This window comes from Canis lupus, chromosome 19 (assembly GCF_011100685.1).
Source record: "Canis lupus familiaris isolate Mischka breed German Shepherd chromosome 19, alternate assembly UU_Cfam_GSD_1.0, whole genome shotgun sequence".
NCBI classification, from domain to species: domain Eukaryota; kingdom Metazoa; phylum Chordata; class Mammalia; order Carnivora; family Canidae; genus Canis; species Canis lupus.
Genome location: NC_049240.1, coordinates 25,278,577 through 25,350,665, shown reverse-complemented (window position 1 = coordinate 25,350,665; position 72,089 = coordinate 25,278,577). Strand labels below are relative to the sequence as shown.

The 72,089-nt window shown below is 45.1% G+C and overlaps 1 protein-coding gene across 1 annotated transcript; it reads left to right on the top strand.

The window, feature by feature from the left end:
* Nucleotides 1–12,499: 12,499 nt before the first annotated feature.
* On the top strand, nt 12,500–54,622 carry GYPC (glycophorin C (Gerbich blood group)). The gene is given in 3 exon segments (NM_001104959.1): nt 12,500–12,530; nt 52,981–53,037; nt 53,997–54,622. Coding segments are annotated over 2 exon segments (231 nt in total). The 5' UTR covers nt 12,500–12,530; nt 52,981–53,003; the 3' UTR covers nt 54,194–54,622.
* Nucleotides 54,623–72,089: the final 17,467 nt, after the last annotated feature.

The window sequence follows — 72,089 nt, the reverse complement described above, 5'->3', positions numbered from 1 at the left end:
AATTTTGGGAGATATACAGGATATGTTTTTTTTTGTTTCTTTTGTGTTTTTTGTTTTATCTGCCTCATTTTGTTCTACAATGGCAGAAGTTAATACCTTATAAAACATGACCCGCATTCACCCAGAACCAAGTGCTATACTGTGCTGGTTCATTCTATGAGATTTCTCATTCCCATTCTGCCCCAGTCTTTTATCTCATTTCAGTTTTTGTGGTCAATGATGAGGCTCTCTACAAGTATTTCTGGTTTATATAAATTTGAGACTGAGCATCTTCTAAAATACAGAACTTAATAATCAGAAACAAGAGGGTAACCCTCTAAAACCCTTCAAGTAGACTACATTCTCCCTCCACTACAACGTCATCACACCACAAAATCCCAGTACCCCCCTTTTTTTTCTTCTCCTTTTCGTTCTTTTTTTTTTTTTTTTTTTCTCTTCTTTGGGATTCCTGGCCTTTTATTTTTTACTACTTTGTTTTTAAATTTGTTTTTCACTGTAGTGGTCCTTTTGTTTTATTTCATTCTGATATTTGTTTTCAATTTCTGGTCTCTGACCTTGGCAGAATCATCTAAGGTGAAATTTACTTAGGTTGCAGTTGATATTCTTGATTCAGCCTGCCCATACAGCCACTATGCACTGAGCAAAATGACTAGAACGAAGAAATCACCACAAAAGAATCAGAAACAATACCCTCTGCCACAGAGTTACAGAATTTGGATTACAATATGATGTCAGAAAGCCCATTCAGAAGCACAATTATAAAGCTACTAGTGGCTCTGGAAAAAAGCATAAAGGATTCAAGAGACTTCATAACTGCAGACTTTGCATCTAATCATACTGAAATTAAAAATCAATTAAATGAGATAGAATCCAAACTAGAAGTCCTAAGGAAGAGTTAGTGAGGTAGAAGAATGAGTGAGTGACATAGAAGACAAGTTGATGGCAAGGAAGGATGATGAGAAAAAAAGAGAAAAACAATTAAAAGACCCTGAGGAAAGGTTAAGGGAAATAAATTACAGCCTCAGAAGGAAAAATCTACGTATAATTGGGGTTCCAGAGGGTGCCGAGATGGCCAGAGGGCAGGAAAGGATATTTGAACAAATCATAGCTGAGAACTTCCTTAATTTGGGGAGGGAAACAGGCATTCAGATTCAGAAGATAGAGAGGTCCCCCCTAAAATCAATAAGAACCATTATTCAACACCCCAAAATTTAATAGTGAAACTTGCAAATTCCAAAGATAAAGAGAAAATCCTTAAAGCAACAAAGAGACAAGAGATCCCTAACTTATTTGGGGAGAAATATGAGATTAACAGCAGACCTCTCCACAGAGGCGTGGCAGGCCAGACAGTGCTGGCAGGATCTATTCAGGGTCCTAAATGAGAAGAACATGCAGCCAAGAATACTTTATCCAGCAAGGCTTTCATTCAGAATAGAAGGAGAGATAATGAGCTTCCAAAATAGGCAGAAACTGGAAGAATATGTGACCAACAAACCAGCTCTGCAAGAAATGTTAAGGGGGACTCTGTAAAAGAAAGAGGAAGTCCAAAGAAACAATCCACAAAAACAGGGACTGAATAGGTATTATGATGACACTAAATTCATATCTTTCAATAGTAACTCTGAACGTGAATGGGTTTAATGATCCCATCAAAAGGCGCAGGGTTTCAGACTGGATAAAAAAGCAAGACCCATCTATTTGCTGTCTAGAAGAGACTCATTTTAGACCAAAGGACACCTACAGCCTGAAAATAGAAGGTTGAAGAACAATTTACCATTCAAATGGTCCTCAAAAGAAAGCAGGGGTAGCAATCCTCATATCAGATAAATTAAAGTTTATCCCAAAGACTGTAGTAAGAGATGAAGAGGGACACTATGTCATACTTAAAGGGTCTATCCAACAAGAGGACCTAACAATCATGAATATTTATGCCCCTACTGTAAGAGCTGCCAAATATATCAATCAATTAAAAACCAAAGTAAAGACATACTTAGATAATAATACACTAATAGTAGGAGACTTTTACACAGCACTTTCTGCAAATGACAGATCTTCTAAGCACAACATCTCCAAAGAAACACAAGAGCTTCAAATGATACACTGGACCAGGTGGATTTCACAGATATCTACAGAACTTTGCATCCACATGCAACTGAATACACATTCTTCTCAAGTGCACATGGTACTTTCTCCAGGATAGACCAAATACTGGGTCACAAATCAGGTCTCAACTGCTACCAAATGACTGGGATTATCTTCTGCATATTTTCAGATCACACAATGCTTTGAAACTAGAACTCAGTCACAAGAAGAACTTTGGAAGAAACTCAAATACGTGGAGGTTAAAGGGCATCCTGCTGAAAGATGAGTGGGTCAACCAGGAAATGAGAGAAGAATTAAAAAGACCCATGGAAACTAATGAAAATCAAGATATAACTGTTCAAAATTTTTGGGATGCAGCATAAGCAGTCCTAATGGGGAAATACATAGCAATACAAGCATCCCTCAAAAAACGGAGGATATACACTCAAATATACAAGCTAACCTCACACCTAAAGGAACTGGAGAAAGAACAGCAAATAAAACCTATATCCAGAAAGAGAAAAGAAATAATAAAGATTCAGGCAGAACTCAATGAAATAGAGAAAGAAGAACTGTAGAACATATCAACAAAACCAGTATCTGGCTCCTTGAAAAAATTAATAAGATAGATAAACCAATAGCCAGCCTTATTAAAAAGAAAAGAGAAAAGACTCAATAAAATCACAAATGAAAGAAAGGAGAGATCACAACCAATGCCGAGGAAATACAAATGATTTTATTATGAGCAGCTATACACCAATATATTAGGCAACTGGGAAGAAATGGATGCATTTCTGGAAAACCACAAATTACCAAACTGGAACAGGAAGAAATAGAAAACCTGAACAGGTCAATTACCATGGAGAAAATTGAGGCAGTCATCAAAAACCTCCCAAGACACAAAAGTCCAGGGCCAGATGGCTTCCCAGGGGAATTGTATCAAATGTTTAAAGAAGAAACAATACCTATTCTACTAAAGCTGTTCCAAAAGATAGAAAGGGATGGAATACTTCCAAATCATTTTATGAGGCCAGGATCACCTTAATTCCAAAACCAGACAAAGACCCCACCAAAAAAAAGAATTATAGACCAATATCCCTGATGAACACAGATGCAAAAATTCTCAACAAGATACTAGCCAATAGGATCCAACAGTACATTAAGAAGATTATTCACCATGACCAAGTGGGATTTATCCCCAGGATGCAAGGCTGGTTCAACACTCATAAAACAATCAATGTGATTCATCATATCAGCAAGAGAAAAAAAATAAGAACCATATGATACTCTCAATAGATGCAGAGAAAGCATTTGACAAAATACAGCATCCATTCCTGATCAAAACCCTCCAGAGTGTAGGGATAGAGGGAACATTCCTCAGCATCTTAAAAGCCATCTACGAAAAGCCCACAGCAAATATGGGGAAGCACTGGGAGCCTTTCCCCTAAGATCAGGAACAAGGCAGGGATGTCCACTCTCACCACTGCTATTCAACATAGTACTGGAAGTCCTAGCCTCGGCAATCAGGCAACAAAAGAAATCAAAGCCATTCAAATTGGCAAAGAAGAAGTCAAACTCTCCCTCTTTGCAGATGACATGATAATGTACTTAGAAAACACAAAGACCTCCACCCCAAGATTGCTAGAACTCATACAGCAATTCAGCAATGTGGTAGGATACAAAATCAATGCCCAGAAATCAGTGGCATTTCTATACACTAACAATGAGACTGAAGAAAGAGAAATTAAGGAGTCAATCCCATTTACAATTGCACCCAAAGGCAGAAGATACCTAGGAATAAACCTAACCAAAGAGGTAAAGGACCTATACCCTAAAAACTACAGAACACTTCTGAAAGAAGTTGAGGAAGACACAAAGAGATGGAAATCCATGCTCATGGATTGGCAGAATTAATATTGTGAAAATGTCAATGTTACCCAGGGCAGTGTACACGTTTAATGCAATCCCTATCAAAATACCATGGACTTTCTTCAGAGAGTTGGAACACATCATCTTAAGTTTTGTGTGGAATCAGAAAAAACCCTGAATAGCCAGGGGAATATCAAAAAAGAAAACCAGAACCTGGGGTATCACAATGCCAAATTTCAAGCTGTACTACAAAGTTGTGATCATCAAGACAGTGTGGTACTGGCACAAAACCAGACACATAGATCAATGGAACAGAATAGAGAACCCAGAAATGGGCCCTCAATGGTCAACTAATATTCGACAAAGTAGGAAAAGCTATCCACTGGAAAAAAGACAGTCTCTTCAATAAATGGTGCTGGGAAAATTGGACAGCCACATGCAGAAGAATGAAACTAGACCATTCTCTTACACCAGACACAAAGATAAACTTAAAATGGATGAAATATCTAAATGTGAGACAAGAATCCATCAAAATCCTAGAGGAGATCACAGGCAACACTCTTTTTAAACTTGGCCACAGCGACTTCTTGCAAGATACATCCATGAAGGCAAGGGAAACAAAAGCAAAAATGAACTATTGGGACTTCATCAAGATAAAAAGCTTCTGCATGGCAAAGGATACAGTCAACAAAACTAAAGACAACCTACAGAATGGGAGAAGATATTTGCAAATGACGTATCAGATAAAGGGCCAGTATCCAAAATCTATAAAGAACTTCTTAAACTCAACAGCAAAGAAACAAACAATCCAATCATGAAACGGGCAAAAGACATGAAGAGAAATCTCACAGAGGAAGACACAGACATGGCCAACACGCACATGAGGAAATGCTCCGCATCACTTGCCATCAGGGATATACAAATCAAAACCACAATGAGATAATACCTGACACCAGTCAGAATGGGGAAAATTAATAAGACAGGAAACAACAAATGTTGGAGAGGATGTGGAGAAAGGGGAACCCTCCTGCACTGTTGGTGGGAATGTGAACTGGTGCAGCCACTCTGGAAAACTGTGTGGAGGGTCCTCAAAGAATTAAAAATAGAGCTGCCCTACGACCCAGTAATTGCACTACTGGTTATTTGCCCCAAAGATTCAGATGCAATGAAAGGCCGGGACACCTGCACCCCGATGTTTATAGCAACAATATCCACAATAGCCAAACTGTGGAAGGAGCCTCGGTGTCTATCGAAAGATGAATGGATAAAGAAGATGTGGTCTATGTATACAATGGAATATTCCTCAGCCATTAGAAACGACAAATACCCACCATTTGCTGTGACATGGTTGGAACTGGATGGTATTATGCTGAGTGAAGTAAATCAATCAGAGAATGACAAATATTAAATGGTTTCATTCATTTGGGGAATATAAAAAATAGTGAAAGGGAATAAAGGGAAAAGGAGAGAAAATGAGTGGGTAATATCAGTGAGGGAGACAGAACATGAGAGACTCCTAACTGGGAAATAAACAAGGGGTAGTGGAAAGGGAGGTGGGGGGTTTGGGGTGACTGGGTGATGGGAACTGAGGGGGGCACTTGATGGGATGAGCACTGGGTGTTATGTTGGCAAATCGAACTCCAATAAAAAAAATAACCAAAAACAAAAAAATAATTTTCTTATTATTTGCTTTTCCTTTTACATAGCACACCACTCTTATTTTATATTTTTATTATTTTCCCAAATTTATGTGCATATTAAAGTACTGCCTTGTCCCTTTGCTTTCTTGAAGTCAAGTGGAGGGTTTCACCAAAGAGGCTCCTTCTCATACCAGTAGCCTTGACCCACACAATTAATTTCCTTAGAAGACCTTCACACATTTTCATCTACAGGGACAAACTTCTCTGACAGGCCTGACGTTTTATAACCAAAGGTGAGGAACTGGGGAGAAGTTGCTTCTGCTCCAAATAAAGCTTTAACCAATCTCCTTGTCTTCATTATTTCCAACCCCCGCATTCCAACCTGCCACCTACAAGCCAGGCCCCTGTAGCTCTGACAGGCTTCATCTAACTCCCATGCCCTCCCCACCCCCCCACCCCCCCACACACACACTCCAGTCACCCTGCAGGCTCCCTGGACTGGAGTCTCCATCTCTCTATTTCCTCATCCAACACATTCCACACCTACCTATCTTCCTGGAATTCTTAAAATCTTACACAAGCTGAAGGATCCCCTTGAACCTCTTTACTTTGTGAGCTTATTTATTTTATTATTCCTTTAATGTAATTGTAATGAGCTGTCAAAATAGTACAAAATACACTATTTCTTGAGCCATGCACTTGAAGGAACTTATGAGATAAATAGATCTACAATCACCCGTGTCCCTGTGGCCTTGGCATGACCGTTCCCATCTGTGGGTGGGATAGTTATATCTATGTCTCTCTCTGTATTACACAAGATATTTTAACTTTGTAGTGCTATGAAATCTTTGTGTTTACTATCTTGTTAAATATGTAAGCCTTCAGAAGGAACCTATACCAACTCTTTCAGAGCACATAAGATGTAGGTGTCTTTTATTTTTATTTACTTATTCACAGAGAGAGAGAATTACACAGAGAGAGAGAGAGAGAGAGGCAGAGACAAAGGCAGAGGGAGAAGCAGTCTCCATGCAGGAAGCCCGATGCAGGACTCCATCCTGGGTCTCCAGGATCACGCCCAGAGCTGAAGGAGGCGCTGAGCCACCCGGGCTGCCCCAGATGTAGGTGTTTTTAACCCTATTTGGCACATGAGAAAATTTGGAGGCAAAGTCACTTAGCAAAGTTGCAATTGGTGAGGCAGGAATGAGAAGCCATGTCTGCCACATTCCAAATCCTGTTGTTTCTTTGCTTCATGAGATTGTTCTGAAGATTAAATGAAATAAAATATGTAGAACTCAGCAAAAGTTTGGCAAATGTAATTAGCATTCTGTTCCCCCTTCTTAGTCACAGCTACATATTCCAAATCCCTCCCTCCTCTTGGGCAAAGACAACAAGGGGTCTAAGGAAGAAACTTAGAGGGCCCCAGACATCAACTGGGAGCAGCTGGAGTTGCAATTTTTTAGTTCAGGTTCACATCAACAACTTACACATGAAGGGAAAGGGCTGTGACCCAAACAGGGCTCTCTGAACATTAGTAATTCACTCTCCTCTTGCTGGGGGATACTAATCTCCTTATGTTCTGATGGGAACTATTGGAAACATGTTCAACAACTCCCTGCTTCCTTTTCTTGTGCCTCCGGGCCTCCAGCAAAAAGAGCCTCATCAAGTTGAGCAGTAACACTAAAGAGTCCACCAGAGACACTGGGATCCTCCAGGGACAATAGGCTGCAAAGGAGGGGTGCAAAGGAGACTGAACTGATAGCATTTCCCCCACAGCAGAGCTTTAGGGTTGGATAGTCCTCATTCCAATTTAACTGTCACTGAGTAGCTATGTGAACATGAGGAGTTATCTCATCTCTCTGGTCCTCAGTTTCCATTTCTGTAAAATGAAGAAAAGGGAAAAGGGAAAAGAAGATAAAATCAAAGTACCACTTACCCTGTAAGGATGCTGTGACATAGCAGTAACCTCACATAGGAAAGCCCAACACAGTACCAGGCCTGGCACATTCTAGGTGTTCAGAATATGGTTACTATCTGTATATTCCTACGTCTGCTGGGATACGTTTCTCTGGAAAATCACTAAATCTACTAAAGTGTCAGAACCACCCAGGTTGATTTATGTGCTGTGTCTTTATCAGCGACTCTTCTCTGCCTGAGATTCAAGCAGACCCCATCCTGACATCTCTGTAGGTTTTCTTTTCTTTTCTTTTCTTTTCTTTTCTTTTCTTTTCTTTTCTTTTCTTTTCTTTTCTTTTCTTTTCTTTTTTCTTTTCTTTTCTTTTCTTTTCTTCTCTTCTCTTCTCTTCTCTTCTCTTCTCTTCTCTTTTCTTTCTTTTCTTTTCTTTCTTTTCTCTTTTCTTTTTTTTCTTTCTTTTCTTTTCTTTCTTTTCTTTTTCTCCTTCCTTCCTTCCTTCCTTCCTTCCTTCCTTCCTTCCTTCCCTCCTTCCTTTCTTCTCCCCCTCAATACCAATCTGAAGCTTTCTCATTTTTCTTAACTTTGGTCCATATAGGTGGAATTTCAGAGTTGTTACAAACACATGAGATTTTGCTTATGGTCACTTCAAACTATCCCAAACCACTTGGTGTTCCTGCTGGGGTTCTGTGTTGTCACATCTTCTCTTAAAGATACTTTTGGAAAGCTTCCAGAGGCAACTCATTCTGGATCTTTAAGATCTACCCCTGGATGAAGTGACACTATAAATTAGGGGCCAAGGCTGCAGCTCTGGGTCTGAAAAGAGTTCCACAGCCTCACTGACCTTGAATGCTCTTCTTTGCCTGGTATGCCAAGAGCCAGACTTTAGCAAATTCTAGACAGAAGAGGACCTAGCAGCTCTGTCTTAGCAGGCAGCACTGGGCCTCCTCTCTCTCAGCCTTCAAACCTCCTCATTTATAGATTCTTCTCAGAAACATCTGTGTGCTGCTGGGAAATGGGAGAGGCCCCTGGTCAAAGCTGCAGAGTCTGCTGTGCCACTGATCTCCCTGTGCTTCTCTGGACCCCATCTTCCCCACTCCCACCCCATGTTCCTCATTACTCACAGCTTGTGGCAGCCTTAACCAATGGAACCTCAGCCTCCTCTCTCCTCTCCTCTTAAAATATGCAGAGCCACAGTTTGGTTTTCTTAAAAGCTGCCAACTTGCCAATCAGATAAGTGAAGCCATGTTATTTGTGTTAAAGAAGAAGAACCAGAAAAAGGCCCATGGAGAAATATTTGCAATACACATGAAAAGGTGTTTTTGTCTTTTGTGTATAAAGAGCTCAAACAAATCAATAAGAAAAACATTAACCACTCTTCTGAATGAAAAAGAAGATGAACAAAATATTCACCCAAAGAACATGCAATTTCTAAATAAACATGACAGTATATTCAACCCCACTAGTAATCAAGAAAATGCAAAGTCAAATAATTAGATATTTCTCATCTACAGAATTATCAGTATTTAAAATCTAATGCTTGATTCAGGCAAGAGGCTCTGAGATAAACACTTGATTGGGGAGAATATAAATTGTTTCAGCCACAATTTAGGAATGTATCAAAAGCCTAAAACATGGTCCTAAGCTCTGATCCTGTCGTTCCACTACTGGAATACAAACTAAGGAAAAAAATATGAGAGGCAGATATTTATGTTCATATGGTTTATCGCAGCAAAGAAAAGGAAACAACTTAGTAAGTAAAAAAAATTGAAGAGCTTTTGTACTTTTATAGAGGAAAATGGTCATCGCATAATGTTCGATATGAAAAGTCAGCACTTAAAATCACATATTCAGTAACATCTCAGTATTATAAAGCAAATGTCCACAAATGTGTAAAAGAGACAAGAAATAAATATACCCAAATGTGCGAGATAATATGAGCAGTTTTTAGAGTTTGGGATTTTTTTTTCTCCCCCTTACTTGTTTTTTTCTTTTTTTACACAAAGAGCATCTACTACTTTGATAAAGGGCACAACTTTTAATTAGAAGTTTTAAAGGACCCAGGTAAAATCTGCCTGCCTCTATCTGTAAGTGCTCACAGACAGGGACTGCAGTAGTGCTCCTCCAAGAAGGAACCAGCGCTGAGTGTGTTTTCATTTCGGTGGGGATAAAGCAGGCAGGGATCCCCCTCACATGGGCAACTCCTGTTCTATGTAGTTCTGGGAAGGAAGCAAAAAAATCCCCTCTGGAACTCCCTTACACCCTCTCCCTCTGTGGGGAGCTCAGCAGCTTATACCAGCCAGGTCCTGCACACATTATAGAGCTGCCAGGACTGAGTCCTGGTCCTGGCTGCAGATAAATTCTTGTCACTGCTCCTCACCTCTGTCTTCTCACTTTTAAAATGGACCCTTGTCAATATTCTCTTTAATGGTATTTATGGGAATTAAATGAGATAACAGTGTTATTGTCATAAGATAAAGCTGAGTTCTTGCTCCTCCATTAATAAATATCCATCAAAGAAAGACCCATTGAACTTCTGTGACTTAATGTCACATCCTTACCCTATAATCTAATTTTTCATATAATTGTTTTACCTTCTTAAAGTATTCCTCATTTCTTTAAAATCAGACACACCCATGGTTAAATCTTCTAAAATATGTCAAGTATTTTCCTGCTAGCTAAAGAACTATCACCATTAAACACTATTTGTCTTCTTTTTAGAATGGCTCGGGGTCTTTATTCTAAGTGTGCCTGTCAGGGAAGGGAACTCATGCCTTCAGTAACTTAAACTCATATCTTTAACCTTCTTTTTAGAATGGCTCGGGGTCTTTATTCTAAGTGTGCCTGTCAGGGAAGGGAACTCATGTCTTCAGTAACTTAAACTCAATATCTTTAACCTATTTGCTGAGTAAGACACTGTACTATCACATCATTATCTAATGTATCAGTAGCAGCAAGCTAACTTTGCAAATTGCTCCAATTTCACGGATGAGAAAATTGAGGCTCAGAAGAGTGAAGCAAAAGGCCGATGGTCAGCCACACAGAAGGCAGTGAAGACTCAAACCCAGACGGAGACCCAAAGCCTTGGTTCCTTGACAGCCCAGGGTAGTCACATCCTCCACTTATGGCTGGATCCAAGAAGCATTAGTTATATAATAAATGCTACTCTGCTTTTGTACGGACCTTATAGTTTGTGGAGCTTTCAATCTTTTTGGGGGTAGTTTTTTGGCTTCCTCCTTGTAAGGAATTCTTGTTACATTCTAGTGCTTTTAACCTGTCCTCTTTGGAAATGACATAAGCAAACATATTGATTATGTCTAAAGGCCAGCTGGCTGTCAGTGAGCCTTGAGAAGTCTTCCTATAAGTGAAACGCAGTGACCTGGGGGCTCATTCTTTGGTTACCTATTGGCTCTTTTGACTTCTTTCCAGCTTTCCAGCTGAATTTCAGATAATTGAGGTTGTTTAATTTATGAACTCTGAATACGGGAATACTCTTAGCCAACATGAACCTATATGTATTACAAAACAAAATACTAAACTATTGCTGGTTTCTAGTAAATGCTTGTTTGTCCCACTGTTATTTTATAGACATGGCTTCTGCAAAATTCTGGAATGCAAGTATTCTTGTCCCCATTTTTTAGACGAAGAAATGGAGACTCAAAAGTTTCCACGTCTGGCCAAAAGCATTTTGTGAATAGTTCCCCTCACATCAACTTATATATGTCCAGCATAGGAGTTTCAATAAAGATTTATAACCGGCGTGAGTTTCTTTATTAACTAACTGAAGAGAATTATGAACATTTGCTCACTGTGTCAAACAGTCCTAATAATAATCTCTGGAGTTGGTCCAGCCCAGAATTGGGAAAGATGTTTGCACCACACACCTCCAGGGGGCAGCCCTACATTGTGTTCCACCTGGGTGGCACTCCCAAGGACACAAGCACTGTATAGACAGACATTGGAATGGTGCCCAGGGGCAGCAGCAGAGCAATTTTAATGGCAGGAGCAGGAAGGGTGTCACAGCAGTGCACCGGAGGACTTTCTAGTAAACAACAATGAAAAGCCCCATAGGAAAGAGTGGCCATCAGACAGGAGGAGCACAAGATGTCTCTTGGATCCGAGATTTAAAACAAGGGTGACATGGTCTCAAGTTCCCTGCCCTTCTCTCTGGTGGGGAGAGGGGAGAGATAAAATGTCACACATAACATAACATTCTTTCTGGGTGATGTAGGTAGACTTGATTTAACTAAGCAGAGTGTCAAAATCCGCGTCAAGTTTCTAATTGCTTAAGCAAAGCGAATCCATTGCAAACTCCACTATGTCTGGAAGCCTCAGACAAAAGTCATCCAAATCAGTCCCATGGCCTTTGTCCAGGCAATCCCTCTTCTAAGAGTCTCTTCCAAGCATAAGCCCTGGAACTGGGACAGCGCCCTTGAGGGCCCGGCCTTGCGCGGACAGTGCCCCTCCGCCCTGGAGGCCACGGGCTGTAAGTGGCGGCGGAGCAGCCACCGAGATTCAAACGCAGGTCTGTCCCTGTTCGGTCACCCGCCCTGACAGGGCCTGGCGGGCCGTCCTGTCACATCTGGGGGTTTCTCAGCCCATGCACTGGGGGCTCTGCAACAACCTCTGGGTATGGCAGCTGCAGGTGGAAACTCACACGTAGTTAGAAAAACGTGATTCTTGCGCAGAAAAGTTGGAGCAGAGAAGAATTCAGACGTGGGCGGGTGTGTGTGTTTAAAAAAAAAGAAGGAAAGAAAGAGAAGCGTGGAAACCCCATCAGCCAAGTCTGCAGGAAAAAAAAAAAGAAAGAAAGAAATGCAGTCGGCCTGTCTGGGGCCGGAGCCCCTCCCCTCGGCCCGCGCCGGAGCAGCGTGACACAGGTGCCGCCCCCCCGGGCTGCGGGTCAGAGGCAGGTCCGGATCCTCCCGCGCTGCGCCCCGCTCCGCCGCCCGCTCCGCCCGCTCCGCCCGCGCCCGCCCCGCTCCCGTCGGCGATGAGCGGCCTCAACGGCACGTCGCCGCCGCGCTTCGGTGAGTCCGCGCCGCTGCCCCCCGCGGGGTCGGGTCGGGTCGGGTCGGGTCGGGTCGCGCCCGGGGCCGGGAAGGGCCGCCCGCGCTCGGCGTCTCGGTGCCGCGGCCGGGGAGGGCGGGGGCGCCCCGGAGCCAACTTCCCGGGGAGCCCGCCCTGCCCGACTGCTCCCGGCCCGGCCCGGCCCGAGCCCCCCCCGCCGAGGCCCGGGCCCGCCGCGACCCCGCGGGGACCTGGGGTTCTTCCTTGGTTTTGAGGCCGCGGCACACGCCTTCCTGCCGGGGGCACCGCCGACCCTGAGCGTCTCCGGCCGCGCCGGGAAACTTTGCCGCCCTCCCGCCCCGCCGCACCCCACCCCTTCGCTGCCAGGGGGCTTTCGCAATTTAAAGACAAACCGAAACGACGACAATTTCCATTTTAAAACCGTGAATGTTTATCCCTCTTATCCCCACCCTGGCTGGATCTGATCATTGGAAACTGCCAAGAGAGGGGACCTTCTGCGTCCATGGAGTAAGCCTGTTAAGTGATGAATGTGGTAATGATCTGAGAACTGGAGCCACCCACCCCTTTGCAGGGTTTCTTAAAATTTTTCTTTTTTTTTTTTTTATGATAGTCACATAGAGGAGAGAGAGGCAGAGACACAGGCAGAGGGAGAAGCAGGCTCCATGCACCGGGAGCCTGACGTGGGATTCGATCCCGGGTCTCCAGGATCGCGCCCTGGGCCAGAGGCAGGCGCCAAACCGCTCCGCCCTGGGCCAGAGGCAGGCGCCAAACCGCTGCGCCACCCAGGGACCCCCCTTTGCAGGGTTTCTAAAACACAACTGGCTGTGTGGCCTCACCAGTGGAACTTGAGCACAGCGGACTGTGGCTAGGTGCGGGGCTGGGGCCCTCCGAGCCTGTGCGCGTGGCCACCGGCGGGCCTGTGAGCGTGCTCAGCTAGCCGGCGTGCACACGAGAGGCCCCCGGCGAAGGCCGCGCTGCCTGCTTTGGGATCAGGTGTGCCACTTACCAGCCGTTGGCTTACGGCAAGCCGCCCCCTCTCTTACTCAGCTCCAGCTTTACTATCCACAAAATGAGAGAAATGGGGTATTCCTCTGGGTTGTGAGAATTACGAGTCTGTAAACGGCTCAGCACAGACATTGGCACATACCCAGGCCTCAATAAATGTCAGGCATCTTTGTTTTCATTTTACACTAGACTGGATCTGGAAGCCTGTGTGCATTAGCGTTTGCATGTGTGTTTCTGTGAGTGTGTGGGAGTCAGACACTAGTGAACTTATATGTGTGTGTCCTGGCCAGGGTTGAAGGGCAAAGCCACTGTAATCACCTCAGTACAGGCACTGAGGAAGTGAAGGTCTGCTGTCATTTAGGGGCTGGAGAGGACAGGCTTGCTCACCAGGAGCCCTGCCCCTGCCCCTGCCCCTGCCCCCTCTCTTAAAAAGTTCTCTAGGATTCAAGTTTCAGACCTTGACCAATGGCCACACTGCCCTTCTGGAGCTCCTAGGGATGCAACCCTCACTTGCATACCATTCTAGATTACCCTTAGGACTTGATTTACCACAGGCTCTCTGCTGTAAGAGAACCTTGGGGCCCTCTTTCTTGCTGCTAACTCAGGCAGGATGTGTCTATATCCGGTCTCGGTTTTTATCACTGCTTCTCAGAACCAGAGGTTAGAATAGAAAGGACCCTCTGCTCCTGCTTCACCAAGCCTGCCCTATCCCTCTGGCCTCAGCCAACTCCCATAAGCCCCAGTGCCACAGGTACTGCAAATGAGTCATGTGCAGAAATCCACTGTCTTGCCCTTGGATGGAAGGGGTCAATGTTCAGTAAGGAGATGGTCAGGTTTGTCAACTTTATATAGAATTCACTGCCTCTGGCAGAAGCCAAAAGGATTGCATTAAGTGCCAAATGAAATTCCATCTCAACCATTGCTCAACCTCTCCAGATATCCAGGGCGGTAGGAATCACATGGCATTGGCATAGTCAGCAGCTGGACCTTTCCAAGGGTGCCCGTGGTTGGGCAATTATTTCTGGGGACTTGAAGCACGCTCTGGGAAACAGAGGGGTGTGGGATGAGAGGCACTCTGTGCTTACAGTGGAAGCACACCAGCCCATCTTCAATGAGAAGGAAGAGGCAGCAGGGGGAGGTTGGCAAGCCGAATCGGTTTCCCTCTTTGGGTAGCAGATATACCTATATCCAACGGCCTTCTGCGGCCCCAACCCAAACGCCTTTCAGAGACTGTGTGAGTGCAATGGGCCCTACAAGCGTTAGCTAAAAACAAATTTAAGCAATGAATCAAGAGTTAATAATCGGAAAGAGATACCATCCCAACTCCAGAGCACTTTATGGACTTAGGAGAATCTTTCTAAAAGTATCATAGCTACATACAATTACTTTTTGCTTTACAAAATGAAACTTATTTATATATTTTATTTCATCTTGCTTTTTTTCATAAGAAGATATGCTGAAGACTATAGTTTATCATCACATAGACTAACTCATTCTTCTCAGGGCTGTATGCATAGTATGAATTGTGTGAATATATGAATGAATTGGTTATGGACATTTAGATCGTGAAGTCTTTATTTGATTTTTTTTAAAACAAGACACAGTGCTGCCATTACAACCCTGTAAGTGGGGTTGATGCATTTACACGTATGTGTGTAAATATATGTGTTTGTATATGATTAGGATAAACCACACACACACACACACACACACACATTTAATTCTGGGAAACAGAGTATGAACATTTAAAATGGTGGTCAATACTAAAAAATTGCCTGCTTAGAGGTCATCTGGATTTCTAACATCCACCTAAGTATCCAGTGAAACTCTTTTTTCCCCCACATCATCATTCACACTGTGCAGTTTACATCTTAGCAAATCTGATAAGTAAAACATGTTGTCACTTCTGAATGTGCCTCTGTAATTATAAGTGACGTTGTGCATGGTTTTTGTTTGTTTATTTTTTAAATATTTTATTTATCTATTTGTTTGAGAGAGAGAGAGAGAGTCTGTGCATAAGCAGGAAGAGGAATAAAGGGAGACGGACAAGTAGACTCGGTGTAGAGTACAGAGATCGATGCCGGGCTCGATCTCAGGACCTTAAGATCATGACCTGAGTTGAAATCAAGAGTCAGACACTTAACCCACAGAGCCACTCAGGTGCCCCCATTTTTAAAAAATATTTTATTTATTTATCTATTAGAGAGAGAAAGAGAGAGAGAGACTGAGAGAGAGAGGAGATTGTGTATGTTTTCATACCTCCACAACATATTGCATTTCTTTTTCTGAGAAGTACTTGTTCAGGGCATTTGCCCATTTCCAATGAGGTCCCCACCCCCCAGTGAAGAAGTTTATGACATGTCCTCTCTCTTATAGTGACCTGGAGGCAGAGCACAGCCTGAGCCCCACAGTCAGAGCTATGGAGTCACACCTGGGTTTGGTCCCACCTCCAACACTTCCAGGCTTTGAGGAGGTACACAATATGTCAGAGTCTCAGTTCTCTCATCTGCAAGTGGGAATCATAACAGCCACTTTCCAGGAGCCACGTCATGAACACGAGACTAAGGGCTTTGGCATCATGCCCAGGAATAGTGGTATCTGTGGCTGTTGTTGTTAACGGAATTTATCAAAGCAAACCTGGCCTGCGGGTGCTGCTAATCTCCAGAGTCTCCCTTACAGATGGGTGCTGTTTTTGTTCTTGATAATATAACAAGAATATCAGTAACTACATGCTGAGCCCTTTAATAGGGCCTTGTGTGGGTCACCTCTCCACAGCCTTAACTATTTTGCAGCAGAAACACTGGAGGCCCAGGTGATGGCTGATGGCTTACCCCAGGGCTCCCAGGCATGGAGGGCACAGCCAGGCTGTGGACATAGGCTGTCAGACTCCCCAGCCAGCAGGAGTCAGCTGGGAGGCCCTGAGGTGCATGTGAGCAGGGCAATCCACCCCCCAGCACCATGGGGGCTGTGCCTGGGAAACACAGCGGTAGCTCTGCACACAGAGGAACTGTGTTTGGCACAAATGCTCAGAACCTACCAACCAACCCACGATTCCTGAGCAGGGCCTGTGTTCCAACCTATCACTGCCCGCCGTTCTGTGGTTGAGCCTGCCAGGCCAGCTGCTGCCCTTCACCCTGCCTTCCACATCCTGCTAAGGCTGTCCCCTAGAGCATTCTCTTATGGCCTTTCCTGATGCCTGGACTGCTCAGTCTCTCCACCTTCACCTCCAGTGCTCTCTGGGTACCCCTGCACACACATATACATGTACATACATGTTCACACCCACATACACACACACACACACACACACAGCCTGCCTGTTTCACTCCTGCTCATCCCATAAGGATGGGGTATTCCTCCTCCTAAGCTCCCTGGCCCCTCCCTGAATACTAGGAAACCACCCACCATGGCCCCAGGAACACTGCAGCCCCAACAAATTCCTGGATTTGTCCCTTTCCTGGAAATCCTGACCTCCCAAAGGACCCAACTGCCCTCTCCTTGGGATCTGACACAGAGAGGTGAATGCTTCCAGGCCTGTGTCCATTCCACACACTGGAAACAACTTTTAAACATACACTCAGTAGCTCATAGTCCAAAACTTGGTATATACATGAAGGTCAGTGAAGTTAAAATGGACAGAAAGTCAAAATGAAACAAACTCTAAGAACAGGGCTCCTGGCCCCAGCACTTACCACCTCACTCTTTGCCATTCCCGCCCTGTTTCTTATTTCATATTCTCCTCCAGCACCCCAACATCTTTGCCTGGGGTTTTCTTGAGCTCTCCATGTAATCTGAACTTCTGAGGAAGTGCTGGCTCCTGCCCTTAGTTATTAAGCATTTTCATTTTTGTACATTCTTCCGGAACAAATAATGTGCAAAATCTTAGCCAATGGCAGATGTTGACAAGAATGGGTTTCCTCTTGTGCCAGTAGGAGCCAAAGCCAAGACACTAGATTCCATCATAGTCTGGGTGGGCTCGGTCAGGCCCTTGCATGACTCTCCCGGATTAAAAAACGTGTGGGGTTGTCACTACCCCATAGACAGCCCCTGTTGCCTGGGTGACAGCAGCAGAGCAGGACTCAAGGCCCACTTACCTGGCAGTGCCACATGCCCTTCCTTACTCGTGGCCTGACATCTTAATCCCTCTCTCATTAGTGACTCTGAGACTGACTGAATTGCTGGAGGCTCAGCGTGGTGAACTCTGAGAATTAGAAGCTGGGAGACCCAGTCATGGGTCCTCAATACTGTGAGGTTTACCTTCTAGAGTTCCACCTGGTTCCCACAGTATAGAGCAGAGAAAAATCCCCTCAAGCTTCCATCAGAGGAAGGAAGGGAAAAGGATGCATCTTGAAAAAGACCAGAGCACCTGTCCTTAATGAGGCCTGCCTCAGTGCAAGCTACAGTTGACCCTTGAACAACGGGGGTGAACCGAGTGGATCCACTTATACATAGATTTTTTTTTTAATAAATACAGTACAGTGCCATAAATTAATTTTCTCTTACCAATGATTTTCTTAATAACATTTTCTTTGCTCTACCTCACTTTATTGTAAGGAGATAGTATATAATACATATAATACACAAAATACGTTAATGGACTGTTTGTGTTACTGATAAGGCTTCCGGTCCACAGTAGGCTATTAGTTAAGTTCTGGGGGGAATCACAAGTTCTACATGGATTTTCAGCTGTTTGGGGGATCGGACCTCTAACCTCCTACTTTGTTCAAAGGTCAACTGTAGTCAACCAGACCCAAACCTGCTGGGGTATTATCAGAACCCATCTCACCTGAAGGAAGGGATCTACCCAACTCTAGCCCACTCTATCCATCCCATCCCACCTAAGGGATGAAAAAAGAACAGAAACTCATGAAGTTCACAGTCAAAAGGTACAGGCTCACCAGAGACAGAGACCTACTGTCACAGGGCTGCAGGATGCCTCCCCTTCCCCCACCCCACTGCCACGTCACTGCAGTACCTCTTACTTACTGCATCCTGTCTGGCTGTCAACAAAGCTATACAAAGCACACTAAAAGCAAAAAATACAATTTGAAGAGTCAGAGCAAATATCAGAACCAGCCGTGGCAGAGATGTTGGAATTACCAGACTGGAAATTGAAAACAACTACAATTAATAACTCTTCATGACACTTTATTATATTCTCTCTTATTTCTGCTTTTCTAGCCAAGTCCTTCTGTAGTTAAAGCCACACCTTCTTTCTCTTATTGCCAAAACATTGTGGGCGGCACACTATGTGGGGCTCAGTGGACACACCCCAGAACCATTCTGGGTCCCTAAGAGGGAAGCTGGCACTCCAGGGTGCTCATGGGAGCAGGCCCTGGGCAAGGCTACCAAGTCACCTTACTGCACCCCTCATACCCTGATGGAGGCCTTTTGTCTCCACTTCAAATGTGATGCTCCCAACTAGCACATCACTTACGGAGAACACAGCCAGCCAGAGCCCCTTGCCCCCACTTCTACGTACAATGCACATTTTTAAGAGGTGTTCAGGTGTGCTTATGCCAACTGTCTCCATGCCCCAGCATTCCCACTTCTGCCCCTTGGAAAAATGTTCTCCTGGAATGGAGAAACTTCACATTTTAGCTGTGGCCACATACATTCTCACCAGAGTCATAAAGTGAAGGACATTATATCTTGCTACATCAAAATCAGATACTGCAGTTATGCCTGCTTGCCTTTTATTTGGGGCCCCAGTCTGTGACTTCGGTCTTCAGCAGGCAGCAAAGTCCACTGGCTATGAAATGATACTTTTCCTTGAGGGGCTTGCCAAATGGTAGAACCATGCACACCACCTTCAGTGAGCAGAGGCTTCAGGTTCAGGTTCAGGTTCTCCTTCTGCACTTTTTAAAATCATTTAGTTCAAATTCACTTTGCACCAGTTTGCTAGTGATGAAGAGGTCAGACCACCAGCTTCACAATTCAAAGATTTGGGTGAGTCTGCAACTTTTCTGACCTGCCTGTGGCCTTAAACGTGTTGCTAGGCCTCCTACGATTCAGTTCATCCTCCAGGACAGGGCTGGCTTTGTCCGTGGAAATCATGCAGGGAAATGTCCCCCCCCTCCCCCAGCCCGCAACCTCGGAGGGCCCCACATGCATTGCAATCCATGTCTTGAAATTCTTAATTTTTGTAAAGGAGCCCCTGTTTTCATTTTGCCCTGGGCCCCACAAATTCTATAACTAGTCTTGATCCATTAAATGGGGATCATAATCATTTCTACCTCAGGGGTTTGTTCTGAGGATTAAATGTATTATCCTAGATAAAACTCCTAGTATAGTACTGGTACATGTTAATCTCTACCACTTACTGAGTACCCGACTGTGTTCTAAGTGATTTTGCTGCCTCACTCTCGCCCTGTCCAGCTCCCTCCTTGTTCCTCAGTCTCTGTCTTTGTTTGTTGAACACAGCACCTGAGGACAAGATGGCACAGTCTGCCTAGGTCTGTAGAGCCAGGGCAAGGCCCTCTGCAATAGCTGTCAAGCTGCTCCCTTCTGAGCTGTGGGTGCCACCCCTAATATGTGGGCTCCTTCATGCTTCTATCAGAGGGGGGTGCAGTGAGGGGGAAGGCAGCCCAGAGAACATATGTGGGCCATTGTGACCTCTCGTACCAGTTGTGGCTCCAGCAAACTTCTTACCCTCTGCAGTCAGTTTCCTTACATGGTACTTGGGGGGACCATCCATGTTCCCCTACCCTCATCTGAACACCAGCCCCTGCTGAACATGTGGGATTCAGCTGGCTAAACCCATGGAGAAGATAGGCTCTTTAAAAACACTGAATGAGTGAGTGAGTGAATGAATGATTGAATGAGTGCGTGAAAGTGAAGGTCCCACCAATGCAGCCCATGTCTGATTTACACAGAGTACTGTGGGTCCCCGTACTCACATCCTCTGCCTTCCCCCCACCCCTGGCCTCAGAGCCCCTCTTGGGTCAGCCCACTGGCCTCTGCCCCTAGTGCCCTGCGCTCCTTGTTCACTGTGACCTGTAGCACGTGGAACCCACTTCATGACTCACCCGCCACCTTTCAGTGCCTTCCCTCGCTGCTCATTTCTTTCTTTTCCTCAATCTGGCCATTCATCCAGGTCCACAGCCAGGACTCTGCCAAGGTGCTTCTTAAAGCCTGGGCTCTCCTCTCTCCTGGGAGGACTCCCTCCACCCCCTTTTCCAGCCTACACCCCACGCCTGAACTCCTACAGGGAACCTGGGCCTTGCTTCTCTGATTGGGCCCTGGGACTGACTCGTCATTTGAATTGCCCTCCATCAGCTTCTACCCAAATTCTCATTTTAGTGAATTAATTTCAGCTATGGCTGAAAATCCTGAGTAATCTTTTAATTTTTTTTTAATTTCACAATCTCTTTTTCCCTTTTGTACAAAATCTGTACATTATCCTGACCTACTCTCCTCTTATGGTGACTGTCTCCCTGACTCAAAGGATGGAAGTAGGCTTCACTTCCTATAAGTTATCTCATTTCACCCTCTAGCTGCGCCACAGGAGGTATTTTTATCTCTGTTTTGCATATGATGATACTGAAACCCAAGAGGCAACCAACGTGACTTGCAGAGAGCCACAGCCGACGCCTCACACTCCCGCTCACCGATAGCGGGTTTTTCTAGGAAGGGATCAGCCAGGGCTAACATGTACAGTAGGCAAGTGCTTAAGATCCATGCTGCTTTTCAAGATGCACAAAAATGAGTGCTTCTTTTAAAATCAAAAGGAAAAAAACAAACTTTTCATACTAAATATTACATTTGTCTTTAGACTGATGCTGATATAAAATACAACTTTTAATATTTTGGCGGAGAGGGGATCCATAAGGTAAAGCATTCAAGACCCAAATGGGTCACCCTGCATCATCTCTGCCTGGCTCAGGACACCTGAGGCCAAGGGGCTGGGTACCCACTGGCTCCTGTGCTGCCATTCTCCCTACTAGATTCTGTCCTGCTCCTGGCAGTCTGACCACTTTTACATCATTGCCTACCTGGATTCCTCACACCCCTCCCCTGGCAGTCCTGCCTAACCCAGCAGGGCCCCTGGACTGCGCAGCTGCAGTGACTGCTTTGTGCCTGCCCTTTACCTCTGCTCTCGGGAGAATCTCTCAAAGGTAAATGCTTGAGGGGAGCCAGGACTCACTCTCTCTCCCTCCCCACCCCTCTCTCTCTCTCTCTCTCTCTCTCTCTCTTTTTCTCTTACTCTCTTGGCTTTTTAAGGTTGATCTTCACTTAAAGATTTTTTTAAAAAGTAAGTTTTCTTTACCCTGTTTCATTATTACAGAAACAATTCATGTTCACTGTAGAATTATATATGTAAGACCAAGAAGAAAGGTGTAGGAAGATTCTCTGTAGAGCTGAGGTAACTTTGAGATATTCATGGGGCAGCCAGGTGGCAGCTGGAAGGCAGTGGGGAGAGAGATCTGAGCAGAGATAAAGATGGAGTCAGGGCAGTAAGGGGCTGGTGGAAGGCAGAGTGGGGGCAAGAAGAGCCAGCTGGGGCCGCACCAATCATTCCAGATGGTGTGGATCTTCACGGCACTTGTGGTGTGTGGTGGGTGGGTGGTGAAGAGCACTTGCTGAGTGCCCGCTCTGTTCTACTCCATACCCAGCAAGGATATACATGGATACCTTGTTTTATCCTGAAGAAGTTGCACAGATGTAGATTCCAGGTTAAAAAGATGGAAACTGAGGGTCAGGAGATTGTGTGCCTGGGTCCTCACTGTGTACCACTGGCACTGTCCAGCCTTGAGTTAGGTGTATCTCCCTCCACCTCTGGGATGCAGGGAAGGGGTGGCCCAGGACCCCATGCCCTTGTGCTTGGCTCTGTGCAGCCCTGAGGTCACTCTCCTGCCTCAGAAGAAAAAGCCTTTCTTTATCCACCCACCCCAGGCCACTTGTGGTGAGCTCTACCCTCCTCCGCAAGCCCACACCTGCTGGCCCAGCAGCTGCTAGTGAAATGCCTATAGTGGCACACAAGGGCCAGGTTGTGACTGTGAGAGCCCTGCCTGCCCAGGCCAACCCACACACAGGTCTCACTTTCCCCTGAGAAGCAATGGGCAGCTGCCTCTCAGGTTCACTGCAAGGGCACTGGGAGAGAATAAAGAACCCACCAATTCCTAGCATGCCTCCACCACAGAACCACCCCTGGGCTGGCAATCTTATCATTTGTTAAAATATTTCAAACCACAGGACTATTACTGCATTGTGTATTACAGTTTGCCAGGCATGTTCATTCTCTTCCCCATCGCCATTCAAGAGAGACTACTCTCTCTCTCTCTTTGAAAGGAAATAAAGCTCAGAGAAGCTAAGCGACTAACAAGAATTCATACAGCCTAAATACATACATACATACATACACACATACAAAAACAAAAAGAATTCATACAGCCAGGGTAGTAGATGGAGTAAGACTGGGACACAGGTCTGATTCCTTTGGGAGTGTACTGTTTATTCCACAGAAACTCATTCCTCGGGTTCTTAAGTGGGGGACAGAATGGGGGTGATGCTGAGGAGCTGATGCTGGGACTGCAGGGCCACCAAAAGGAAGAAACTTTGACACTGGCCCTACATTCTCCTGTACCTTGACATACACTCATGTGCACACACACACATGCACATATACATGCACAGGTGCACACAGCATGCACACACATAAGCCCCTTACCACTTCCTTGCAGTCCTCAGCAATAGACTCATGTCACAGCAAGGTTCAAGGCAAGGAGAAGCTCTCCTGGGTGCTACCTCATTTGGCGTGAGGCAGGGTGAGTAGGCATTTAGTCTATGGGTCCTACTGATCTCACAGAGATAGCTGGAAACAGATGTGAGAAGTGCTGCCCTCAGCATCTTTGGCTTTGGGTATGCTTTTGAAACTTTCTTATGCCACCAGTTTTCAGACCCCGTTCCCATGTCTTTGCCTCAGTCTGGTATCTCTGCAGTACACCTGCATATCGGCAGTGTGTTCTGCTTCTCAAAGCCTCTTCTGTCTGTGATCTCATCTGAGGTCAGTGCAATGTTCAGGCCAGATCCCCTTAACCACCCCCCTCATGTGGCAGACAGGGCCACACAGGTCTGAAGAAGTCAACAAGTTTTGTTTTGGTTATTTGGGGTTTGGTCTCAGCATAGCCTCTCTCTTGCCTCCCCTGCCCCTTGAGCCCATCCAGAGTCTATCAACAAAGACAACAATCTATTAATAAGTCCATTAATAAAGGCAGGCTTCCCTCTGGCAGGTTATCCATGCAGCACATATATGTTCCAGTGGTTAAATTCAGGACCAGTTTCCAGATTTGACCCCTGTAAACCCCCTCTTCATTCCCAGCCTATCCCCTCATCTGGCATCTCTTTGTAAGTCCCAAGTCTTCAGGGATCCCTTGGGAAGCAGGTGACACAAGCCATGCACCTTGAGCTTTCTATCCATTGCTGGTGAATCCAGTCCAGAGCACCACCTTCAGATTACCATAATTCAATCTGATGCACTTTGATTTTGATCCACCAAGCACCACCTGTGTGCAAAGGACCACACAGGAGATATAGGGGACACGGATCCTGTCTTCAAAAGATCTTTAGCCTAGTTGGGGAGCAAAACCCAAAAACATCAGAGGGCAAAGGAATTCAAAACACGCCTCAGGCTCTGGTCACACCTGGCTCAGGTGCATGCAACTTTGCAGGTCCCCTCTGGAATAAAGGTCGTGTATCCCTGAAATTCTAAAAGAAGTAATTTTCACCTGGGGTCTCCACCCCAAACATACAAACACCACAAAGTGGTGTCACAGCTATAAATCTCCATTGCACTTTCTTTCAGCAGAAATGACATTTCCATAAAACAAATTCTTGGATGAAGTCTGGAAATATAAAACATATGAAAGCCTATCTGATGTAGTCGAGTTGAGGATAAGATGCAGGTGACCACACTCTAAGGGCTCCTTGTGATGGTTCACTCTCAAGCTATCGCTGGACACTGAGGGCTTCATGTAACCAGTGTGCAAACTCCCTACTGCCCAGTACCTGGTGCCTAAGCCAGAGTGGTTTATTGACATCCAGTCACTGTTGGTTGTCAATGATGATACCTGAGAGCTTGGATCTCAGAGGACCTTTCCATCATAGATGTTCCCATTACATGAAGCCATAAAATATTCTCACTGTGGCTGTTTGCCTATAGCCAGACGGTAATGTATGCCCAGCTGTCAGTCACTTTACCAATTAATTCCATGAGGACAGTTCTTATCAAACTTCAGAACCCTTATTCTCAGACTCCATGAAGAAACTCTGAAAAGTGGGAAAGGAAACTGGACAGAAGAGTCCATTATGAAAGCAATTCATGCACAAATTTTTATTAACTACCATATACATTCCTGGTTCATCAGTAGAAACACACATCCTATCATCTGTCCTGGGAATTAAGGAGGAGACAAATAAAGCATAAGACAAGATCCCTGCCCTCAAAGCATTGTTGGGCTTCTTGGAGCTGCAAGACACACATTTTTAACAACAACAACAAAAGCAACCAATCCTCCTATGGAGAAACTTCTTATCACATGAATTCAGGTTGCAGATCAAATTGCCTATGTCTTGTGATTATTCACTGAAATAGCTAAATAGGTATCTGGATATCTAAAGAATAACTTAAAGTAATGCAGCTCCCCAAATGCAAATTATGACCTAATATTAGTTAATATTGGTAGGTAGTATTAAATTATGGTGAATTTCTACTTAACTAGAGATAATTTTATCTTGGATTAAGATTTTGTGCTTGAAAAAACAAGTTGCCAGCGATCAATGTTGATTGTTGAGAATGTCCCAACTATGGGGAATTACTTCAGTAAAGATGAATTGCAGAAGGTAAAAAGGAAAAATATCATGTAAATGTATGAGGTACCCTGCTATGCCAGGGTATCTGGCCTGTCTGAAGAGCTGAACAAATATTTGCTGGTCATACTCAGCATTAGGCACCATCTGTCACTGTGAGGGGGGTGCTGTAGGTAGCCCTCAGATCTTCAGGACACAGGACATTGCTATGAGTGGCAGGGCTGTGATTTTCGCCCAAGGCGTCCAACCCCTGGGTTGTCTTTTAACCCCTGCACACTACCAGTATTCCTATGTGCAGAAAATGGGAGTTTCCTAGGAGAACAAAGTTTTCTTTCACAGGAAGAAGGGAAGAAAGTTGGTTCAAATGGACTGTTTAAGTACATTTCCTTATATTAGGCTCTGGTAATTACCCCTAGGACATTTCCTATTTAAGAATCATGGAGCTTCTGAAAAGACCTCTTGGAACATGCTATTTTTAAAGGACTCGTTTGAGTGAAAGATGTTTGTCATTCACTGAGAAAACAATGCTGGAAAAAGTCAAAATTCATCTCAGAAGACAGGGCAGTTAGTGGGGAACTGAATCCACAGTTTTCCTTCAAAGTTCAGACACCCTGAGGCTGTGTTTCCCATTCAAGAGCACTTCTGGGCCATTTATTTCCTGCTGCTTTGGTCTCTGCCTGCCCATCTTCACTGTTCTTTCTTCCCTCTGTTTCTAGGGTGGTGCTTTTGGGATAAGTGAACTGTGAGGTTGCACTGCCTTGGAGGCACAATTATCTGAGTTCCTGGCCTTATCTTGCCTTCCTTGTCCAGGGGCTGTGGGAACAGAAGTCTGACTGGGCAGATAAAAGGCTGACCTCTCACTGCCCTGCCTCCTGCCTCCAGGGTCCCTGATGGTTCTCCTTTGAGCTCCCGTGAGAGGGCTCTCCCCAAGAGGGAGGGAATGCAGGGTGGTATTCTCCTCTGTCTCAGTTTATGATTATCTCCTCCTGAGCCGACAACCCCTCTCTCTGGGACACTTGGACTGCGCCAGAACACTGCCCACCCCTCCTCTGGCCTCCCTGCACCAAACCCTTACCGTGTAGCCAGCTGTGGCCGTTTATCCTGCTCTGGGAACCCATGCCCCAGGGACTCAGGAGTCCCTGGAACGTCCCTCTGTGACAAAGGCCTGGACAATCAGTGCAATTGGCCAGAGAAGGTACCCAGAACCAAGTCAGAGAGGCCCAGTCCACTGTCCTCAGAGGCACAGAAGGCTTTGACCTGTGCAAGGTTTAACTCAAGAGACAGGACTGCACCCCATCCATGCAACCTTGCCAGCGACTGGCTCCACCACTAAGCCATGAGAACCACCTTGGGATAGTGATCTCACCCCCTTTGGCCCCTGTGTCCCTGATGCTTGTGTACTCCCCCACCCACGGGATGTCCAGGATGCAGTGAGCCCCAGGTGCCACCAGATTCTGCAATCTGTAGAAAGTGGCCATGGCAGCAGACAGCGTGCCTGCATTCAAACAACGAAGCATTGCACAGGTGAAAGTTCCGTCCTCCAGTGTGACAGACCTTGTTCAAGATGCAATGTGGCTACTCAGTGGCTCCCTCCCTGTGGGCACCTTAAATGAGAAGATGTAGATAAAGGTCCAGGCCTAGCGTGGGGCAGATACTCAGTAAATATTAGCCTGAGCAGGAGGAGAGAGACTCAAGGATACAGAGTCTTAAACCAGGAGCCCACAAACTAAGGCCCATGGCTCAAATCCAGCCTGCCACCTGTTTTTATAAGTAAAGTTTTATTGGAATGCAGCTGTACCCATTCATTTATATAGCGTCCATACTGCTTTTTTTGTAACAGAGACCATAGAACCAGGCCTCCAAGCCTAAACTGTTTACCATGGAGCACTTTATCAAAAAAGTTTGCCAGCTCTAGAATTAAACCAACAGGAGAATCTCTAATGGCTCAAATTCCAGGCCTTGAGCCCACCTGGACCCCATTGCCCCTCTCTCTGGGGTTATAACCACCCCACTGATGGATAAGAGGCCATGGAAGAAAGACCTGCAGTCAAGGTCAGGGACTAGACATCAGAAATCAGCCCAGTGTGGGGGCCACACTGGGATCACACAAAGTGCCCTGGTCCCCATCACTTAATCTTCCAATGCCCACACCACCACCACCAAGGAGAGAGGCCCCTCATAGTCTTCACTGTCTCTTGTCCTCCAATCACCCCTCTGTCAGGCACTCAGGACTCTGCTGCCGCCCTGCGGAAAATCTTCACCTCACCTTGACAGGGTGAGAGGGAAGGCAGGACATGAGACAGGCTCCCCCTGGTATCTACAGCTAAGGGGCCAGCCAGCTCACCTCTTGAGTTCAGTACTTCTCACCCATAGCCGAGGCAAGGAAGAGGGATACCTCTCCACATGGCAAGTGTTGGGCCAGGTGCATTGCCCCAGACCTTACTGAAACCTCTTAATCCCTTGAGACATTGTCACCTCTCTTTTCAGATTAGAGCTGGATACTGAAAGGTATGACCACATTTGACCAGTTATAAAATGGTGGATCCAAGTTCAGGCATCCTGAGTCTATATCCATGTTCTTTGCCTGTGCCACTTATACCATAGTAGACCAGGAATCACATTGCATAACCACATATTGAGGACCAACTGTGTATCAGGCCCTGTTGGAAGTTCTGGGGATATGACAGTGAACAAAACAGCAGTAATAAAAAAAAAATCAGTAATCACAGAAGGAAGCTTATATTCTATGAAGCTTAGACAGACAGACAGTAGACACATGGGGATAATGCTCAGTAAATCAGATGGTGCTGAGTGTTAGAGAAAAAAATCAAGTCAAGAAAGGAGATAAGGAAGGCCAAGGGATGAGGGAGGCACCATTTTAAAGAGCATGGCTGGAGAAGTCTTCACTGGGAGAGATGATGTTTGAGAAAGACCCAAAGAAAGCCAGGGAGTCAAATGGGAATATCTGAGAGAAGACAAAATAGGCAGAGAGCACTGCAAGTAGAAAGGCCCTGAGGTAGGAGGAGGCCTGGCCCGATCAAGGAACAGCCAAGAGGCAGTGTGACTGGGGGAGGAGGGTTGGAAATGGTAAGAAGGAGATGAAGCCAGACAGGTGAGATAGACAATGGGACTATCTCCCAGCACCTGTTGTAGCAGCTGGAGTTCTACCATCCCTCCTGAGTCTTGGGGCCGCCAAACCTCCTCATACAATGCTCCTGACCCTGAGAGACGAGCCCCTGAGCATCCCAGCTAATGCTCCAGGAAAAGACTAAGAGGGAAGCCCTGGGTAAGCCATGGCATGTGGAGAGAACGAGTGGGAGGCGAGAAGAAGGTAGGTGATGCTTCAGTTGAGTGCACAGATGTGTGCACACGCAGAGGCCAGCTTCTGGAAGCCTCTCAGAAATTGCTAGTTGCATCTTCTGGGTCTGAAGGTTTTCTGAAAGGACTGTGTATGAGTGCAGGGCCCTGGAGCCCCAAGCATCTGCAGTTCACAGGGCACTCAGGCATTCAGTTGAAGCAACTCAGAGCAAAAGGATGTGGATCAGCCCGTCACTTGTGTCTCTGCATCCACGGAAGCCCTGAGGGTACCAACCCAACAGAGAGCACAGAGCAGCAACCTTGTCCCCTGAGGTGAAAGGTCTGGCCTAGAAGGAGGTGGAGAAGAGAACTGGGAAAGAGTGTGGACAAGGGTGGCTGTCCTGCTGCTCCCGGGGTCCACGCTGCCACCTTGCTGGGCAAGGAGGACTTCATACCATGTTCGGCCTTACCCAGTCTTTCATGGCAGAATGAAGGCACAGCCCAGAAACGCAGGCTCCTTCTCCTGGAAATCAGAGAACTGAAGAGACAGGCTCAGGTTCGAGCCCAGGATTCCACCTCCTCAGGCCCTCCGCACGCCATTCCCACCACCATGTGCAAGATAGCAATTAACGGGACTCCCCCTGCCCATGCAGGTCGCACTAGCAGCCAGGTTCTTAAGAATGGGAAAGATGTTGAGAGGTTATTTGCCTCTGCTTTATATTTGCACACTTTGCTGTTAGTCTGATAAAGCAGTCCAGTCAGCAGGTCAGTTAAGTGACCAAAGCCACTTAAACACAGACACAGGAGTTCATCCTGTGTGCCTTCTCCCCTCAGGTAATATGATCCCGGCATGAGAATCCAGCTTCTAAGGAAGTGACTGACTTCTCTCCACCTGAGGACCCTGTTGGAAGCCACCTGGGCAACTGTTTGTGCTTGGAATCACCGGCACACAGTGAAGCTCTTCACATTCCCTGTCTCACTCCGTCCTCTCGCAGCCTGGTACGGAGGAGAGCGGAGAGGGCATTGGCATTTATCGAGCTCTCTCTATGCCACGGTGCCAGGGTGGGCTGTTCATGTGCCCACCAGGAAGAACTGTGCTGTTAGCACATGCTTAGCAGAGGAGCCTAGGGTCCTCCTACAACGTAGTATCCTGAGTGTTCCTGGGAAAGATATAGTCTGTCTCAGAGGCACACAATAGCACATGGCAGAGCCCGCAGTACGATTCATGTGTTACTTGATCCCACAACCTCTGCAACTTGCCAGGCTCACGCACAGGCCGGCAGCTTGCTCCTCTTTATGGCACCATGCGCTTTATGTGCTACGGTTCTAAGGAGACCAATGCTTTATGCATAAGCCCTGCCTGCTCCCCCGAACACACACACACACACACACACACACACACACACACACACACACACACACAAGTCAGGAGACCTGAGATGCAGCACACACCCTCACTGAGCTGTCTCTATAAGCTTCAGACCTAGTGGGCACGAGGGTCCCACCTCGCTCTTGCATAGGGGAGCCTGTGGTGCCTTGTCCTGCAGACTCAGGCAGGTAGCCGACTTGACTGTGTCTGAATGCAAGGACATTATATTTCTTCTGGGGGCCTGTTTCCCTCCCCTTTATTCACGCTGAGGGGAATGGAACTTTCACCCAGGCCCGCCTCTGATAAGGCTGTAAGCGGTAAGAAAGCAGAGCTGAACCTTTTATCAGACAGCTGCAGGGAGATCTGGTGCCTTGCCTGGTGGGCCTGGGGCTGATAAAGTGGGTCTGGGCCCAGCCACTCACCAGCTGCGTTCTCAGACCTATCCCCAGGACCCACCCCTCAGAAACAGGAGCAGTGAGACCCAGGAAGCTTCTTTCCATTCTTAAGCACCAAACAAATTTCCAGTGGCCACAGGCAACAGGAGCTAATGGGGAACAATTGGGGGAAAGGTTTGACAGGGAGGGTTGATGGAGAAGGGGTTGATAGGGAGTTTGGGGTACTTGGACATGGTGGTGGGAGCTGGCACCTCCCATGGACATATCAGGAGTACATCTGTGGTTTGAGACCACTCAGACTCCCCTGGGAGGCATACAGCTGTCCCCATTTTTTTGATCAGACACTGAGGAGAGGGAAGGTGTTAAGGTATTTTATTTCCTGTGGTGTGGTCAGGTTTGAAGTCAGGTTTGCTGCCCCCAAAATTCAGGCTGCCTTCTTCCTTCCATCCTGTGAGTTCCAAACTGAAGATCAAAGACTTATCCCACCACCTCTCTCTCTCTCTCTCTCTCTCTCTCTCTCACACACACACACACACACACTCCTTTTGGAGGGCAGCCAATTTTACCTTCAAAAGTTAACTACTTTTCCTCTAAGCTGTTAAACTTCTCATCTTTAGGGTAGGAACGACTGGGTTAGCAGACTGATTTTGAGCAATTGTCTCTCTAGACTTAGTTGTTCTGTCTCTAAGGTAGGCTGGTCATTCCCACCTCACTGAGCCTCAGTGTCCAGTACCCTGCCAGGAGCACACGAGCTTCATGGATGGAGGGCATATCACCATCACTGGTCACTAGCGTTCCACCACCAGACTCAGCACTGCACTGGGGGACAAGGCCACAGGCTGGAGGGAGTGACCAGCACTAGGCCCTTGAGCTCAGGTCTGGGTTTGAACCCTGGCTCTGTCCTTGGCAACTGATCATGTCTCTGAGACTCAGTCTTTTCATATATATAAAACAGGATTGGAAATGGCTATTGGCAATGTTGTTTGGGGGATTTCAGCTAATGAGAAGTACTCATGATTTGTGTCTGTCCCATGACAGTGGGTTTTGAATGAGAGAAGCATCATGAGTAGACGATGATGCAAGTGAATTCCCAGTACGGAACACACCATAAAAAGCAGTGGCATGGGCCCCACTTACTTCCAGCTGCCCCCCGTCCCAGACTCTGAGGCACATGGATGCAAACAGAATCTGAAAGGCTCTCCAAGACAAGGCAGACACAGTAGCCTCTGGCAGGCGGGTCAGACAGGGCCTCCTAGCAAGCTGGCCTAAGGACTAGAGGCTTCTATAGAGGTAGTGGCCACCTAAAGTTGGCCAGGAGGATGAATGCCCAGGAGTGAGGCCTGAGCCTCCAGAAAATATTCCAGGGTGGCTCCATCAGAGCAGACCTGAGGGAAAGTTGCAGTTCCTGACTCAAATCCCCAGCTTGGGACTGTGCTGGTGGTGTGCCCTGACATGGAGACTGAGCTCAAAGCCTGTGATTATCACTGGAGTTATTGAGAAATGAACAACTCTCAGATCTCATGGCTGACAAAACCTGATGAGCTAGATAAAGGACAGTTCAAGGGAAGGGCAGGAGGGTACCCAGGGCTGGGAGGAAACAAAGGTGGACGCCTCCCATCTCCTTCCTGGAATCAGCCAAACCATCACTGATAATCATTCTGTAATGATTAGCCAAAGGATTAGTGTAAGCAAAAGTTCTATGCCTGGTGGAAAGATAAATGCAAAAGATAGTTTTACCACCTAGCACCTAATAGGTGCTCAGTTTAGTTGGGTTAGCAATCACTGCAAACTCCTGCTTTCATAACCTCTCTTCTGGATGATTTTTCCTTCTGCATTTCAATCTGGTCTGCTGAGAAGAACTTTCTCTCAGTAAGCTTTGATGGCCACTGACTTACTATGTGCAGGCCATCTTGCAAAAATGCTAGGATACTGAGGTGAAGATTCCATGGCCCTCCCTTCGCTCCCAGAATTGTTTTGACATACTTGGTGAGTTTGTACCTAGTAACAGGAGGTCCCTTCCGCAAGGAGGTCAGGACAGATACCCTCCTTGACATGTAGACATTGTTCACCAGGTAGGCCAGGTGAAGTGGATATCTCAGGGAACAGCATGAGCCAAAGCCTGGATGTGTGAAATAGAATCCTTGTGACATAAAATGGGCCCACATGGGACAAGCAGAAGACATGTGAACATGTGAGATAATAATATGAGAATTCATAGCTTGTGCATGGCTCTGGGCTTGGGCCCAGGAGATCCTAGAGCTCTCCTCCAGGTGTATCTCCCTTAGAACACTCCCAGTCTATCTGATGAGTTCACAAAGAACCAAACAGTCCATGGAGCTGATGTGCAAAATTTGGGACATACTTTTATACCAAGAAATTTGTTGTTGTTTGTCTAAAAATTCAAATGTAACTGGTTCCTAACTGGCAACCAGTTTTATCTGGCAACCCTAGGAAGACGGGACATGGACATGGGTGTTTTTTAAAGGGTTGCATGTGATTCTGATCTGCAACCAGAGTTGAGAACCACACACAAGAGGCTCCTGCTTTGAAGGAGCCCACATATTCAATGCCGTAACTCCCAGGCCAGGTGCCTGGGTGCAAAGCTCTCTGTATAGATGGAGGACTCCTAGTTTCAAAAAAACATCCTTATTTCAAGCATTTTCTTTTTTTCTTTTTTCTTTTTTTTAAAGATTTTTGTTTATTCATCAGAGACAGAAAGAGAGAGAGGGAGAGAGAGAGAGAGAGAGAGAAACAGGCAGAGGGAGAAGCAGGCTCCATGCAGGGAGCTTGATGTGGGATTCGATCCCGGGTCTCCAGGATCACGCTCTGGGCAGAAGGCAGCGCTAAACTGCTAAGCCACTGGGCCTGCCCTCAAGCATTTTCAAGATCACCTTCTTACTCCTTCATTCCATCCATACACGGATACCTCCCACAATAGCTAAAAAGCTATTTTTTTACATAAATTTGAAAATCTGAAACACATCTTACACTTTAAGTGATGTATTTATTTTATAATAATTTATTTTACATAATTATAACAATTGTATAATTATGGAAGTTATTCATTAACTATATATATTTTAATACAATATAATGAATCGTTTTTCATTACCTTCCTACCTTTTCTATCACACTATCTCATTCACTTCTAATCACACTCCTGTCAGAACCTGAAACTCTCTAACCCTCAACTTGTCAAGTATGACTTGCTGGACCACCCCCCCCCCCCCCCCCCCCCACCGCACACCCATACAACTCTGCTGTCTGTCTCTCATTGTGTCACTCTGATCTTTTCTCAGTGGCTTCCAGGTGCTCTTCTAAACTTAGAAAACACTCTCCTCTCCATCCCTATACTACTTGAGAATTTTTAGGAATCTCCTTTTCCCTAATCTCTCACCTGCTCATGGCCTACAGTAGAAGACACAGCCTGACCTTTAAGACTCTGCTTCCTGGAGGCAACTAGGTGGCTCAGGTGATTTTAAGCATCCAACTCTTGGTTTTGGCTCAGGTCCTGATCTCAGGATCATGAAGTGGAGCCAGTGTCAGGCTCCACCACTGTCTCTCTCTCCATCTCCTTCTGCCCCCCAACCCCCACTCATGCTCTCTGCTCTCTCTCTCTCTCTCTCTCTCTCTCTCTCAAAAAGGAGTCTCTACTTCCCATAATGAGATGAATAATTAAGTTTATTAATGATGTTGAATATGACAGTGATGGTGGAAGAAGTAATAAGACATGGAAAAGGAAGAGAGGAAAATAAACTCAAGATATGTACTGGATTTAGCCATTCGTATCTCTCCTTCCTTCTCCTAAAAACATAGCTTTTATATTTCCCAAAAAATATTAAAAACATCTATTTAGTAGACATAGAATTAAAAATTGCATTTTTAAAAATATGAAGCCATCTGTACTAAAAAGGATAAAATTATTTGAAATCTACACTTAGACTATCTGGCATATGTGGGAGCCCTAATCCTAACTCCTTAAACAGATCCAACTCTATAACAGGTTGATGTCTCTTTTGGTAACTCTGTTTTCATTCTGTTATTTGGTTTGCTTAAGAAAGTAGTATATCAGTCTGATAGAATAGTAGATTTTGTCTGTACTTACCCTTTTCCCTTAAGATTATGTGTTAGATTTCAACCCTGCATTTGAAATGCTAAAATCCCCAATGAGGAAAGATACACAAAGTCCCCTGTCCATATCAGTTGTACTAAAACATCCAATTCACCTTTTCTGCTGGTCATGAGATATAACCCTTTATTGGACTTTAACCACACTACCTGCAAAATTCCAAAGTGAAACAAAGTCTAAGTTTGTTGGCTTTCTTGATTGGTCTCCAGGGCATTTATCACTTTCTGTGAAAGAAACATTTAATTTAGATGGCAGTTGATTTGTGTCATGGGATTTCAACTGACAGGAGGAAGAGTTATGTATGTGTTTATAGCTTCTTTGCTTTTAAAAGATTAATGTTGGGGAAATATAAATCACAAGACCTGAACGGGGGTCTGGGAAGACAGACCAGGAGTGTGCCAAGGTGATGGATTGAGATGTATTATAGAGTGTCTTCATCAGCCAGAAACACAGTGGGAAGATGGGGTGAAGGGGTGGTGGGGTGGGAGCAGTGAAGAAAAATGGCTTTTCCTCCCCAAGCACAAAGACAGCACAAGGGCTTGATTCTGGGCAGCCAGCTTCCTGGTTCTGGTGCTGGATGCAAAATGAGGTAAATTGGTGACTTCCTAAAGCCCCTTTCCTGCCCTGATACCCAGACGACAAAGGAGGGCTAACAGGGAGTGAGAGGTGTCTGGACGCCCAACTATCCCAGGAGATAAACAAGTACTCCTTACCTCTCAAGTCACTGGAACTGTCTCCCTCTGCTTCCCCCATAGGGGCCCTGGATCCAGGGGCCATATATGTGTGCACACATGTGTGCAGGAGCTATGCTCGCATAAATAAATGGGAATGGTAAGAAGAGCTTGCATGTGTTCACACTGCCTTTCTTGGATCTATGCAGGTGCATCCTTCTATATTGGCGAGTTAGCTGAGGGTTAGAGAGGGTTATTTGCATGTGGGACTCAGGGGCCAAGACCTATGGCCATACCTCTCTGGTACCATAATCCATACTCCCTGTGCTGTGCATCACAATGCCTTCCTCAATCACTTTAAGATTATTTCTTAGAAGAGTGTGTTGATGTGCATTTGCCCTTCTCTTCATCATTGCCCCAAACAATACACTCCCAATATGTAGGTCAAAATGTACCCTCCCTTTCAAATGCTGATCCAGCTTAAAAAACCACAGAAGTATCTTTCACAATACTAGCTAACAGGTATTGCATATAAAATCATACCATGCCATCTATATGCATCAGCTCATGTCATCCTTACAACTGCCCTCCAAGGTTCTCTCATAATCCCATTGCATGTGTAAGAACAGTGAGCCTCAGCATGCCTTTACCCGGTGGAGAGAAAGCAGCATCCCTCAGTGTGGGTGCTCTCACTGGCTTGGGAGGAAGAGAAACATTCCAGGAAATGGAAGAGGAGCCACACATGCCTCCTACTCCTGTGACCTTCCAGGATACTCACCACATCTCTACCCTTCTGGTCCATTACCTAGAGGTTCAGCTGTCTCAGGGCCACTTTGGCCTCCCTTAGCACATCCTGGGGAGGAAGTGATCTTGTCTGTCTTTAGGACCTGGGCACTCATGCCTTCATCTGACAGGCTCTACTTGAGGCTTTCAATCAAGGTCCCCAGGCAATAGGAGTCCCCTCCACTTCCTGTTCTCCTCCCCACTCTGCTCTTCTCCCGACAGGAAAGGGCTCTGCCACTCCTTCCTGTCAAATTCAGTGAAGGAAGGAGAAAAACATTTTCTGCATCCTGTTCACCAACTGATAAGCCTTCTGGAAAGCCAATAACAAAGCATGGCTAACTAAATCATTATTATTTACACATGCAGCCTGATCGAGGACATTTAGTCAGTAATTAGGTACCTAATTATGCTGAAAATGCAATTATATGATTTTTTAAGTGAATTAAGTCCTCCAGAGAAGTGGTAAGGATTAGCACATGTGATCCAGCTGAAGAGCAGGAACTGTAGAGGGCATGTCAGTGTGACCCTGGGCTGCACAGAAACCGAGTGACCTGGACTTGAGTCACATGTGTGAGCACATACGCACATGGGCTATTGGCTTTAAATCTGTGTCCCCAGGACCCTACATTGGCCTGCTGCATACCAGAAGCTTAATAAATGACATCCATTAATATCATTGAAAGCTTAGTGCGCATCTGTGAAAGGGCTGTTTCGTGGCTGGCGTGGAGACTCTTAAGGAGGTTATTTATTTAACTTGTGAAAGGCAGGTGTGCAGAAAAATGATAAAAGAGTCAACTGTGACATGCATGTCAGAGGATAGTTTATACAACATCACTTATTCGTTCACATAGCATTGTGTCAGATTTGAGGTATGTAAAATACAGTCCTTGCCCTCCAGTATTAAAAATCAGCACAGGAGACAGACAACTGCAAAGCTTTTTAATGGTGATTTGAACAAGTTGTTCAGCAAACTGCAGCTTTCTGGCCAAACTCAGCCTCTGGCCTGTTTTGGTAGAGTCATGATTTTTACATTTTTAAAGTATTGTTAAAAAAAAAAAAAAAGAAGAAAAGAAGAAGGAGAAGAAGGAGAAGAAGAAAAGAAGAAGGAGAAGAAGGAAGAAGGAATAAGATAGGGCAGCCCAGGTGGCTCAGCAGTTTAGCGCTACCTTCAGCCCAGGATGTGATCCTGGAGACCCAGGATCGAGTCTCACGTCAGGCTTCTGCTTCTCCTTCTGCCTGTGTCTCTGCCTTTCTCTCTGTTTCTCGAATAAATAAATAAAATCTAAAAAAGAAAAAAAAAAAAGATAAAACAAAGAAGAGACTTTGTTTTATGCATATAAAATCATACCATGTCATCTATATGGCAGAGTCTCTGTTTTATGCAACAGAAACTGTATGTGGTCTATAAAGCCTAAAATATTTGTGAGAAAGCTTGCTTCTGGGCAGCCCGGGTGGCTCAGCGGTTTGGTGCCACCTTCAGCCCAGGGCGTGATCCTGGAGGCCCAGATCATATCCCATGTCAGGCTCCCTACATGGAACCTGCTTCTCCCTCTGCCCGTGTCTTTGCCTCTCTCTCTCTCTCTCTCTCTCTCTGTCTCTCATGAATGAATGAATGAATGAATGAGTAAAATCCTTAAAAAAAAGGAATATTAGAAAGCTTGCTGCCTTCTGCTGGGATAGAGGGAGCACACAGGCCCTTTGCAGAAGTCAGGGAAGGCTTCCCAGAGGAGGTGACATGATCTAAACTTGTTGGCAGAACAGGAGTTTGCAAAGGCCCAGAGTCATGATGGCACAGTGCAGCACAAGCCTTCCAGGAGCTTCTTTCCAGCCAGGCGGCCTGAACATGAAAAGCAAGGATAAAGGCAAACTTAGAGGATTTATTTGTACCTGAAATAAGGGCTGTAGGCATTCAGAAGTTCTGAAATGTCAGGCAGTGGCACTTGGAGTAGATCTTCAGCTGGAGAACCAACAGGAATCTGGCCAGAGACACCAGCCTGGCCCCCATCATCAATCAAAGGGAAGGGACAGATGACTCAGCTTCTCAGAGCCCTTACGGCCTAGATGCCACTGACTGTAGCCCTTGAATCATCAGAGAGTCCCTCTGGGGATTGAATGACCAGGGAGAGAAGAGACAGGCACACGCAGACAACTCCAAGAGTGCTCCAGGCCTCCCACACAGACGCCAAGGACATGGGATGCCCCAGCCCTCCCCCCTATGGCTCAGTACTTCCCTTGCTGACCAGACCCTCAGCGCTGCCTGGTGTCTCTATCCCTAGGCCCCCAGATTGCATCACCCCCTTCCCTCAGCCTCTTCTCCCATGGGAGAGGAAGCCTGGCTCTCAGAAGACACTGCATTTCTCTCCCATGCCCTTGTGCCATTGGGCGCTGTGTAAGACAGAGGTTACTTCCCAGGCACTATTACTCCTTCCTCCCTAAGAGCCCCTTCCTTCTAAAAAGCACACATCCTGTTCCCTAGGGTAAGGCCCTTCCCTCTGCTGCCTCTCTCACACACTGCCACCATCATTCTTCGTGCTGTGCATATGTACAGGTGACTTCCTTCAACTCCTGCAATTGGCATCAGCCACTAGCTCCTATAGTCACTCCTGGCATGGGACACTACTAGTGACCCCAGTCTCCATTTCAGTCATCTTGCCCTCCAGTGGACCCCAGCACTCCTAGCTCGTGCCAATGTCCATTCCATATCTCCACTCAGTTCATCAGCCCAGGGCACTCCGCCCTCCGCAGCCTGGCCACCTCCCTTCCTTTCTCACCTCTTCCCTTATGGTGCTCAGATTCTGTAGCCCATTGTTGTGGTCCTTTGTTGGAAGTCCTCAACTCCTGCCAGTAATCCCTAGAAAATATATGCAGGGCCACGATTTCTCACCTCTTCCACCAGAGTCCAAGCTACCATCCTCTCCACCCTGGATTTTACCACAGCGCCCTCATTGTCCCCTTCCCTTGCAGAGTGTCATCCTGTCAGTGTCTCAGTTTATGTCACTCTTCTGCTCAGAATCCTCCCATGGCTCCTGTCTACCTCAGAGTGAGAGCTGATGCCCATACAGAGCTCTCAAGGCCCTACATAGTCTCCCCCCTGACCCCATCCCCCCAGTTCATACTCCAACACTGTCTTCTACAACTCATTTTATTATGGCTACACTGGCCTTCTGGGTGTTCCTGAATCACGCAGAGCTGTTCCCACTTCATTGCCTTTGCACTTGTTGTTCCTCTGTGTGTTACACTGTTTCCCAGATGCCTCCATCCTCCCCCATTGCCTGGTTCAGGCCTTACTCAGCTGCCACCTTCCTGAGCCCTCTCAGCTGCACTGTTTAAACTTGTAGCTCCCACCCGGAGCCCCACTTTCCTTTCTGCTCCATTTTTTTCTCTTATCACCATTAGCACACTAATTTATCTCCCCTTTGCATTATCTGTATCTCTTCCCTAGGATATGAACTCCAGGAGGATGAAACCTCTGGGCTTTGTCTACTTCTATAACCCAACTGGTTTAGGTTGAATGCTCTCTTCGTCTTTTCTCATTCTCACCTGTTCACTCAGTCTAGATATATCCAACTCCTCCCTGCTGCATGCCTGCACCTAAACATGGCCATGGCTGCAAGTACACCCCACTCACTCACATACAAATACATGTTGTACGGTCTCACACTCATGCACACTCACATGGACCAGCCCTACCTCAGCACCATGACCACAGCCCCAGTGCGTTGTCCAGCAAACCACCATGTTTCCCTGCCTCCACTCTCTCCAAGCCTCCCATATACTGTAGAATCTCCATTTCAGTTTACCTCTCTGGGAAAGAAATAAAAAGAAGCACTTCAAATACTAAAAACATGTATAGAAATCTTTTGGGGAACTTTGCTGCTCCTCCAGGAGCAGGAGGGAGGCAGGGTATCATGGGAGGTTTCCTTTTCATAAGTTTGGGGATGGTTATGCTGCCAGAGCTAATCCAATGGAGGAAGGCAATTCAGTGAGGGAGGGGAGAGGGGAGGATCTCAACAGAGTCTAGGTGATGTGCAAGATGGATCTAATATACACTCAGAGGTTAGGAGCACAGACACTGTGGACAGCAGCAAAGGGAAAGCCGAGAACTTGACACAGCATTCCCTGCTTTCCTCCTGGTCCTTTGCCTGCTCCCTGTTGGGATGCCCTGTGGAAGACCCCTGGCTCAACCCTCGCTCCTCTTCTCCTACCCTTGACTGTTAATGCCATTGAAACACTGGAGGCCCTAGCTGGGACTGCAGCCTGCACCTCTCCCCTGAGCCCCGAGACCCTACGCACAGTGGCCTACACTGAAACTGTGCTTCACATCTGGAGGCTCTCTGGGCATAGCAGGTCTTCACCTCCCCTTGAACAGATTGCCCACCCCTCCTAGTAAACATAGCCCCAGCCTTCCCACTCAGTCCAAAATCTTGACTCTTTCCTGTCTCTATTTTCTTTTTTCTTATTTTTTAAAATTTGCTCACCCTAATCCAATAGCACTCCTATCAGCCCCTATTCCAGACATGTCCAAAATACCTCTGTTCTTCATCACCAGCACCACCATTGTGCAGGCCTAAGCACTTGCACGGACCATGGCTGTAGTGGCTCCCATCCTCACCCTTGAGTCTGTCCTCAGCATGGCAGCCACAGTGATGCTGCTTAGATAGAAACAACATGAACAGCTCCCGTGGGAGACCCTCCCTGGCCTTCCATCCCTCTCAGATGGAAGCCATACTTCTTTCCTGTTGAGTGCTGCACCTTCTAGCCCCACGATCTCTGCCTCACTCCAGAGCTCATCAAGCATTCCTGCTCTGGCCTTCATACTGGCCAGTGTCCATCTGGAACACTCCTCTTTTGGATTCAGAATGATCAGGGCTCTTTCTCCCTCTGCTTCACCCTATACGAAGCAGCTTAGGCTGCTACCCAGGGTACTGTACTGTGGCCTGGAAGACTTCAACAGCAGACATTTATGTGTGTTTCTGGAGGCTAGTAGCCCCAGATCAAAGCACTGAGATATCCTGTATCTTGTGAGAGCCTGTTTTCTGCTTCATAGATGACCATCTTCTGTCTGGGTCCTTACATGGCAGAAGAGGTAAAGGAGCTCTCAGGGTCTTTATATAAAGGTACTAACTCCATTCATGAGAGCTCCACCTCCCAATACCATCACAGTGAGGCATTTCAACATATGAATTTTGAAATTTTGGTAGGACACAAACAGCACAGCTGTAGCACAGCCCAAAAGCACCTCCTCTGAGAGCCTCCCTGATCACTCGCTCTTCTCCTTTCTTTGTCTTATAGTGTCTACAACCACCTGGCCTTATAGCATGGATCCACATTTTTTGTGAGCTAATGGCTACTTTCCTCCTCTAGAATGGAAGACCCTGAGGACAGGGCTTTGTGCTGTGCACTATGAGATCCTCAGTCTCTAAAACAGGAACACAGTAGCCATTCAGAGACTTTTGTTGGATGGATGATTCTGGAATTAGCTTTGAGATTAGACAGACTTAGATTCCAATCCCACTCTTATCCATTATGTGACCTCAGGCAAGTTACTCAATCTCTCTGAGTGTCAGTTTCTTCAGCTGTAAAGTGATAGACGTTATAATATTCACCTCAGTGATTCTTGTGAAAAATTGGAACAATACATGCAATTATAAAATGAGCTCCCAAAATGGTGGCAATGGCATCATTATACACATCAGGAAAGGAAGGTTTCAAGTAGGAAAAGACAGCCTCAGGCAACCTGGATCTGTGGGGAAGTGGAGGCCAGTGGGCAGCCCAGGCCTCAGGGTGTGAAAGGGAGAGCAAACAAAGGCCACATAGGCCTATGGGGGCTTGGGTAAGTCTGAGAAGATGACGTCTTCAGAAAAGCTTCAGAGGCAGGCACTACAGGGGCTACAGGGAGGACTGTAGGGTCACTACAGGGAGAGGCTTTATAATCCCAGCCTCTGTTCTTTCCTAAGCTGAAGAGATCAAGCCCTCCCTAGGTCCATGCCTGATTGGCCAGAGTACCACTGGCCCACTTCCTGGGTGAGCACTGGTGTGCTGAGCCTCACACCTCATTGAGAGGCACACTGGCTCCTTAGAGAATTATCTTCCCCATTGTGGATCTCATTCACCATCCATGTGTTTGACCTTGGGCAGGAATAGTCACATAGCTGGGAAGCTGACAGCCTGGCAACCAGTGATAGGGACCTTGTCTCAGAGAAGCAGTTGCATCAGCCCAAGGAAGGGCGCTACAGGGCCACAGGTCCTAGAACACCATGTGTGTGTGCATGTGTGTGTGCCTGTGCACTTGTGTGTGTGATATAATATGGGAATTCCCATGAAGACCCAAAGCTGAGGAAACAATAAGCACACTCACATTCTAAACAGACACTGGACACATCCTAAATGGAGTCCACACTGGGGCAGGCACAGTCACCCATAAGTTATAGTCTCAGAAAGGCTAGATAGCTGCCCAGAGGGCATCCCTGAGGGCAGTTTTGGGAGACTACAATACCACGTTGTCCTTGTCTCTCTAAGTGGCCTTCAGCCTCTCTACCTCTGGCCAAATGAGAAGGCCTGAGAGAGCCCCCAGAGCATGCAGGGCCAGTGCCACTGGGTTGCTGGCTCTCCATCCCTCTGTGCAGTAGAAGCAGCAGCAGCAGATCCTAAACCTTCCTTGGTCTGCAGGGTCAGGCTCAGAGGGCCTGGGTATGAACCACCTTCAAGCAGCCCACTCAGAAGAGCATCATCCAGGCTAAATAGGGAGCCACTGAGGGGGTCAGTCAGCTCAAGGCCCACTGGGGTCAGGGGCAGGGCAAGGTGGGCACACCTGCCTCAGCTCTTCCCAGAGGCCATCACCCTGCCCGCAGAAAGAGACTGCCCAGTCGAGGACTACCACCCCCACCAAGACCAAACAACCATGTCACCCATTAGGTAAAAAGACAGTTCCCCCTGGTCTCGAATCTCCTTTCCACTGCAACTCTGGAGAGGCCAGAATCAGAATTGATAGAGAGAGAAGAATTAAGGAGAGTGAGCGACCAGGCCCTCTTTCCCCTGTTGACCTGGCTGAGCACAAGTGGGAGTTTTTTAAAAAACATTTTATCTCATTGTGGTATGAACACTTACCATGAGATCTACCCTCTTAACCAGTGTTCCAGGGTACCATACAGTTGACTGTGGACACCTCTCTAGGGCTTTCCACCTTCATTTTCTGAAACTGCTCATTGATTAGCTAGTCCCCACTTACCCCCAGCCCCTAGCAACCACTATTCCACCCGTGGATTCTATGAATTTGACTATTTTAGATTCTTCATATAAATGGAATCATGCAGCATTTGTGCTTCTGTGACTAGCTTATTTCACTTAGGACCTTTAAAATGGATATAAGACCAAAGCTTTTGTTGTGGACTAGACTTTTCCCAGAAGGGACTAAAAAGTTATAGAATTGGCCCACAATGCAGTCCCAGGTCAAGAGGAGATACACAAAGTACATTCTGACAATGCAAAGGGAGGGCAGAAGCTGTGTCCCCATTGCAGGGCCCCATCATCTTCCCTGCCTGTCTCTCCTACACCAAAGGCCCTCCTCCCATGCCTGCTCAACTCAGGGCCTCCTGGCTGCAGGCATTACCTGTAGGAGACCAGAATTAAAATTATATTGTGAATGAGTAATTGCTTTGAATACCAATTTGCTTAACTGGGTGAGAGAATGTGTAAACTTGCTAACAAACATTGCCATACTCCATATGTGTTTTCCCCACAAAACATGAAGTAGGGGTGGCAGCCCCTTGCCAGCTCGAGGAGCTCTCCTGAACTGATCAGGTAGCAAGACAAGGGCCAGATGGACAGCTGTGTCCTGGGGCCCTGGAGCCACCCAGCTCAGGTGGAAAGAAAAGGAATCCATGGCTGGGTTGATAACCCTGGGAAGCTGTGGATGCAGTGTAGGCATTGTGGTCAGGGAGGCTGTAGAGTAACGGAAGAACCAGACAACAATGACCAGGATGAACAGTCAAGGTCATTTCCAACCCAGAGCTGCTGTGACCCCAGCAACTGATAAGTACATGCTTACTACAATGTGTACAATAGATCATAGTAACTCCTCCAACACCCTTCCCACAGACATTTTGAAAGATGAGACATTCTGTGACCTTGAGGTGCAATCACACTCTCTTAAAGTTACAATGGTTGGATTTCAGGGAATACAAGGATCTTCCCCGATTGAGGTCTGTGGCACCCGCACAGCTAGCACTTTTCAAAGCAAACTATAGTCATTGCTTCCAGACCTAAACCCCATCACTCCTTTATAAATACAAGAACAGATACAGACTCTGAAAGTGTGGGGGTGGGGGGGCAGAAATCATTGATGGAAAAATCACTATACTTGAAAAAAAGAAGCAAGAGATATGGATGAGCATGAAGTGACTGAAGATGGCGACAGAGATAAGGAAGAAAGGAAGAGATGGAGAGAAGAGGAGGCCAAGAGGGGAAACTGAGTCTGTGCATTTCCATTATAAGGTCCCTTCCCCTGAGACTGAAATTAGAGGGACAATTGAGCCTCCTTTCAAAGAATCCTGCCTAGAGGGCTCTCCACCAGTCTAGGAAGTGAGAGGGATCCTTCCAGTGTCTTTAGGAAGATGCTCAAATCCAGGGATCCCTAAGTGGCCAGCTGAGTAGAACACCCACAATGACTTAAGGAGCAAAACCTGTCATCTAGCAGCTGCAGGATTTCTAATATCCAGGCTCTGACTCATCCCCTGTGATGGCCAGAACTCGCCTTTGTTCCCACCTGCAGAAACAAGGGTGTCTGTGAGGACTTTGGACTCAAGCCACATCTGGAACTCCTCCATCCACATCTGCAGCCCAGGGAAAAGGCAAGATGAGCTAGGGGCATTGAATGCACTTGCGGTTTTCCCCTGTGAGGGCTTCTTTATTGGAAGGGAGAATGTCTACTGGGTCAGACAAAAGGTATGTGAACACAAGACTCAGTCATTGAGAAAGTGCATCCATAGTCCCACTGTCCAGTGACGGCCCATGGTGGCTTTTATGGGAAACACTGCAGAAGGGATGCAAACACCCCACAGAGGGTGGGGCAGTGCAAGCAGGGGTGGGGGAGCTAGGAGGGAACTTTGTAGACCTTTTAGTCAGCTTCGAAGATTCTTTGATGATAGCCCTTTCTGGAGATCCACTCCCATTTCTTGACTTTAAGAAAACATGTTTATCATAGATAATTTGGAAAGTGCAGAAAAATAAATGTATGTTTGGAGAAAATAATACCACCTCTAACCACTACCCAGCCACCACTCAAAAGCTACTACCTCAACATGCTATTTCCTTTTATTCCTTTCTCATAGGTATTTTTTTGAATACTTAACATAATTTATATTTATAGGGTCCTGTTTTTTCTTCTTAAATCATACTGTAAGCATTTCCTCCTGTCACTAAGAATTTCCATGCATCACTTCAATAGCTGCATAATATTCTATTATATAAGCGTATCAGAATTTACATAACCAACTCCCTAATGTGGAATGTTTAGATTGTTCTCTTTCTTTTATTTCCCATTTTAAACCAAATTGCAGTATACTTTCCTGAGCATGAATTTTTGTTTCCTTTTCAGATTATTTCTCTAGGATCAATTACTAGAAGTGGAATTTTTGATTCTTAGGGTGACACATTTGCCAAATACTGTATGAGAGAATTAAAGGTGGCCATTTTTGAAAAATCTCACTTTGAGGCTATTTTGATATTGTTGACAATGGCGATAATGGTGACAATGATGATAATGAAACAGCCAACTTGTGCTGGCCACTGTGCTAGGTGCTCACCACACACTAACTCACAAGGAGCCTATGCAGCTGTGCCATCACATTTCAAATGTGAGGAAGCTGAGGCTAGAAAGGCCACAGCAGGGGACACCTGGGTGGCTCAGCGGTTGAGCATCTGCCTTCAGCCCAGGGTGTGATCCTGGAGTCCCAGGATCAAGCCCCATGCCCTGCATACAGCCTGCTTCTTGCTCTGCCTGTGTCTCTGCCTCTCTCTCTCTCTCTCTCGAATGAATGAATAAATAAATAAATAAATAAATAAATAAATAAATAAATCTAAAAAAAGAGAGAGAGAGAAAAGAAAGGACACAGCACTTCCCAGGATGGTCCAGGTGTGGTCTAGGCAGGAGCTCAGTCGTACTGTGGGACTGCCTTTTGCTGTGGACCTCACTCCTTCACCTGTTCACCCCTGAGCCTGGTTGACACAGCCAGTGTGCACACCTCATAGGTATGCAGGCACTCAGCCCTGAGCCTGGCAGGTGGAGGCTTTCTGCACCCTCACTCTATTCTAGTCTAGATGGAGCTGTGTATCCAGGGCCATCTGTACTTCAGTCACTTCTGCTGGAGCTCAGAGCTAGAAGCCAAGAAAATGTTGATTAGGATACTATTGTCCCCTCCTAGCTCCTCAAAATATCCCTAAGCATCCATTCCCTTTGCCATTTTGGTGCCCCAGACACCTTTCTTTGGAGAACCACTTCCCTGCTGCATCATCAGAGCCCAGGAATACTGAAATAAATCAGCAAAGGTTGTTTGCCCTTCCAGAGGTCTCACTGCAGACACTCAGCATGCAGATGGACATCCAGGGGGCAGCTGAGACTTTCAGAGTTTCCAAAGAACAAGGCAAAGGAGACTACAGTCTCAATGATCAGACATTGATCAGAGACCAAGTGTACCTGCGAGATGCTGGCACAGGGCCCTCAGTCCTCTCACTCAGCTCCAGTCACGGGGGCAGGCAAGGGAGCCAACACAGGTGACAGATTCTCACAGTTACCACCATGCCAAGTCTGAAACTACATCAGCTGGCTCCTTAAAGGAAGGACACTAAGCTCAGGTTGTGATGAGGACAGCGGGGACTGTGACTTCTTATTTTCATTGCTAAGAGTGTACCATCCCCCCACGACTTCCATTTACCAAAGCTTTATATCACCTCCTTGCAGAGAGGAGGTGTGTGATAGCATTGTAACTGAGCACGTGGTCTATAAGCCACTCTGTCAGGAGCTCAGTGGTTTTCAAAGACAGGCTCCTGGACCAGCACATCAGCAGCCCCTGGGAACATATTTAGCAATGTAAATTTTCCGGCCCATTCTAAGCATGCTGCGTCAGAATCGGAGGTGGGTGCAGAGATCTGTGGAATCACAAATCCACCAGGAAATCCTGATGCACACTCAGATTGAGAACCCATGCCTATCAGCCCCCACTAATCCTATCAGAAAGAGGTTTTACTCTCTACTTTACAGAAATGGAAAGGAGGCTCCTAGAGGTGAGCTAACTTGCCTGAGAAGTTCTGCGCTCCAGCATAGGTGTAGTCCTACCTCATGGGGCTTTGTACCTGACATAATGATGATGTGGTACCACAACAGGCCCACACAGAGGTCCTCTGGCCCCACCCAGAAATTGTGACTTCTCCACTATGAACTTGCCCCCCCATGCCCTCTCACCACTGCACCCAGTTCCCCCTGCCTGCATCGCCTACCCTGCCATCTCCATAGGTCAGCCGTGGGGGGCCTCTTCTTCCTCCAGAAAGCCCTTCCTGAGAAAGTCAGACAGCTACCCTTCCTAAACTTACCCACAGGCATTTGTCTCTGTCTGTTACACAGTAGGCTCCTTAAAGGTAAGGCCCTTGCTTCGCTAGAGATGACATCATGCAAAATAGTAGGTGCTAAAGAAATGTTGCTGAGGAAAGGAAGAAGAAACAAAATCATGAGCGTCTGCACTATCATGTCAAAGACACTGGGAGGCCTGGGGCTGAGTCTGATGGGTGAGTCCCCTCTGCAAAACCCCCAGGCATATCTTTATTGCTCATTTTGACACTCTACCAAACAGTGTTGGCAGTCTCTTTTCACATAAATATGTTGAATCTCCTCAATCAAGTCATAAGCTCCCTGGGGGTACACCCCATCCTCTCCACATCCCTGGGGCTGGGCAAATGCTACCTGCTTAGCCAACATTTCTGGCTTGCAAGAGAGATGGACAGACAGCAAATAATAAGCTGTTCGTTTATTACTTTGTAGCACTACTATCCTGAGATCAACTCTTCCCCAGTTGTAGCTTAACTGTTATATCCTTTCAGGGTATGATAACAACAAACCATCAAAGAATAGGAAATGTGGTCGACATTTTTCCTACCAAAATATAAAAGTCAGATAATAAACTTCAGTTGTCAACTGCTTTCTGCTTAACTGGCATAAGAAATTGCCAGATTTCTTATGCCAATAGGCAATAATCTAGCACAGGAAGAAGAAACTCCAGTGGGAGTGAAGAACTTTCTAGGGCCACAAAGTTTCCTGTCCCTTCCCCAATAGCTGCCCTCCCCCTGAACCCAAATCATATTCATGCAAAGTCATTGCTGTGGGAGAGTTGACTTTTCTAACCAGATCTGTAGTCCCCTTGAAGCAGAATGCTCTGGGTAAGTGGCACAGAGCTCGGCAAATTGCCAGGCGGTGGTGTGGTTGCCTCTGCATTGCTGTCATAGACAGGGTTGTCATGGCAGGAATTCTCCCAAGGACTCCATGACAAACCTGTGTTCCCCTTCATGGTTTTAAATAATGAAATAATCTTCCTCTTCCCAGAACACTTAGGTCTCCTTTTCCAAAGGCATTCTCCCTCTTGATTAAAAGGAACTCAATCCCCAGAGGCCTCAGCCCTGGCCGAAATTCTTGCCCCTTTGCTGGGCCAGGCGGACATGGGAAGCAGGGAGCAGGCACTTCCGACATAACTCGTGAGGCACAAGGAAAATCTGTTAGAGATGGGCAGGAGGTGTGAAGACAACACCTCGCAGGAAAGAAGAGAACTCCTGGCACAGCTTCATCAGACAGACAACACAAAAGATGGGAGGTCCTTAGTGGCAACAAGGGGTTGACCTATGTCCCTGGAGCCAGTGCCTAACCACTGCTCTCTGTCAACATCGGAAAATACCCTCACCTCCCAACCCCCAGGGCCCAGCTGCTGCTAAAGTCCTGCATCCTGTTGGCTATGTCCAAGCTGCCAGCTGGAACTGGGAATGTCACCTTAAATGAGAGAGCTTCCATAGAAATCTTGCCCAGTGCCTAAGCCTAGTAAATACACAGAGAACCTATGCAGTGCTCCTCCTCCTCCAGAGCCTCAGAAGCCTGAACCCCCAGGATACATGGCCTCATCTCCACGATCAGGGGTCATTCTTCCCACTTGCCATCGCACCCCTACCCCTGTTACAGGGCAGCTTCCCTAAAGAGAGTTTCGGGTAGTAACAGCCCTCCCCCTTCCTCTCCTTCTGGAAACTCATCAGTTCAGCTCACAGGAAGCATCTGTTATCCCTGTCCTTGGCACATGGCCCAGGCCCTGGCCTTGTGGCGATGCCTGTGGCTAGCCACACTGGGGATTTGGAAGCCCAGAGCTGTCACACAACATGGCCACCTTGCCGCCATGACCCATACTAGCTTTTGTTTGGAGTGAGGCCATGCTTTCTTCACCATCTGCCTGCTCATAGTTGCGCTCCCTTGAACCCAACACTGAAGGACTAGGCATTCTCTCTTACAGTGCTGTGGTTTGAGCCAGGCCCTCCAAACAGCTTGGTGAATGCTACTGGTGTGTGCACAAATGAAATCTAAGCCCCACCAAACAGTATTTACTCTGGCTGCCTATGATGGGGCCTGATGATTTCTGAATACCTCTCTCTGTGTGTCTCTCTCTCCCCTCCCCTCTCTTCTTCTTCTTCTTTTGCTTCTCTCCCTCTCCCTTCCTCTCTCTCTCTAGTTGGGTCCCACCAGTGGTTGGGATTTACCATTTGACAAACACTGCCCTAAATAAGTTGTATGTCATAATCACATCTCCCAGTGAAACCATAAGCCCCCTGAGGTTAGAGACTCATTCTCTATTTCCTGAAAGCTCCTCTGTCCCTATGGTAATGCTGGGAACACAGAGACACTCAGCATCCAGATGTTGATTCACTGTCAGCCAAGACTGTGGTGGGAATCCATGACGAGCATCCATCCTCTGCAAGGACTCCCAACATCTGTTAGTGGGTCACTTAGGTGACTGACATTGAATTATGTGCAAACCAGAGTGACAATAAGAGTGAAATCAAACTAGTGGTGACAGGATGTGAGGATGGTCTGGCTATGATATCTGTCACCCCACTGATCACCAGGGTTGATTCAGCAGATCTGGCTATCTAGGGGGTATCCTTCCTTCCTTCCTCACCACTCCATGTGTGTCCCTCCCAAAGCCGCTCCCTCAGTCAGAGGACGACCTTCCCTGATAGAGAAGGATGGTTCTTTGGACAAGGATATTTGAGTAACAGAGCTCTCCTGCTAAAATCTCCAAATAAGTTCTTAAGTCCATCTGTAGGAGAATGTAGGGTGGTCAAGCTTCCAAGACTCCAGACACATCCAAATGAGGCTCTGTATGTGGCAGTCTGCCTTTCTTTAAAAAAAAAAAAAGTGGTGACAACTCAGTAAACACCTATTCTGAGCTATGTGCCATTAGGTATTGTCTCCATAATATATAGAAAATATTTATCATGTGTGGTCATGTCACTTCTAATCCCTACCACGGGGCGGGGGGGGGTTGTTCATCTTGTTTTACATACACAGAAACTAAAGTCAGTCAACATTAAATATTTTGCTGATACACCACTGTGAAATTCTGTGCCAAGACTTGAACCAAAAGCTGTCCACAACAATGTGGACAATGCAAAGTACAGTTTGATTCTCAGTTCTCCCAAAGGGACCAGGCTTTCAAATAACATTCAACAACTGTTCTTGGGTGCCAGGCACATAGCCCGATTCTGGGCATAGAGCTATGAGTGGGCTAACATGTTCCGGGATTTGTAGAGCTTTCTCTCTGGTGGGGGCATTGCAATCTTGAGGGGAGCCAAGAAGGGAAATCACAGAATACCTTGGATCTCTATGAAAGAGTTGAGGCCTCCCATCCCTGTCCATGAAGGCTACACAGTGGCTTATTTCTGACCTCAGACCTACACCCAGCTGTAAATAACACCTTGTTCTGCCATAAATGTACCCCCTAGGATTGTCCATCAATCCCTCTACCCCAATTCTTGAGCTCAGAATGATGCTGATTCCAATCACATACCCACCCTTCAACCCCACTAGGGGTGAGCTTTCATTCCAGGGTCCCAATCTGCTTGCACACTAACCCATCAACTTCCTGGGCAGATGGAGCTCACTCCAGCCAGCCTTTCCAAATATCTCCTATCATTACTGCTGGCTAAAGGGAAGCAGGGCAAGGGAGGATAGCTGAAGACAGTGCTCACCCCACCATCTCCAGAGGTGAGAGCTGAAAGCACAGGCTTCGAGCAGTTGTTTTTAAAAGAAAAGGAAACAGCAGTCCTTTCTAACCCTGACTGGGTTGGACAAACTGGCATAAGAAATGCTGGCCTTTACCTGGACCATTCTAAGTGGCAATTCTGGATATTTGAACTTCTGTGACCATCCATGCAGACTTAAGGAAGGGGCCACTCTTTTTTCTTACTGAATCGTGCGATCACTTAATGATTGAGGAAGGTCTACAATGCCAGTGTCTGAATACACTCACCAATGTATACACGTATACATGCCTACATGCATTTCTTTATGAAGTATTATTCAGCAAATATTTATTGAGCACCTACTGTGTACTAGGTGGCTAAATTCCAGGTTGCTCTCATTCACCCTGGATCTCAAAGCAGATGCCACTTGAACTTCCTGCCCTTCCGGCCTCAGGTGGAGGCTATGAAGCACTTAGAAGCTGATCTGACTGCTCCCCCTGCCTCCCCTTCTCTCCCTGTGCTGACTCCTGCTGTGTGCCTGCTTTGTCTCTTTACTGACTTGAGGACCTCTTTTAACCTCTTCCTCACCTCCAGGCTCTAGGCTGGTTCTTCTCCTCCTCTGCCTCCAACCTTTCCTCGGCTCCCTGCACTGTCCTTCCTGGCACCACAGCTGGTTTCTTATCAGAAAAAGGCATCTGAAAGCTGCGCTGGGGAGAATGACCTCATCCCACTATAATTAAAGTGATTATCTGAGCAGAAAGGGCTATTATGAAGAAGTCTTCTCTGTTTTAATATGCATAGCCATTGTAACGGGAACATGGGATTTCCATGTTAACACTGATATTTCTGTGGTCTAATAAATCCTTCCTCTCACTTATCTCCCAGAGGAGAGAGAAGACATTGTGCTGGAAGTGATGTGCAGGTTCCTGCTCTCCTTGAGATGCTAGCCCTGTGGCCAGACCATAGCACCTTGGAAAAACACTCAGTAATTTGGTAGTGCCCCAGGGTGGCCCTTCCCACAGGAGAGCCATTCAGAGATCACAGAGGGGCCTGGGGGAGGAGCCTCCAGACAGGAGCCATCCTGGGAAGGACATCTTCAAGAGAGAAAAGAGAAAGTACTCCACAGAAGTGAGTGTGAGCAAAATCAGGGCCCACCATTGGGCAAGCTGTGTGACCTTGGGCAGGTCACTCTCTGATGCTCAGTGTCACACCTATAAAATGGACTGGTAATACCACACGCCTCATCAAACTGTGGCAAAGACCACCTGATATGACGGGAGAAAGGTAACTAAACCAATACGTGGCATGTACAGACCCTCCACGTGTGGGGACACCTCACAAATAGTCTGTTTTTACCATTCTCGTGAGAAATGCTGAAGTCCAAAGGCAGGTGGTGCTGGCAACAGGTGCATTACTGCCCACCTTCATGCTCACCACCAAGCATGTCTCCCCAATGTCTGCCCAGTGCTGGAGCCTGTCCCTCACCCCACTTGCACTGTTTCAGAGATGCCAGACCTGAGTCTGCCTCCACTGTGGTTCACATGTTCTCGCCAGACTGGCCAGTGGCCAGGCAGAGCCAGAAGCCTGTCCATGCTCACACTGCCTCCTGTCCACTCAGTGTGTTTGTAGAGCCGTGCACCTGTGAGCAGGGGGTGCAGGCACAGCTGGGGTGCTGCTAAATATGGGAAACTTTTTCTCCCCACTTAGGCTCTTCTCTTCTGTTCACAGAACTCGACACTGGCACATTTTTCATGTCATTGGGGGCAAACATTGCCATCATTGCAGGTAAGCTATCCTGGGCCTCCAAGCCAGGAGGGTCAGATGGAATGCCCAGGGTAGAACCCGCCTTCAAAGCAAATGCCTGAATGAGAATGAGGCTGCATGGGGGCCTATATGTAAGCCCCTCTAAAACTCATAAGTATTCCCTTCCCCCATTACTCCCAGGCTCCAAGTGACCCACCCCCTATTGCCCAGACTTCAAACCTCTTCTAACTGCTCATGAGTCCAAACAGAAATGAAAGGCTGACGTCTGCCCATATCCCATGCATTTGCACAGCATCCTCCAGAATCCTCTCCCTCTTCAACTCTTTTTTGGTTGATCCCTGCTTCCCTGCCAGATTCATGCAGCCCTCACCTTCAGAAAGTGTGCTGGAACTAAGGTAGGATGATGAGCAGTGAATCACACTCCACCCAACTTGTCTTAAGTGCTTCCCATGGCCCTGTCTTGTTTCCCCAATAGTGCAAAGAGGGCAGTCACCAGGGCCTAGCCTTCTGGGCACTTTCAGGGCTTTAGCACCAAATCTTGTGTCCCAGGAAACTTCTCAGTTGGGATTACTCTGGTTTTAAAACTGAAAGTCCCAAGGAAGGGCCCATGAACCCCTTAGTTTTAGGTAAATGCATGCAGCTCATTCTGCAAGTTTTGCATAGAGACCTGTCTTCCTCAGTAGACCAAGTGCCCCTGAGCAAAGTTCCCTTCTGGGATCCTATTCCAGCCTCAGCCTGCACCAGGCTGAGTGGAGGTAGGGGGAGCAGAAGGAGAGAGAGGGGCAACTCAGATGGGCACAAATAAGGGTGAGCACACTCTGGGCAGGAGGAAGAAGGGCAAGAACAAACCAGTCTGTCTGGGGTTGGTGTTTATTATAGCAAAGTATCTGTCCTGCCCCAAGCCCTGTGCATCCTGACCCCCTGTCCCTAGTTCCAGATACCTTCTCCAGACAGAGCCATGCATTGCTTCCCTCCTGCAGGTGTGATCGCCGCTATAGCCTTTGTCCTGATCTGCCTCCTGATCTTCATGCTACGCTACATGTACCGGCACAAGGGCACATACTACACGAACGAGGCCAAGGGCACAGAATTTGCCGAAAGTGCAGACACAGCCCTGCAGGACGATCCTTCCCTCCAGGACACAGGTGACAACAGCAGAAAGGAGTACTTTATCTGAAGGGCACCAGGCCTCACCTCCCCCAATGCCTCCTTCAACTCCATGAGAGAAGATGCACCCCACAACCCCACCCTTCTCTGCACTACCAGGAGGACAATAAGAGCACCCACCTCATCCCCAAGATATGCACCTGGTCGGGAACACTAGGTGTCATCCTGGGTAGAGAGAGGAAAGAAGGAGGAACTGAGCCACAAGAGGACTGTCCCAGGCACCCAGAGCTGCAGTGGCTACCCAGGAGGCCTGCCTTTGTTCTGCCAGAGGGAGAAAGTCTTGGTCCTCCTGGGCGGTACAATTTGTCATCAGCATGATGTGAAAGTCCTTACTAGGTGGGTGGGTCTGAGGGCTGGGGCAGCAAGGAAGTGAGTCATCTGTAAGCTGACTGGGGATAATGGCATCAAATGTCAGTCCTTGACATTTGGGGGGAACAGCAGGTGCCAAAGCTAAAAGGCACCTTAGTCTCCCATTGATCCAGCTCTAAATGATTAGAAATAAATTTGAAATGTAACCAAGCATTCAGAGTCAAACAGCATTACTGTAATTGTCTAGAGAAAGATAACTACCACTCAGGCCTTGCTTTTCACCAGTGTGACTTTGTGTTCTCTGGTACAGTCTGCATGAGTGGGACTGGGATCATCTACTTCCATCCCCATTGGCTTGTCTCAGCATAGACTGCACAGAGGGGGGCTCAGGACCAGGGAAGGAGGGCCTAGTGACCAGATTTCTTTTTTCCCTATGTAGGCACAAACTTCATGAAACAAATATAAGAGTGGAATGTTCTTCTAAAAATAGGCTGTCCTAGCTGCCAGGGCACTGGCTGAAGCACTGATTATCTAAGCATGGTATTAGAAAAACTACACATGTTAAATAACTATGAGTGAACCCATCCTTCCTGCAATAACAATGACTACAGCACAGACTGCAGAGTGCCATTGCTCTGGGTTTGGGCCTTGGATTCCCATTTCCTGGTCCTGGGACCTTGGGCAACTCACTTGACCTTTCTGGCATCAGTCTTCTCATCCCTAGAGTGGACATGACTCCATGGTAGTGTTGAGGAGGAAAATTTTCCTCTACTCTCCAAGATCCTTCTGGCTGGTCTAAGAATCAAGTTGACATGAAACAGATTGGCAGGAAAAATCAAATTTAATATCCTAAGTACTAAACATGGAATTCCAAAAACAGGCAAAATGAGGTATATATGCCATCCTGACTAAGTAGAAAAGGGTAGGGGTCTGGGACTTGGAAGGAAAGGAAAGCTCATTCCCAGGATGGTGAAAAAGAGTAAATGTTTAGTAAACAAATGTTTGTTGGGCCCTTTAGGAACAATGGGACATGGAAAGGAATCTTAACACAGACTTTCCTGAACCCCTCCCTGTCTACCTCCTCTGGTTATATTATAATGTAGTTATCTATGGTGATAGTTCCTTTTCTGAAGCAGGTCCTTTGTGTAAATTCTTTTCCGCAGTTAAGGGGAAGGTCAGAGTTTCTTCCTAAGCCTTTGGGGCCTTGATTGTTTCCAGCTCAAAATAATCTACATGCCAAAGTGGGCCCATCCTGAGGGACTCATTCTGAATCCCTACAGTACAAAGTCTCAGGGTTGATGGCAGGAACAAATGTGGCAGGTGCTCAGTGCTGTCTTCTAGTGTCAATAATTGGCACCAGAAATGCAGCACATATGGATTAGTTAATGAAAGTTGCTCATTGCACCATTTCTCAGCACTTTCTGAGGAGGAGTGATTGTCATTTAAAATGAATAATAGGGAGAGAAGATGAACTTACTGAATAACTTCCTTTGTAAGAGTCTTTCTAAGATTCCCAGCAGCTCAGCAATCACTCAGAGACCAGCAGGCCCAGGTTTAAGACTGCAGCCCAGGCAGCCAGGAACTCCCTATGACTCAGGTGTCTTGAGGCTGCACCATCTACACCTGGGAGTCATAAAGGTGTCCCATCATTCTCCCTAGGGGAATAATGGGATCCAAGCTCTGCCAGGAATGGCCACTGTGCAAAAGAGCTGGAAGTTATAGGGTTGTCATGGGTGTGGGGAGAGAAATAGAAGAAAAGAAGCTGGTGATAGTCAAAAGGTGAGACTTTTCCCTGAGTAACCCGAGTTCTCTGGCCTACTACCTTTTCATCTATCAAATCAAGGGTTTGGCTACATCCGTATGTCCCAAACTGTGACCTAAATAATACCAGCCTGGCAAAATAGTGATAAACAGCCCAATCAAAAAGGGTGTTCCATGTGCAAATAAATGTGTAAAATGATGTGTTAAGCAAAGTTAAAGCCGTGCGAGGCTTCCAGGCATCTTTAGGGTTCCAATGTGTACGATAACTCTTGGAGAGTGGGGGGTATAAGGGGATGAATGCTGCATCTCTCAAATACATTTTTCCAGAGACTCTATTTCTTCCCAGAATACTTTTTAGAAACCTGAATGCCAAGAGTCCCCAAAACATGTTTGGGAAACACTGAACTAACCAATTAGCCAACATCCCTACCTGTTATAACATCACTTCAGGGTTTTGAGAATCTGGGGGCATATGGCCTCGTCTTCAAGGATTGTGAGCACAGATCACTGTCCAGTGGGCACAGAGGAAGCACCCAGAACCCCCACACAGGCATGCCTTGCTATAAAAAAAAAGTCTCCAGGGAAAGGATAAGCCCAGGATATCCCCCCACCCATGCCTCCACAGGTGTCTGTGCTAGAAAAAGATGCCCCTCCACACTCCCCCTGCCCCAGCCCCACAGCAACCTGTACTGACTGATCTCTGAGAACTGGCCCCTTCCTCCCCTGGCCTTTGCCCTCTGTGCCCATCCAATGTCCTAGCAAAGTGTAATAAAGCACAGTCTACTCCCAGCCCTCAGGCCCAGCCAGAATCAGACATGGATGCTGCCAGGTTGGGTCATCCAAAGTGGCCTATCCAGATGCCCCCAGGAGGGAGTTGTCACAGGCTAACTGTAGAAGCAAGAGAGCCACAACAGTGAGCACATATCCCCACAGGCACCTAGTACATGCTGGTGTGCAAATAAATAGTGCTCTGTCTGGTACCTTACCACACTTAGCACACTTCATCTTTGATCCCTCCCCCAATGATACATAGAGTCACTATGTAGCATGTGTGCCATGAATGTGGATGGGAGCAAATGTGCACAAATATGTACACACTAGTTCTCCAAAAGCTTTTAAGAAGGAAAAAAAGAAGTGGCGAGGAAAAGCAGAAAGGAGAGAGAAATAGGAGAGGTGAAGAGGATGGCTGGAAGAAAAGGGAAGGGGAGCTAGCACACACTGTATGCAATGCCAGCTGCTTTGCGCGTGTTCCTCTTATCCTCACCAGAATCCTCACAGGCCAGTGGCCTCATCCACCCTTTAGCCCTGTAGAAACTGAGGCTCAGAAAGTTTGGAAGAATTGCTGGAGGTCACATAGCTTTTAAAGGCTATGGGGGCATTTGAACCCAGGCCTGTCTGACCAGTGGTCTGGAAAGAGGAGGCGCCTTCTTTCTGCAGGCTGAGGTGAATCAGTGAAAGCTCTTCATGGGAGCAGAACAGGTGGCATCAAGACCTAGGGACCCCAAAATGACCCAGTGCTGGGGTCAGAGGACCCCAGGCCCCATCTCCGCCAGCAATGCCCTGGGCTGTTACACCAACATTTCCATCCCTGGCGAGGGCTAGCCTGGGATAGAGGCAGCTCTGCATGGGAGTCAATGACCAAATGGAGTCCTGAACTGTCAGCCCTCTGCAGGATGATCAACAAGATACAGACAGCAAGTGCTTTCAGGTTGATTACACCTGATTCACATGCAAGCACCCAAGAATCTTGCCACCCAGGTCTTATGGAAGAGGACAATGATGAGGCAGCTTCCATCATGTCAAAACATCCATGTAACATCTGTACTAATCCTGCTTGGATGATTTGTGGTTTTAAAAGGTGTTTAACCCCAAAAGAAGAGTATTTAATGATGAAATTTCAGACCCCGAGATAAACAGTATGCATGTGTGTGTCTGTGTGTCTAAGTGTGGTGTCTGAGGATATAGCTACAATCCACAAACATGGGTGGGGTAGCTGGATATAGCAGGCCTCGCCTCAAGGGCTCATGGCTTGGTGGAGAAGATGAACATGTCAATGTATACAGCCCTAAAGTGTTACAGATGCTGTGAGAGAAGGGATACAGATAAACTTGGAAGACCAATGAAAGAAGACACCAGTTCCACCTAAGGACAAGATGGACTAGGAAGCCTTCAGGCAAGAGGGAAAGCTTGGTTTGGCCACACAGTAGACTAGGACTGGACCACAGAGGGTTTTGGGCCCCAGGCTAAGAACTGAGGCTTTGCGCCACAGACCATATGGAGGCACTAGAGAAACAGGTCATTCTTTATCATAATGATAAGGCGATGATCAAATTAAATAGGACACAGATGAAAATGTACTGTGGAAATGTACAAGGGGGCTTCTACAGGCCTGTCAAGGGCCTGGAGACCTCTGTCATCTTGGAGCAAACCCATTACTCCAGCAACATTTTATTTTGTCTGAAATTCACATGACTCAGCCCATCCTGCCTGTGGGGAAATGGATCTCTTCTTCTCTACTTCAGTCCTAATCCACAAAATGAAGATAAAGATGTTTTAATTTTAGAGTATTTTGAATATGAAATTCAATGAGGATATAAGCTGGTCAGAAACTATAAAGGTGCTGAGATTTTACCCGCTTATGAGGTAAGTCAAGCCTTACAGTTCCATGGATACTGACAGAAGACACAGGATAGAGAGCTCAGTTACTCACAGCTAGGGTATGAACATCAGCATACTTACGTCAGCACTTCTTTTCCCCTAGCCCCATGTGGACAATGTGGATGGTCCCCAATGGATGCTTGTCCACAGGTAGGTTGAGTTCCAAAAGAAGAGCCCTAAGCTAAGAAAACCAAAGTCTCTTTCGATGGGCAGTAAGCAAGCCTGCCCTCTGCTCTGGAGAAAGGCACTATCTCCGTCTTCCAAACCTGCTTGCTAAACAAACATCCTTGCAAAGATAGCCTAGAATAACCAGTTCACTCCTCACTCTGAGACACGTGCAGAGCATTGTCCCCTCAACATGGTAAGCACTGCCTCACTGCCTGGTGCTCATGAGTGCTCAGCACTTGTTGAATAAGTGTGTACATACATTAAACCTTAGCAATGTGCTAAGTAGCTGGGCTCAGAGCCTATTAAAGTATCCCTACCTTGTCACCAGCCAACCAAAAAGCATATTCTGCTTCCTAAGGTACATGGGGGAGTTTAAAGGAGAAAACTTTTCCCCATTCTTTTCCTGATCTCAAGAGATATGGCTGCAGATTCTCTGGTGTTTTGGTTCACAAAGACAGGAACAAATAGAGGTATACACTATGGGAATCTCTCAGTTCATGAGTGAACTCATAAATCTAGAGCCCTGACAACGAGGCTAGATGGAATTCTCCAGCCCCTATTTCTAAGGTCATCCAGTGATCAAGAGGTCTCTCTTACCAACATTATAGATCTCAGAGGATGCTTAAAATAGGCAGACCCTTCCCCCCCCCCCCCCCATCCTGTCTTTAACTTTAAACCAAACATTTTGGCCACCTTTTTTTTTTTTTCAAATAGCTGAAATTCTTATTTTTCTCTCCAAGTCAAAAAGTGAGAAAGAGTTCTACATTCAGTTCTCTGAAGATAAAGTACTCTGTGAGCCTCCTAAGATGGCTCAGGGGCAGACCACCCTTTCCTCTTCCTCCAGGGGAGAACTATTTAGTTCACAGTTGTTGTTCATCAGACTGTCCTCTAACAGTCACAGGTGGAGACATTAGAACAAAATGATGGTGAGCATCCAGACCTCAGCATCTAGGCAGTAATACACCTCCATTCAGTACACAAATGTTCTCTGAGCTTATCCCACATGGTAGGCACAATGCCAGAGACAGGATGAGCAAGGCCCTGCCACTACTCTGGGGACACTCACCATAATAGGAAATGTGTTAAAACAGCTCAAGTTGCACAGAGCCCACAGTGGAGAAATACTGAAGAGCCTAAAGGAGGCCAGGGAAGGATTCTTGGAAAAAGAACTCTGAGCCTGGTTCTTGAAGGACTCAGCCAGTCACAAGGGTAAGAAATGCAGAGAAGTAAAAGTGAGTCTGGAAACTTCCAGGGTTCTGTCATTCCTGGGGCATGTGGTCTGTGCAGAAGTGAAGAAGGATGAGGCTAGTTCCATGGACTACAAAGAACCAGGTAATGAAGGGCCTGGCTGTCATGCTGTGGGGGGTGGTGGAGAGCTCTTGGGGGAGGGGAACATACAGGTGGGAATGGGGCACAGATGCAGTCCAGTTTGCAAGTCACATTGACAGGCAGTGTTGAAGATGAATTAGAGGTGTACTCTGGAAAGAAAGATAGCCTGGAAATTTGTGAGGCCTGAATAGGGAAAAGCCCCTTGTAACAGATCCTTTGTCAAAATCCTCTTTTGACACAATTGTGAATTCACCTGACTCTGCACTGGTGATGGGATGCCATGCATGCAGAGCACTCCAGCCCCTGGAGCAGAAGTTCATACTAGATTTGTTGAGTTTGTGGAGGTAGACTCTTCATCAGCCTTTATCACTAAAATCTGCACAGAATGAACCAAAGTCTTCAGCACCCTTTAGTCACATTTGTAGCTCCCCTGGGACTAAAAATACCTGACTACAACCCCAGAAGAGACAACAAGGGACTCAGAAGGGGCTACCTCTTAAAACCTGACTATATGGCATTTGAGATGCCCAGGAAAGGCATTCTAACCAAACTTCTAACCCCAAGTAAGTCAGAAATTCCACCATGCAAGGCAGGAAAAGAAGACATTTCTAACTTCATTACTTTACAAAGGCTCAGCTCTGAAACGTTACTCAGGTCAGAACCCCATTCTGGCCCACATAGGACCATGATACAGAAAAGAGTCTATTCTTGAAGTCAGGCACAATAACTACACATATGCCAAGGTCACAGACGCAAATGTGTATACTTATGTTCAACCTTCTAATTTCCCTGGAAGAGGAAAAATGGGGTCTTGGAGACTCCAAAGAGGATAGGCTCCACATGTTTTGTAAAATATGCCATACTAGCAACTACACAATAGCAGCACCTGGGTAATACTGATATCTGGGCAGTAGTGGACACCTGAGCAGTAGTGGGCACATGTGAAGTCCTCCCATTCCCTGTGTTCCTGGCATGTATTACTAATTGATTACACTGCTCTCCCACTGGAGCCAGGCTGGGCTTCACCTTTTCCCCCAAACTTAACTCCCGGCAGCCTAAGCCAGATCCAGATGTGGTCTGACAATTGAAGTGAATCATTGGCATCTTGTAGTTGCTTTTCACTAGCTGAGGGAGATGAGTTGATTCCTGGGAATTGACATTGACAGAGTCAGGAAGCTCTCCTCTTTGAGCTTTCATTTCCTCATTAGTAAAAAGGGGAGAAAAGTCCTAACGTCCCTTCTTCATGGAGCTGTCAGAATTGGCTGATGTTGAGACATAGGTGCTAATGTGTGATGGCTGGAAAGCCTCCACCATGAGTTTTCCCATCCCTTTCAATATCTTGTTGAAATGTACCGTGTCAAAAATGTGTTTGTGTTGCTTATATGGAGGGTCTCTCTCTCTCTCTCTCTCTCTCTCACACACACACACACACACACAGGCATTTCGATTTTCAAAATAAAAAAGCTAGAGTCTAGTTTCAACAGACAAGCTGAATTGGAATTCTTGGCAGCTAACAGCAGCTTCCCCCCAGGGAGGTAGAAGGAAGTTCTCTAGCTTGTTTATCCCACTTATTATTAATTACCTGCCATTGAAAAATGATTCTAAGAGGAAAAAATGCACTGCTGAATTACTAATCAAAGAAATATGTATATCCATTTTATTTTACTAATTAAGCAGAGGTTATCTAAAAGGAACTTACCCAAAGCCACTAAGTGTGCAATGGCCACATGCTGGCAGGAGCAGGCTTGGCAGTCCGTTTGGCAGTGTGCCAAGAATCTCGTAAATGTTCACATTCCTCGACCCTGAAATTCTACCTCTAGAAGTCTATGCTGAGAAGATAACCTGAAATGCAGACCAGGACTTCAGTTAAAAAGCATCCATAATAGCTCTATTTACAGTAAGAAAAATATAAAACTGCTTAAGTGTTTATCATTAAGAGAATGTTAAGAAAATTATGATGTGGGCTTGCAATTAGATGTTCTCAGCAATAAAATGATGTTTCAGAGAATTGTTAATAAGTTCAGGAAATGCTTGTGATATAATGTTAAGTGAAAAGCATTAAAATACACAATATATCCAGTGCAAACTCAGGCATGCTAAAAAGGCACAGAAAAGATTGGAAACCCCACCTGCACATTAACAGTAACCACTCAGGGTGCTAAGACCATTGAGAGAAGTTTCCATGGGAATCAAGGAAGCTTTTCTGAGACTCCTCACCCTTTGGAGACTGATACCAGAGCTTCACTGTGGCCTGTTCCCTCTTTACCCTCAGCACTTTCATGGGCTTCTTTGCCCTACTGTATATCTCTTGTCAAGGGGTCTACACTGTGGCATTGTGAGTCCACACTGAGAGACTACAAACCAGAAGTCTCTCTCTCTGTCCCAGCAATTGCAAGGGAGCTTAGCTCCTCTGGAGAAGCAGAGGTATGAGTCATCATTTTCTGCTATTTCCTTCAGGTCTTCTACAAAAAAATATATGGCCAGAAAAAAAGCAGTGGAAATTAAACAAACCTCACCCAAAAATTGGCTCTGCTGTAAAACTCAGAATATTCTGCATCCTACTCCTCCTCCCCAAGGCTGCAAATCCTGGTGTGAATTCCCCTAGTGAAGGTTACCTACCCAGAAGGGATGGTCTCTACAGCCAAACAGAGAAACAGTGCAAGAGTATTGTTTAAACCACAAATAAGGCCATCCATGTAAAAAGTGATTTAGACCTATGCCCAGCCACACTACTCCATGGACATACATCCATGTTCGGAAGCACAGGGCATGGAGCTGACAAGATGGAATATGATTAGGGGCTCCTGCTGCTAGAAGGCACAGATGAGGTTATATAGCCCAGCTCTCTCACTGAACAGATGGAGACACCAAGCAGAGATGGGGTAAGGGCTTGTTGGATATAATACAATGCATTGGAACTGAGCTATAACTAACCTTTCTAAGTTTCCTAGTCACTGAGTGTGTACTAGATATGACCCATTAACTCATTTAATCCTCACAACAGTCCTTTTAGGTAGGACTCCATTTTACAGGTGAGGAAACTGAGTACAGGGACATTAGGAAGGCCATCCAGATTGCATAGCATGATATAGCATAAAGCCAGGATTTGAACTCAGGCTTCAGCCCATGCACTTAATCACCACACAGTTTTTCAGAAAGTGCTGATTCTGAAATGGAAGAACTGCCCTGAGTTTCTAGGAACCTAGGATTTGTGGGCCTGCAGGAGAATTATTCTAGCCTAGATACCCTCTCTATCTGGCATGAGGTAAGTGGGCTCATCTGCAACCTTGACCCAGCCAAACCAGCAGCTCTATCCACTGAACTAGAATTTATTCCAACTGATGTTAAGTGTTTTCCCAAGCAAACTCCCAGAGGCCAGGCAAATATATTCTCAGAGATATCCCACAAGATATCTGTTCCTTCAGGATATCCCTGTTTCCCCAGGGATGTCTGTCTGAGCGGGGCACTGGAGGAGGGAAAGGTGCTGCCTTTCAGAAACATTCTACGTGGATACAGACACTCGATTCTCACAATAATGGAAAACCCTGAAGATGATGTTGTCCAGGAGCCAAGTCAGGAAACTTTGTTATTGGCCACAGCACAAAACCCTGGGGGAGGGCAGATAGCCACTTGTTTACCATGATAGAAGAATGTGCCTTCATCTGAATCACAGAGTATATACAGAGAAACTTTTATGTGCCTGCTCTTACGTGTACACTTGGTCTACATCAATGAATGAGGGAGGTCACAAAAATAGTGATAGAAAGGACTTAAAACTTAAAAGTGTCAACACAGCTCACTAAATACAGAGACAGAAGGGATCCTAGAATGTCTTCATATGTGACCCAGGAGAGTGAGATGGGGGAGAGAAGCAAGGGGAAGGAAATGGTTGGGGTAGAAGAGAAGAGAGGAATTGGTCCAGTGAAGTTTCCTGGAGGAAGAACTATGCTTGTCAGTCTGAAAAAATAAGTAGGAATTACTGAGTTAACCATCATTTGAATTAACAAAAGAGAATCTCACAAAGAGGTGATGACAGGTAGAAATGGATCTGGTGTGCTCAGGGTCCTAGAAGAATGTTAATTAATAGCCTTGATGGCCAAGCTAAAAAGTGTGCATTTTGCTCAATAATCCGTGGAACCTGCTGGAGGACTCTGAGCAGGGAGAGGCCCAATCAGATTTGAAATTCAGAAACATTACTTTTAGTGGATGGCAGAAGAGCAAGACAGACTCTTCCCCTTCCACAGGCTAAAGTCATGAAAATTCCCACTGCTTTTTAAAATCTCAAATTGAGAATATTTATCTCCAGAAAAGAGGTTAGTAGCATGCAAATATGTTCCCTGGATGTTTCACTGTATCTTCCTGGGTAATTTCTTAACACTCACCTACTCCTACAGTAGAACCACCAGTACAAAAAACACATATAGCATATTAACCTGGATCCCTTTTTCAGATTAAGTGACAAGGCAAATCTAAATGCTTCGACATGAATGGAACTGGAGGATATTATGCTGAGTGAAATAAGTCAATCGGAGAAGGACAAACATTATATGGTCTCATTCATTTGGGGAATATAAAAAATAGTGAAAGGGAATAAAGGGGAAAGGAGAGAAAATGAGTGGGAAATATCAGAAAGGGAGACAGAACATGAAAGACTCCTAACTCTGGGAAACGAACTAGGGGGGGTGGAAGGGGAGGTGACGGGGGGTGTGGGTGACTGGGTGACGGGCACTGAGGGGGGCACTTGATAGGATGAGCACTGGGTGTTATTCTATATGTTGGCAAATTGAACACCAATAAAAAATAAATTTATAAAAAAAAAGAAAGAAAATGCTCCACATCACTGGCCATCAGGGAAATACAAATCAAAACCACAATGAGATCCCGCCTCACACCAGTGAGAATGGGGAAAATTAACAAGGCAGGAAACAACAAATGTTGGCGAGGATGTGGAGAAAGGGGAACCCTCCTACACTGTTGGTGGGAATGTGAACTGGTGCAGCCACTCTGGAAAACTGTGTGGAGGTTCCTCAAAGAGTTAAAAATAGATCTGCCCTATGACCCAGCAATTGCACTGCTGGGGATTTACCCCAAAGATACAGATGCAGTGAAACGCTGGGACACCTGCACCCCGATGTTTCTAGCAGCAATGGTCAGAATAGCTAAACTGTGGAAGGAGCCTCGGTGTCCATCGAGAGATGAATGGATAAAGATGTGGTCTACATATACAATGGAATATTCCTCAGCTGTTAGAAACAACAAATACCCACCATTTGCTTCGACGTGGATGGAACTGGAGGGTATTATGCTGAGTGAAGTAAGTCAATCAGAGAAGGACAAACATTATATGGACTCATTCATTTGGGAAATATAAAAAATAGTGAAAGGGAATAAAGGGGAAAGGAGAAAAAATGAGTGGGAAATATCAGAAAGGGAGACAGAACATGAGAGACTCCTAATTCTGGGAAACTAACTAGGGGTGGTAGAAAGGGGGTGGGTGGGGGGTGTGGGTGACTGGGTGACGGGCACAGAGGGGGGCACTTGGCGGGATGAGCACTGGGTGTTATTCTATATGTTGGCAAATTGAACACCAATAAAAAAATAATTTATTTAAAAAATAAATAAATGAATAGAAAGTTCATTTAATTTATTTTACTATTATTTTTATGTACTTTCAGAAGTCATGGCTCTAGTCAAGATGGTACGGGTTAATTCCCTTTTTAGATCCATCATATAGTAATATGAAGTAAAGCCCCCAAAAAGGGAGCAGCCTCAAAAACAAGGAAGACATTTCTGTGGAGTCAGAAGAGGAATAGAGGTGCAGAGAGGCACCATCTTGTTGGCTCAGTGATGAATCTGGCCGGGCAACAGAAAGTAAAAGTATTCACCTGGATAGAGAGAGACACAGAGTTTAGAAAGTCTGACTTTCAGAGAAAACTGGCCCTCTGAGAACCAGGAAGGATGAGCAAAAGTAAGTTCACAAGTTGACACATCCTGGTGAAACCACAGAGAACAGGGGTAGAAGAGATTGCCTCTGAAAGAATAACAATTGGGCTAACAGATGATATCTTAACAACAGCTAAGAAAATCAGAAAGCAATGAATTACCTACAATGTACTGAGTGAAAATTATCCAGGAAATGAAAAATAGATACAAAAAAATGGAAAAAGAAGAGATGAAAGATATATAAAGGATTCATTAAGGAGATCTAATATACATCTAATCAAATTTCTAGAAAGAGAGGAGAGAAACAGAGAGAAGTAATTTTTCAAAATTATTAAAAGATACCAATCTTCAGAATATAGGAATCCCAAAGATTCTCATGTAGGAAAATACAAGAAACCCGCAACTAGGCACATCAATTGCTAAGCAGTGAAGACAAGAATATATTAGAAATAATAATAGAAAAAAAGAGGTTAAATTCTAAAAGGTCAACAATTATTTTGACAAATAACCTCTCAACAGTAAAAAAAAAAACAAAAAACAAAGCAGCCATAAAAACTGAATTAATAATTTCAAAGAAAAAGTAGATAAAACTGTCAGAATTGGATACTTACCAAAACTACCCTTCAAGAATATGATGAAAGAAAGATATTTTCAGATGAACAAGAAACTCTCACTAAAAGACATTCTAAAATAATTCAGGAAGACTCTGGTTAAGCGTTCAACTCTTGATTTTGGCTAAGGTCATGATCTCAGGATCATGAGAGCAAGCCCCCAGTCAGGCTCTACTCATGGAGCCTGTTTAGGATTCTCTCTCCCCCCTCCTTCTGTCCCTGCCCTCCCCTAAAAACATTCAGGAGGAGGACAGAATCTCAGATGGAAAGTATAAGACGCAAACTAAAATAACAAGCAATAATAGTTGGCAAATATATAAGTAAATCTAAACAAATGCATACTTTATAAAACAATAATAACAATGTCTTGTGAGGTTAGAAATGGTTTGGCTAAAATACTGGACATCAATACCATATTTAGAAAGAGAAGTTAAAATTAAAATGTTATTCAGTCTTTTATTGTTTGGGAAAATGACAATGATATTAAATTCTGACTTTGATAAGTTAAATATACATATTATATAACATTACACAAAAATGTATAAATTCTAAACTGGAAGCAAAAAAAAATGGAATGAGAAAAAAATACTCAATGAATTCCAAAAATAAAGGAAGAAATACATAGAAAAGTATAGAAGAGTACAAAGGAGGTTATTGGAAATCAATCTAATTCTATCAAAAATACAATAAGTCTAAATTTATTAAATTCTCCATTTAAAAAATAGATTGCCAGGATGCCTGGGTGGCTCAGCAGTTAAACATCTGCCCTCTGCTCAGAGCATGATCCCAGGATACAGGATGGAGCCCTGCATGGGGCTCACTGTGGGCATCCTGCTTCTCTCTCTGCCTATGTCCCTGCCTCTCTCTCTCTGTGTCTCTCATGAAAAAGTAAATAAATCTTTTTAAAAAAAGATTGTCAAAATAGAAAAGTAAAGTAGCTATAAACACACAAAAGTAAAACAGTAAGCACACACACACACATAAATAATTGATTCCAACAGCTAATATAACATTTAGAAATTTGTATGTATATAAAAATATGGTCTCTAAATATAAAACCCAAAAGTCTTGGAACTGCAAGAAAGACAAATACAGCACTATTTTAGGAGATATTGACACAACTGTCTTGGGAAAAGCTAGATTAAACAAGCAAAAAATAAAGCAAAAACTAAAAATCAGAGACATAAAGATTTGAAAAACACACAAATCTTGATATAACATATTAGATAGATAATCAGATTGATTATAGATAGACAATATTCATAGCATTCAACAGTTAAGAAATACACATTCTATTCAATCATACGTGGAATGTTTACAAAGTTCTTCACATATTAAGACTAAAAGCAAACAAAACAAATGTCTCAAATATTTGTAAGGGATTTGTACCAGGGTATCTTCAAACTATATTCTCTCACTACCATGTAATTAAGTTAGAGATGAATAATAAAGATAATTATTGTATATAAATTCAAGGACATATTTCTGAATAGCACAAATGAGAAAATACCACTGGATATTAGAAAACATTTCAAACTGGAATATAATAAAAGACTGCACATCAAATGGAATGGAATGCTAATTTGATAGACAAAAATCTATGGTTTTAAATATTCATATTAAGAGCAAGCAAGATATTAATTTAGTGACCTAAACATATGACTTAAAAAGAATAAAGAAACATACCTAAAGAACATAGAAAGAAGAGTGTATTAAAGATAAATGCAAAATTAATGAAAAATAATCAAACATATAGTACTGGCACAAAAATAGACACATAGATCAAAGGAACAGAATAGAAAACCCAGAAATGAACCCACAGTTATATGGTCAATTAATCTTTGACAAATCAGGAAAGAATATCCATGGGAAAAAGATAGTCTCTTCCACATATGGTGCTGGGAAAACAGGACAACAACATGGAAAAGAGTGAAACTGGGCCACTTTCTTATACCATACAGAAAAACAAATTCAAAATGGACCTAAATGTAAGACCTAAATGTAAGACCCGAATCCATAAAAATTCTAGAAGAAAATACAGATAGTAATGTTATTGACATCAGCTATAACAACTTCTTTCTAGATATCTCCTGAGGCAAGAGAACCACAAGCAAAAATAAACTATTGAGACTTTATTAAAATAAAAAGCTACTGCACAGTGAAGGAAACAACAAAACTAAAAGGCAACGTACAGAATGGGAGAAGATATTTGCAAATGACGTATCTGATAAAGCATTAGTATCCAAAATATATAAAGAACCAATCAAACTCAACACCTAGAAAACAAACAATCCAATTAAAAATGGGCAGAAGACACAAACAGACATCTCTCCAAAGAAGACATCCAGATGGCCAGCAGACATATGGAAAGATGCTCAGTATCACTGATCATCAGAGAAAATGCAAATCAAATCTATAATGAGATATCACCTCACACCTGTCAGAATGGCTAAAATCAACAACACATGTTGACAAGGATGCAGAGAAAGGGGAACCCTCTTGCACAGTTGGTGGGAATGCAAAATGATGCAGCCACTCTGGAAAACAGTACACAGGCTCCTCAAAAAGTGAAGAAATGGAACTATCCTACTATCTAGCAATTGCACTACTAGGCATTTACCTAAAGGACACAGAAATACTCATTTAAAGGGATACATGCATCTCTATGTTTATGACATCATTATCTATGTTAGCCAAATTGTGGAAGCAGCTCAAGAGTCCATTGATAGATGTATAGATAAAGAAGTGATTATATATATATATTATATATTATTTATGTATATAAATCAATATTCATCCTATATATAGAATACATATATATTATATATAAATATATGTTTAAATTTTAAATATATAAAAATTTTATATTAATATTAATATTTAAATATAAAAATTTATATAAATAAAATATATATTCATCCTATATATAGGATGAAGCCTATATATATATATACACACATATATTCTATATAGTCTATATTATATATATTATACACACATATATATTATATATTATATATATAGGATTGGACACACATGTACATATATGTATACACACACAATGGAATATTAGTTATAAAAAAGCATGAAACCTTGCCATTTGCAATGACATACGGAACTAGAGAATATTACACTAAGTGAAATCAGTCAGAAAAAGACAAATACCATATAATTTCACTCATATGTGTAATTTAAGAAACAAAACAAATGAGCAAATAGGGGAAAAGAAGAGAGAGGCAAACCAAGAAATAGACTGTTAACTATAAAGAACAATCTGATGGTCCCTGGAGGGGAGGTAGGTAGGGGATGGGTGAAATAGGTGATGGGAATTGAGTGCACTTATGATGAGCATTGGGTGTTGGACATAAGTGATGAATCACTATATTGTACACCTGAAACTAATGTTACACTCAAATTAAAAAAAAAAAAAAAAACTTAAAAAGAGGGCAGCTCAGGTGACTCAGAGGTTCAGCGCCGCCTTCAGTCCAGGGCGTGATCCTGGCAACGTGGGATCGAGTCCCACGTCGGGCTCCTTGCGTGGAACCTGCTTCTCTCTCTGCCTCTCTCTCAATCTCTCTCTCTCTCTCTCTCTCTCTCTGTCTTTCATGAATAAATAAATAAAATCTTTTAAAAAAAAGAATGAATAAATAAAAAACACTTCCTGCTTATTGAAAAAAAATTAATGGAAAAAATAAGCACATAAAATACAGAGAAAAATAATGCCAAAGACCGGTTGTTTGAAAAGGCTAATATTAAAACTTCAGGCACAAGTAATCAAGAAAAACATGAGAGAAGGAATGAATAAATAATTTAGGAATAAAACAGAAAGCATAACTCTAAATGCTGCAGATATTAAAAAGGCAATACAAGGACTTTATGAGGAACATTATACCAATGAAGTTAAAAACCTAGATGAAATGTGCAGATTTATGAAAAAATGTAACTAATACAGGAAAAATTTAAAAACAGAAATTCTATGTGGTCCTATAATCATTAAAAATACCTGACCAATAGTTAAAACTTCCCCACAGAGAGACCATCTGATCCATGGAGTTCCAACAAGACCTATCCCAAATACCTAAAAGATACACAGTTCTAATTTTACACAGGCTCTTCCAGAGAAAATGCAATGGACTTATTGTTAGGCCAGCCTAAACTAAATACCAAAATCCAACCACAACAGTATAAGTATTTTCTTATATAAATCCTAGGCTATCTGTTTTTTATGAATATAGATATAAGAAATCCTTAAAAATGTATTAGCAACCTGAGTCCAGCAATATATAAAAAAACTTATATATCACAACCACATTGGATTTATTCTAGGAAATGTGTGGTTACTTTAACTTAAAAAACATCAATGAATAGAAATCATCCATTAGCATATCAAAGGGAAAACATCATGGACTTAATCTATTAGGTACAGAAAGAGCACTTAATAACATTTAGCATATATTCATGATAAAAATCTTCAGCAAGCTAGAAATAGAAGGAAATTCCTCAACCTGATATGAAAACATCATACATAACAGTGACAAGTTGGAATTTAAGAAACAAAACAGATATGAACATAGGGTAAGAGAAGGAAAAATAAAATAAGAGGAAAACAAAGGGAGGCCAACCATAAGAGACTCTTAACTATAGGAAACACACTGAGGGTTGCTGGAGAGGAGGTAGGTGGAGGCATGGGGTAACTGGGTGATAAGTATTGAGGAGGGCATTTGAAGTAATAAGCACTAGTTGTTGTATGCAGCTGATGAATTACTGAATTCTACCTCTGAAACTAATAATATAGTATATGTTAATTAAATTGAATTTAAATACATTTTTTAAGTGTTTCCTTAAGATTAAGACTAGCTAAAGGGTCCACTGGCATCACTTACATTGAACACCATACTGGAGCTTCCAGGTGGCATAGAAAGGCAAGGAAACAAATGTTATAAAGACTGGACAAGAAGAACCGAAACAGGGACACTTGGGTGGCTCAGCGTTTGAGCATCTACCTTCTGCTTAGGTCATGATCGCAGGGTCTTGGGATCAAGTCCTACATTGGACTTCCCATGAGGATCCTGTTTCTCCCTCTGCCTATGTCTCTGCCTCTCTCTGTGTGTCTCTCATGAATAAATA